The sequence below is a fragment of the Salvia splendens genome, chromosome 9 (assembly GCF_004379255.2).
Source record: "Salvia splendens isolate huo1 chromosome 9, SspV2, whole genome shotgun sequence".
NCBI classification, from domain to species: domain Eukaryota; kingdom Viridiplantae; phylum Streptophyta; class Magnoliopsida; order Lamiales; family Lamiaceae; genus Salvia; species Salvia splendens.
Genome location: NC_056040.1, coordinates 19118242 through 19190330, shown reverse-complemented (window position 1 = coordinate 19190330; position 72089 = coordinate 19118242). Strand labels below are relative to the sequence as shown.

Genomic DNA, 72089 nt, shown 5'->3' with positions numbered 1-72089 from the left:
AGAACCTGAAACAAAAATTCCAACAGCCATTAACAGCTAAATAGGGTCAGAATAACTAATGAGCACTTTAAATTCACAATATCAGAAGTTCTACATGTGTATTTACTATTTAGAAAGAACAAAGGGAAAGCAAAAGACAATAGGGGGGGATGGGGTCAGCACCCCACAAATGATCAATTCAACCGAAAACAACCTCCTTGTTACTTGCTCACAAGTCACAAATTGAAAGGGAAGACATCATTGTAACAAGAACAAATGGAACATTCAATACTTCCTTCGGTCCCTATTAATTGTCCCATTCTTAACCAGTTCGGATTATAAGAAATTGTTTGACTTTGTTAAGAAAATTGGGAGGAAAAATTAGTGGAATGTGAGTCCAACTATTATATTTAGTTTTCTAATAATTGTGACTGGAATGAGTTAGCGGAATATAAGGTCCACTTACCAAATATAGTAAAAGTGAAATGGGACAATTAGTGGGGACCAGGGAGTATAAAATTAAGAGAGATCCCAGAATAAAAGCCTATCAGGTCAATCCTACCACATTTTGCGATATTCTCATGTAAAATTATACTCTTGTGGAGTATCTTAATACATGAATCTACATTTTACAGGGTTCCAAACTTTTTAAAACCTTTAACCCCGGTGGTCCTCCGAGTCCTTTTATTTCCTATTACTATCATCAAGAAATTTCATAGAATGGTATAGTTCTATAACAAACCTATATAAGTTCTCGGAAAAAAATTCCTAGATTCTGACAGTCTGAGCTATAACCAATTCAGAAGCAGAAAGAGTAAAGTCTTGGGCAGCCAAAATTAAAAGGAAGAAGAATGGAAATATGAGTATCACTAGTCACTACTAGAATATCAAATTGGTAACAAGGTAGTATGGACATTATAATCAGAAGAAAGCTCTTAGAAAATAGAAACTCGAGTTAAATATAGCAGACCCTTTAGATATCCTTATTCTATTTCTAACAGGGATTTTAAATTTTATAAGAAACATCAGACATGATATTGATCCAAGCAAGACTTTACTTTATTTTGCTTTACTTCTATTTCATGAGAATTTGTGCTCAAAAGACAATTCCATATTTTTAGACAATTTTTCTGTAATGGAACAGTATTACTTATCTTGTGTACACCTTACAAAAAGAAAGATAGAATTAAGACATTCCTCAGTTTCCTCTCCTGATACTATTTTTGGGTTCTGCGGTCGCAGCAGTATACAATTTTTATTCAACAGCGAGGTAGAATTAAAATATAATACAACTAGTCTTTTCCATATGCTAGCATGAGTTTATCAACTACTATGTAATTTTTTCAGCCCAAAAACATTTGACCGCTATAACAAATTAAAAACACAGAATTACACAATCAAAATAAATATTCCAACAAAAAAACCTCTTAAATATTGCATTAAAGCAGCTTAAACATGTTCATAATATGATGAGGAAGAAGAAAAGTGACAGAAGATTATTGTGTAAGGATCAAAAACCTCTAAGGCCTTCAGCACATGTTCTGGTGCAATTGTTCTTTTATCCTCTCTGTTACAGACATCATTGGATTCAGATGAAATAAGGTTGATGAACTCTGCAAAAAATGATTTTACCATCAGATCTGTCGAGGACATTTCTATTAGACAGGGACTGAACAGAAAATAATAAAATCCACTCTATTCAGCAGAAAGTTAGGAGCTCAATGGCGTTTACATCAGTAATACTAATAAGCAATGATCTATAGCTGGTAACATCCAAAAGAAAATACAAAAAACATTAAACAAATCCACAATCTTTAAGAATAAAATAGTAGATTTATATACAAATGAGCGAGTCAAGAGGTTGAGCTGTGAAGGGGTATTGCATGCGGTGTACAAGAAAGGTAATGGATTAATAGACCCAAAACATAATGTCATAATCACAATTCTAGGTATACGAAATCCATAAAATAAGGACCTTGTGAAATACTCCCTCCGTTCTGTGTCAATAGAGTCGTATTTCCTTTTTGGGATGTTCCATCATAATAGTCATTTCCATAAAATAAGGACCTTGGAAAATTTTAACATATTTTCTTTCTACTACTTTATTCTCTAATCTCTCTCATACTTTATTCTCTAATCACTTATTACTTTATTCTCTCTCGTACTTTATTATCTCATCACTTGACACACTGAACATCTCTTTCTTAATCTCCGTGTCAAAAAGAAATGCCTCTACTAAGCAGTGTTGTTAAAATCGCGCCCCGAGCGCGCTTGGGTCGCGGGTCGCAAAGGTCGAGACCGACATCGCCCCGATGCGGCGGGGTCGTGCGAGATCCGTGGAGCGACGGTGGGGCGCGCCTGGGTCGGCTGGGTCGCCGTGGAGCGCCTGGGTCGGCTGGGTCGCCGTGGAGCCTAATTGAGAAACAAAGGCATCCATTCACTTTTTTTTACGGGAAGCGAGGAGGTAGAAGCAGAAACAATTGGCGGTTTGATGGAAACGAGAAATTGATGTGAGTGTGGATAAACGTTGGGCGCTTTCACCTATATACAGAGCTGATTGGGAAATGGCTCACCTACACCGCTTTGCAGTGGATAATTATTTCACGATCTCCGTCAATCACTCGGCTCCACTGATTTAGTATACTTATTCAACACAAGTAATGAATTCTTTTATCTATGTTATGGAAATGAGAATGACTAATCAAAATAATCAATTCTTTTATCTATGTTATGGAATTGAAAATTCCTGATAATAGAAATAATGTTAGTAAATTGTCTATTTTTTCAAATTTTAAAAGTAAATAAATACTTATTCCGTTAGTACGCTTTACTAATAACATAAACATTAACTATGCAATATAAATAAAATAGTTATTACATTCACAGTGTTTATTGCAGTAATAAAATTTAGTAGTGTGGATATATAGTGATGCGGTGTTTGAAATAAATTTAAATTATAGAAATCATTTTTTCTCATTTTTTTCACTTTCTACAATATTATTTCAAATCAATGAACTTTTAATCATTTTTTCTCATTTTTTTCACTTTCTACAATATTATTTCAAATCAATGAACTTTTACTCTTATGGTAGGGAATTAGGGATTAGTGGAAAAAGAACTCAAATCTCTAAAGTTTGCTATTCATCTTTTTTTTACTAAAATTTTGAACATAGGAATTATAAACAATTTCCCAAAATTAAACGATGGTAGAGCTTCTGGAGCGTCGGAAGCAATGTACCATACTAGAGGTAGCACGAGCACAAGAGAACAAGCCTCAAGCTCTATGCGTGCTTATACTCTTGTGAATAATGAAGATGACAATGAAGATATTAATTTGGTTGTATCCGATGAAGGAGAAGAGGACTTACCTCTGAGTGATGGTGATATTATTTAGTTAATTATTTTATGTTTTGCAACTTTTTTTGGAACTTTGATGATTTTTCATAATAAAATTCAGTTATTTAGTTATGTTATGTTGCTTAAAAATTTATATTTTTCGTCTAATCTTCTTTTTTTAATATGGAGTAATGATGTATGTAGATTTATTTGATGTGATAAACATTCAAACAACAAACTTATAAAAGATACACAAATATAATCATCATTCGGCTATTCTGGCGCCCCGATTCGTGGGTCTCTCGCCCCGTCGACCCATCACCTCGCGACCCGGGGTCCCCCCTCATCGCCCCGGGGCGCCCCGCGACCCTAACAACACTGCTACTAACAAGAAATGAAGGGAGTAATAAACTGAATGAGTCCTGCCCCCAATGGGTGAGACTATTCTGAAGGCATTTAAAATGCATATGATGAGGACCTTACGATATCTGTAACAGAACAAGTCGGCACCTCAAATTGTAGAAGCTATTAAGGATATATCTAAATGCCTATGGTTTAAATCATAATGGTGCTAGTTAGCTGCATATTTAAGCTTGCAGCACATTGTTAATTGCGTCAAATTCATTGGTTCTCTTCAGCCTAGTAAAATCAATTGGACATTTAGACTTCAGTCCAAAAGTCCCCAAATATGGTTATTTCTGTTGGGTGATTAATTATTTGACCCATGCATGCGGTGTTGAGTACTGTGGGGCGCATCGGAGCAATTAGGTAAAAATCAAGGAGATGGGCTACGGGGCATGTGTCCCACAAATGGGGGCGCATTAACAGATGCGGGTTCTTCTCCTGCGAAATTCACGGATAATTTGAGTTGAAGAAGAAGGAATCATTAATTGGGAAGAGTAGAATAGTTGAAGAAGGAACAATTAATTTTCTTGAGAAAAGGAGAAGAGCTGGAAAGTTATTATTTTGGAGGAATGTGAGAGTTATTAATTTTGGCAATATTTTTGACAGTTTGAAGGGATTCTGATCAGATTTGAAGGGAGAAAGGCTGTGGGGCATGGGTCCCACGAATGGGGGCGCACTAACAGATGTGGGTTCTTCTTCTCCTGCGACATTGACGAACAATTTGAGTCCAAGAAGAAGGAATAACTAATTGAGAAGAGTAGGATAATTGAAGAAGGAATAATTAAGTTTCTTGAGAAGAGGAGAAGAGCTGGAACTTTATTAATTTTGGAGGGATGAAAAAGTTATTGATTTAGACTTTGTTTTTTTACTATTTGAAGGGAGACAAACATTAATTATATTTGAATTATTTAAGAAAAAAATAGTTGATAAGATTTGAAGGCTTTGGGGTTTAGGGATTTGAAAAGTTATATTGTCATCATCCTTCACTCTCTCAACTCCACTTAGTTCACAAGCTAATAACATCTCACTTTATCAAAATGGTCTCCTAAAATCAAATTTGCACTTCTATTGGTATCCAGAATCAAACTGGCTCCTCTGCCTTTCGCTTAAGCTCCTTCCTTATGAGTCGCAAGAAGGAGCAACACCCCCAATCCCAACAAAGTAATAAAGTTACATAAATTGCAGAAAGTATTATACATAAGAGTATTCACTTTATATATAAGCCACTTGGATAGTTACTAAATTATCTGATTTGCATATTAGGTGTGGTAATGATCAGACTAGTACTTCATTATGGCCTTAACATGAAATTTTTCTTGGAAAGGTAGTGTAATGATGTAATCCACCTAATTATATACACAACTAAAACTTCCTCGATGTCCATCATTAGAGTTTTATGTCTGTACACAGGAGACACTGAAATTCCACCATATCAATACTATATAGAGAATTACATATTCATAACCAGCAAATTCAATTAGAATCATTCAGAAATTGATAAACATGCACAACCAGGCTACTCCTGCAATTCACAATAAAAGGTAAACAGATAGTTACTGATTTTACAGCCTGTATGGGCTAATATAATATAAATGGGAGAGTCGTCCTGATTAGCATAGGTAAGAATTACAGATAAATAAGAAAGAGTCAAGGCACATACCTACACAGCACTCAATTAAAAGATCCTGAGCATCTCTAGCAACACGAACATCTGGAGGTAACATCTCCTTGATGATTTTTGTCATCGTCGCTGAAAAGGAATTGTAGTTGTTATTTACTGGCAAATAAATGACTGAGTCATGGACATCAATTAATTTGCTCAGAAACAAAAAAATAACAAGAAGATTGTTGTGGAAAGGCCTTTTTCTTGAAATGGGTGAATGCCAGAATTTTCCTTCCAAATGTGAGCTTTTTTTAACTTCCGAAAATGGGTCAAATGCGTGAGTTAATGTCAAGACACAACCTTTTTCAAGTCACACTTGAAGAAGCGAAGGCATTTAGTGAGGCCAATTCCTATTTTCATCCATTTCAAGAATTTTTCCATTGTGGAAAGTAGTCAGAAGAATTGCTTCACTAAGAAACCTGGGCAGAACTTCATATTCCAAACTAAATTTTGACATCCTTTGCTAGCAATCAGTAACTTGGATTAAATGTTAATCATAATTCTTGAACAGATGTAGATCCATAACTCATCTTCGAACAACCAAGATTTTACATATATAATCATGAAAATTTGGGGCAAAATTGAAATGCTACAGGTGAAAGGGGAAAGGGGAAACCTTTAGGAAGCGAAGCATCCTCTTTCGTTCGGCCAACAATGTCCATAGGTTCCATTTTTACCTAAAAAACGGAAAGAATTGAAAAAAATGTATACATAAAGATCATACACTTGGTAATCGAATGACAGAATAGAGCAATTGAGCTTCACGATACCTGAGAATGAAAGGAAAAGTGGTGTTAATCGAAGCCGTATGAACAGATAGAGAGATGCGAAGTAGTTTGCCGGCGTCGGAGGCGGTGGCTCACGGCCGATTTGAGAGAGAGAGGCTCCTAGGGCAAAGATTTCACCGAAGAAAGTCAATCAAGATACGCCACGCGCTAACCCTGTCGTGTTGCAATTCGATTCGCCTGAGTTAAAGATATCAAAATTTTTAAAAAAATCCAATTTAATAAAGGTTTTTTATGACAATTTACCAAGATTTGAAATTTCGTCTACTACCAACGTCAATCGCATTTGATTTTTTTAATCGAATATATTTACTGAGTTAAATTAATTTATCCTATGAATTAATTATAATTAGTGTGCTTGTATACAAAAAGTCAAGGTCACATTTGTGTGTCATGATGGAAAGTAATATAATTTCTTAATTTTTAAATTCTAATATTTGTGTGATTTTAATTTAAATTGAGAAAGTAATTAGAATCTTAAAAAATAAGAAAATAATTCTCTTTGTTTTCTAAAAATAAAAACTTTTTCTTTTATGGTTTGTTTCTTAGTGATAGGAAATTTTCATTTTAAGAAAAAAAAATCTTTATATTAAGGTGAGATCTCCATCACACTTTTTCTTTCTATCTCTCTTATTTTATCAATTTTTCATTAAAACTCGTGTCGCTTTAAAAATTCATGTTTAAGAAACGAAGGGAGTACAAATTTACGGGATTCTGATTCTCTAGTTTTTCTTAGATATTTTTTTAGGGTTCTTACATGTTCAGGTATTAATATAATTTAAATTATTTTATACTATTGTAATAACTTATATTAATACTTAATATTAATAAATTTAATATATATATATATACATATTATTGTTATATATTAATAATTAATCAAGAAAAATTTAAATTTATTTTTAAATTATGTATTATACTACTCCATCCCACAATAATTGTCACTCTTTTCCATTTCAGTCCGTCCCACAATAATTGTCACACTTCATTTTTATAAATAAATGGTAAGTAGGTCTCACATTCCACTAATTCAATTCACTCACATTTTAATATAAAACCAATATAAAAAAGTGGGTCACACATTTCACTAACTTTTCCAACTAACTTTTCTTTACATTTTTTAAAATCCGTACCCACAACAAGAGTGACAATTATTGTGGGACGGATGGAGTACTTAATAATAATAAAATAACTATAATTGTAATAGTATGAGTAATTCATTTTATCATTATGTTACTCCTACTATTATGTTATTAATAATAATCTTTTTAAGATAAGGTTGATGTTATAATTTTAATTATACATAATAATATAAATTAAAAAATATATAATTATTTATTTATTATTAGTGTTATTTAGGCATAAGTAATTTTAAAATTGTGAAACGTACATACTCAAAATTTTCCATTTATACAGAAATCATGTCTTTTTTCCTTTATCCATTTAACTTTCAATCATTCCACGTGATGTTCAAACGTCTAGCTGGACAAACTCGGGAAAAAATCTTTCAAGGTTGTCATCTAACACAATTTTTAACTATTCTCTTCGTCCCAATTAAGTTGAGTCGTATTCCTTTTTGGGATGTCTCAATTAAGTTGAGTCATTTCCCCTTTCGACAAAAAATGAAACATCTAATCAATATAACTTTATTCCATCAACTACTTTACTTCTCCTACTTTATTCATCTCTCTTAATTTTCAACACAATTTCTTAATCTATGTGCCCAAAAGTTTTATCTCAGAGCATCCCCATCAAAGAGCATGGATGTGGGCTCAGACCCACTTTTATTATTTTTTTACTCTCTCATCTTCCCCAAGAGCACAACACCCGCATTCATGCTCTTCCGCAAGAGCATGCTCAAGGTCCCACCATTCCATTATTTAATTTAAATACTTCAATTACTAAAAACATTTCTACAATACAAAAATACATTAAAAATACTCGAACTACAATTACAAATTTAAAAATTATAAAAATTACATAATTAAATCCTAAAAAATAAAAATTACAAACTTAAAATCCTAAAAAATTAAAATTACATAATTAAAATCCTACAAATTAAAAATTGCATAATTAAAGGCTAAAAAATACCCCCGTGGAATGCTAGTTCTTTGGCCATATCCCCAATGTTGGTCGGAGACCTTGTATCATTGCCCGATGTACTTCAAGTTGCTCGGAAGACATGTGAGACGTCTCGGCCATATTGAGTTGAGCCAAAAGGGTCCACAACGAGTTGGTGGGGGGTTGAGGTGGCACAAAGGGAGCGGGAGCAGGAGCGAGAGGGGGGGCGGTGCGACGGCGGTTGGCCGTCGCCTGTTTCCTTACTTGCGGCCGGCGTTGGGAACTGCTCGGGCCGGGGTCGGGGCTACCCAAGTTAGCTCCGGCAAGATGGCTAGCCACCTCATACTCGCCGGCGTCGGATAGGGATACCTACCTCGACCGTTTGCTGGAGGAGCTGGAGGAGGATGATACGTCTCCCTTATACTTCGGATGCACACGCACCTCCTGCCAAGCGTTGAGGTACTTGAATGGTTTGTAATGTTGGGATTGGTAGGTCGCCAAGGCGGCACTGATGATGTCGAACTCGCTCCTGCCGCTCCCCGCCAACCGCTCTTCCTGGAGGTAATACCCATGTAACTTTTGGATTTCTTCGTTGGCTCTGAAGATGACATTGCGCACCATACTCTCATTGCGCTCAATGGTTCCATCCGGTCGGTTTTCATTGTACCAGCGAGAGATGCGGAACCAAAACCTATCCCCGCTGTGGTTCGTGCCAACCTCTGGATCTTCAGAGATTGCCAAATATGCTTTGAATAACCGATCCATCTCCCCCGGAGTATTCGGGGTGCGGGCGTGAGTGTCACCGGCACGACCCTGAACATGAATAATACGAGGAGTAGGAGTAGGAGGAGTTTGAGTGTCGCCGCTCCCTCCCGATCCTTGTTCGGGAGACCACCCGTATCGTCCATCGGTGGCATCTTGGTCGTCCACCGGTAAGGCCGATAGCCGCCCGGAATTTGAGAACCTTGGGTTTGAGGAGGGGCCGTGATACGAGATATCTCCATATCTCTACTAATTTTTCTATCAATTATTTTCCATATCTTTCCATATATGGTTATGATTATTTTCTTGATCACAAAGTTAGGGTATTAGAGAATTAGTATTATAAATAGGACTCTTTGTTCTCTTTGTATTCATTGCAGAAGTACAATTATCTTATTTTATTTGCACGCTTTATTTCTATTCTGTATTGTTCTTGGTTTGATCGACGAGCAAAGCTCCCGCGACTACCTTTTATCTTTCCGCCGATCACAATCCTTAACTAGATTCCGGCGTCGCAGAGGCGATCGCCGGAAGGATAAAAGGCAGTCGCGGGAGCTTTACCCGTCGATCAAACCAATAAATTGCTATACAAGAAAAGAAAAGCGTAAAAGATAAACTAGTTTTGATATATCTTCAATAAGTAAAAAGAATAACATTGTCACCTATTTATAATGCTAAATACCCTAACTTAAGGAACAAGAAAATAATCCTAATAAATATGAAAAGATATGGGATATCAATCACTAACTAAATAATGGAGATATGGGAATATTCGTGGAGATATTCTCGTATCAACTAACAGGCCGAGAATTGCGTTTCCGGACTAGGGAATGGTGTTGAGCCGAACCATTCGTGGTTCCTATTAGGGTTTGTATACTAGAATCACTTTTTCGAGTGATTGAATAGTGTAAAACTCTATATTTTATTATCCAATGAATGCAATAGATTATTTTTGTCATAATGTTGTTATGTTTTACATTTAATGGATGTTTATCGCATAATTAAATGTATAAGCAATGTAACAAAGTCTAAGTCTTTGTTTTAGTAGACCGGCTATGAGCGTCGTCCACTTCAAGGTAACACGGTCAGTTCTGAACAAAGAAAAATAAAAATTTCACAACCAAGATAGGCCTAGACTACCTATCGTGAAAGGTTGCAATGTCAGTCCGCATATTTCTAAGCCTTACTGAAATAAGATGACATTTGTGTGGTATAGCACTGAATTGGATCTAACGGCAAGACGAGTCTTTATGCTATCTACTGAAAGACGAGGTCTTGATAATTAATTTCTTAATCAATGTACGTTAGCATTGAGCATACGATATTGATCATGCACTACTTTGACTTACCAATAGGTGCGGGTTTTTCGTAACCCAACGATCCTGATATATTGGGTAGTGGTGATTAATGTCTAGATGTGCTAGGATTGCTATTATGTTGAATAGTGTGCGAGGTGAGTCTCGTTTGATAACATCCACAAGAGGAGCTTGAAACAAGGTTTTATTATTCGGAACCTAGCTAGTTGGAGTTTGATTACTCTATGAATAATGAATAAGTGTTTCTTGTTAAGTCCACTCTTGGAGTTAATAATATATTAATTAAATAAGTCCATAGCAGACATTAATTAATTAATGGATGTTTCTATCTTAAGCACGAGAAATAAATGACAAACAAATGGAAACCCGAAATACTTGTAATTTCAGATTTGGATGGGCAGTGCAATATTACTTCTGTAGTGGTTGCTCGTAATATTCCAATATAAGCTTATATTAAATCGTGGGTTCAATTTAATTAGTAAAAAGCTAATTGGGGGAGACCATATCCAAATTCTTCCATAGATCCCTAACTGGGCCCAATATGTGACTTAATATAAACAGAAGAATAAATGAGACAGAAAAGACAAGATTTATTATATAAAATTTTCGTCCCCTCTCCTTCAAGCAGAGGGACGTTTTTTGCTCTCCTCCGTGAGCAGATTTCGTCTTCTTTATTTAAGTCCTAGTACTCTGGTGAGATCAGCACACACTGATATCAGATTACAGTCCGAGAACCAATCAGAAGATCCGTGGTTTAGTACAAAAGATCTTCACGTGGAGAAGGCGCGAGCTATCTTCGATTCTTTAGTGAATCAACGAGATAAATTGTCATACTCTGTAGCAAACATGTTTTAGGTGTTAATTGCGCTAAAGCATGTTTAAATTCAAGTTATGAGCATGATACATGTGAGAATTACGCGAATAGAATTTGTCTAAATAATTTGCTAAATAGATCAGAATTTTATGTGATCTGTTTTGACGCACGCTTCCGCTGCCAACCTTTAGTTCCAACCGCGGGAGTCGGAGGGGTGATCGCCGGAGCCGGGCATTTTTTTTGTAAAATTGAAAGATTGAGAATTGATAAGAGAATTTAGATGAGAATTGTGTAGTGCGGTGGAAATTTTTTTGTGTGGAAATTGGGGTATTTATAGATGAAAATGTGAATTTCGGGGAAAAAATTGAAAAATAAATTAAAAGTGGTGCGAAAACGGATATAATTTATTGGGAAGTGGGAAAATATTTTTTTTTAATTTAAAAATGATTTTTTAATTAAATTCGATATTTTTTTAAAAAAATTAAAATTAAAATGCCAACGGCTATGTCGTTGGCCAATCCCGTCGCGCCACGTCGCCTTGCTCAGTGGCACGGATAGGGGTGTGCATTCGGGTTTCGGTTCGATTTTTTGCCAAAACCGAAAAATCGAATTTAGTTCAAAATCCAAACCGAACCGAACCCGAAAAACCGAAACTGAAAAACCGAAAACCGAACTTAAAAAACTGAAAAACCCGAACAAAGCCAAAAAACCCGAAAAAAAATATATATGTGTATTTTATTTTATTTTATATATACTAATAGAATATTTATATATAATATAAAATTAATAATACATATAATATATATTATATAGTAGAATATATTAAAAGAATATATATATTATATATAATATAATATATTAAATTAATAGAATATATATATATAATTCGGTTTTTCGGTTTTTCAGTTTTTTTCTTCGCCCCGAACCGAACCGAACCGAACCGAAAAACCGAATTTTTTTTATTTTTAAAACCGAACCGAACTGAAAAACCGAAAAAACCGAACTGAATTTTAAAATTTCGGTTTGGTTCGGTTCGGATATTCGGTTTCCGGTTTTTTTGCTCACCCCTAGGCACGGACGTGCTTGATGCATCGAGCAGCGTCGTGTCGTCGGCAAGAGCACATCGGTCGACAGTACGATGTCACGCCAGCGGCACGGACGTTGTCCTCCGCATCGAGCAGCGATGCAGATGCTCTCAACTTAGTTGGAAAGGAGAGAGTACTTGAATATCTCATCTATCCACAATATCCCTTATTATATGGTACTTTTTTAGGGTTATCATATAAAAAATGTTTTGAATGTTCATATATGGCGCTTTCACAAAGACTTAAAGGTATGTATACGGGAAATCCTAAATTCACACTCCAAAGGAGACAAAGTAACATTATCATACTGGTTTGTTTTATAATTATAATATATGTCAGAACATATATGAAACAAACAATTCTAAAACTTCTACATTGTCGACTAAGTAGTGGAACATGCCCTCACAGTAGGTGATTCGGTCAGTCTCTTGCATAAAAAAAATATTTTCACAACCTAAATAAACTTTGATTACCTATCACGAAAGGTTGCAATTAATGTTAGTCTGAAAGTTTTTCTTACCTGAGACAACTAACTAATGACACTGGTGTGGTACAACAATGAACATGATCTAAATTGAGATGAATTTTTTTATTGCTATCTACTAAAAGATATATCATCTTGGAAGTACAAGGACCAATTAAAACAAAATCTAGTAAAAATCTTATCCAAACATAACAATCGAAATACAAAAACCTTTAAATATAATTTTCCTTTACAAAACATTTGTACTAACTCATACATTCTTGATCGAAATTTGTTACACTAGTCCTAATTTTATGCTAAACAAGATTGTTTTTATATACGAAAGTGCCGTTCAGTTATCATGACTAATTAATATATAATAATTCATTTAAATTAAATTATGAGATTATTTTAATTGAATGTAATTAATATATAATAATTCATTTAAGATTAAATTATGAGATTATTTTAATTGGATAGAATGAGTATAACTGATTATCAAATACTTAATATCTATTTAGAATTAAATTATGAGATTTAATCTTATAAACCAAATATAATATATATGTAATTATAAAATAGTATAATTTTATAAACCAAACATCCTAACAAGTTTACAGATGTTAGATTTAAATTATGAATAGTGTAGCTTTAAGAATTAAAAAAAAAATCATGGCCCGCTAGCAGCCCAACTCCATTTGAATTCGTCACATAAAGAGTAATATTATTCTTCCCCACCGACAGTTTATGTATTCCTCTATCTCTCCATCCTCATTAAGTTAAAATTTTCGGGTACGAAAATTTTAAAATTATGTTGAAAATTAAGAAAGTGCAATAAAGTAGAGAGATAGAGAGATGTCGTAAATGATGAAATAAAGTACGGAGTGGTTGGATATTTTATTTTTTTTTATCAAAAAAAAAGACTCAACTTAGTTAGGACACTCAAAAATAATAAGACTCAATTTAGTTGGGATGAAGGAAGTACTATATTGATATCAATTTAAACCGGAAACACACTCAAATATAACATTTGTATCATATCATGCTCGAGTTAATCGAATATTAATAGAGCTATTACTAAATGAAAATGGTTTGAAAGTAACAAGCTTAATCTAATCTAACAAGCCCCATAATTTTTCATAATCACACTAGCTAATTAATGTAATAAGCATCATCGACAAATTACAGGGATAAATCAGCCGTATAGCTAATTTAACCTGTATATAACCTAATCAATATTTTAATTCTCAGACTAATTAATCAACTAACATAAATTGGACCGAGCTAATTAATGGTTTCAAGCAACAAATTTAATTTAATAACAGAATCAACATAATCTGGCGATCCCGATCCCGATCCATATACAATTATATTCCCATTTTACAATAACCATGCACAAATCTATTAGATTAACTAATTACTCAAATGTACGTAATATTACATAATCTTAACTTATGACTTTGGATAACTCTTTTACATATTTAAATTATATGAACACCTCATGGTCAATTAATTAATGGAGTATCACTTTTATGATCTTGCATGAATATGTATATAATAGGAATGATACTAAAACATGTAATTGTACAAATGATGAATACTAACATGTAATTGTACAAATGATGAATACTTTTGGGTTAGGGATGTCACAAGATACCTTCTCAAAATGAAAGAAGGTATAATACCTTCTCAAATACCATTTTCATTGGAGCATGAAATTTTATGTAAAAGAGGTAAATATGGTAGTTATTTCTCTTTACTTCTCCATTTACCATTTCCCTTGGAGGTGCTCTTACTCCAACCATTTACACCAAATTCAATATTTACACCATTTTTGAGTTTTTATCTCACAAAAATTTTACAGTAACACCAAATGGTGTTGTTTCACAAAAAACACCAAAAATGAGTTTGAGTGTGTTGTATGATTGGAGAAAATTTTTACACCAAAACTTATTTTTGGAGTATGATTGGAGATGGTCTAATTAGCCTAGATAAGTACAAAATTTAACCTTGCTGGTTAACATAATATAGAGTTAATAAACATAAGATGCAAAAAATTCACTTAAATCATGGAACGCCGTAATTTAACCTTGCTGGTTAACATAATATAGAGTTAATAAACATAAGATGCAAAAAACTCACTTAAATCATGGAACGCCGGCTACTATTTTTTATTATGAATTAGAACTTGCTATAAAGATCTTATTTCCATTAATTAGCATTTCATATACGTGATTAATTTTGAATATCTTTTTATCAATAAAAAATATTATATAGTAATACATTAATATCTTAACTTTGGAGTAATAATCTTAATAATTAATTATTAATTCAAATTTATAAAATAAATATATAAACAATTATAAGTTCAAATTAGATAAGTGAACCCGAGTTAGTTATCTTCAACTATACCAAAATATGAAAATTTCAAAATACCAACAACTAAATGGAGTATAGTAAAAATTAAATGGCCAAAATAAAATGACCCAAAATGGGACAAAGGATGACACGTTCATCAATATCATAATACATTATAAACAAGACACAAGTATAATTTATATAAAAGTGAAATGAAAATATTATCATCCAAAACAAATACTAGTAGTAATAGATTTGGCCCCGGTTTAAATGATTAGTTTCATTACATTATTCTTCTGAGCTAAAAAATCAAACACAACCTAGCTAGTTATTGATCTATATATAGCACTTCTAAAATGTTTTGTGCGGGTATACTCTTTAATAGCAAGTGCAAAAGCTGCTTTAGTTATGTAAGGAACTTGAGTTTCACTTTTTTAAGACAATTGAGTTTGATTGTGCGTGAGTTTTAACATATCAAAAAACGCTCGATATGGTAGCTAGTACATGTTTTGTCAATCTTAATTTATAGTACTCTTTGTAGGCATATTATATCCTTTGCACCCCTAATTTTTATATAGTACTGTTATTGACTATTTAGTAGTATAATTAAAACTTTGTACTTCGTAGTCTATTACCCAATATCACATTCTAATAGCCTATCAATCAACAACCCATGTATTATCCATTATCCACAATAAAAACTAAAAGGAGAGATTGGGAAGGGAAAAGTGAGAGAGACGAAAAACAAGAAAAGATGAAGATTGTTGTTGTTGTGCTCCGCATCCAATTGACGGCAGCACAACCTCTCGACGCCAACGTGTTATGTAATTATTTGCTACCCCAAATAAAAAATTCTAGAATGCTAATGCCTACAATAAAATGAGACTTAGTTCTGGTAAATGAGACCAAAAAAACTTGTATGCATCTCCTCTTTTTGTCAAACTGTTAGTTTGATCATTATCCCACCACACCTACTCACTACGAGCAATACTCAAAGAAAAGACGATGGTAATTCTGTAATTATTTGTAGATTGACGGCATTTCTGTGATTACTTGAATTAATAGGCCAAGGCGCATTAATTAAAAGTTATTTGAATTATTGACTTTCTAACATATATGGAGTACAAATTAAAGTGGATGTCATTTTTTACTAATGGAATAACATATGTTAAACACTAAAGGAATAAATGAGTAAAAAATAAAATGCTAATTTGATTAAGATGTATACTATTCTTGTAAAAAATTTACAATAAAGATACGTTGACTAAAATTGGAATATCTTCTAAATTTATTCGTTTTGGATAGCTAGAATATTGCAGAAGATTGAATGGTTAAAATGTAAATAAGTAATTGATAAGGAACTATCTTATTTTGGTATTATTATGGAGAGACCAAGACCAAGCCAAGTGCAGGTGCAGATGTATCTGGGAAAAGTTGGGGAAACAATATAGTACAACACACTCATAATGTTTCCAAGTCTTTCGATTCTTATCCTTACTGGATTTTTTGTACAGTCAAAGAGCACTTCTCCTGTATTTGCTTTATACTTCTGCTCTACTTAATTACTCTCAAATGAAATGTCTGTCCTAAATTTTCATTTTGGTTTGGTATCTTCAATCTTCTCAATGACTACACAAGCTACGATTATTTAGTATGATATTCACCACTTTAATTACGTACAAGTCTACCCAGACTTTGTTTGTGGAATCTCCAGAATACCTAATTATACCAATGAAAGCATATTCCCATGAGGGGCAATTTTTTTTTTTCGTGCGGTTAATTTCATTGGACACCGTCTCCATCCGTCCCAATAAATATGACATGTTTGCTTTTCGGCACATGATTTTATGCAGTGTTGTTTTGTGAGTTAAAGAAGAGAGAGTAAAGTAAGAAAGAGAAAAGTAGCGATAAAGTTATTTCTATTTTAGGAAACGTTTCATTTTTAATGGGACAACTTAAAAAGGAAAACATTTCATTTTTAATGGGACAGAGGGGTTATCATTCAAGGGCTGCATTAGTTGAACAAGGAGAAGTTTTCACCGTCGATTTTGCACGAAGAGCTCTTCTTGTTAGAATTGAACCCTTATATAACTATGTACCTTTCATTAATTAATTAATTTCCTCCTATATGCAATTTAGTGCATAGTTTTCACGTTTTATCAAAATAATTTTCTTTCATGAAAACTAACCCCCATACGTATATAACTATATAGTACTAGTTGTACATAGTAAGTGCGATTTTGATAACTAAGTACATGACGAGTTTGACGATCATTGTCGATGCAGAAATGAAAGCACTAAATAATGAAATAGTAGTACTTATATAGTGTGTGTCTTTCTTTTCTTTGCTTTTAGGGTTATCTTTATTGTTGCGCAACTTCTTAGTAAGTAGGTACACTCGTTATCAACAACTTTATTCCAATATTGTTCATTGTTATCTGATAGAATTGTGAAAGCAACAATAGCACCATAAATCATGTGGCCCTTATAAAAATGGCAGTCATTAATGAATTTTTGTGGCCTCTCTCTCTCTCTCTCTCTCTCTAGGGCTTGAAAGAAATGGAGGACAGTGAGACATCACTGCAATTGCGGCATGTATATATGGAAATAAAAACTAGTGGGCACTGCTGCAGATAATTACAGAGGGGACTATCCCCATTCACTAACCACAAAAGCCTACTAACCTTTGTATATGCAAATTCATAGATTCAATGTGGCTGCCTACCTCTAGGGTTTCACGAGTCTATTTTCATTTGTACTCTATTTATCAACAGAATTAAGGAAGGGATTAATTGATCTGATGAATCAATATGACAGACAGCAAATTAAATTGTACACTTACTACTACACTGTCACTGTATGTTAGGTATTCCTACTTGATAGAGGTTTGATGGATGGAGGTCTCTAGAGAGAGAATGGGTAGGCAAAAGATGAGTTCTCTTTTGGGTGAAAGCGACATGGAGTGGAGTCATTTATTTCCAGTCAATAGGGGGAATGGTGTAAAGGTAGAGGGAGGGCCTTGGCTAGTTTTATTCATATAATTGTCCTTTGGCCTACCCCACTTCCAAATTCAAACCGTCTAATTGGCTTTTGCTACCTGCTCTAACCCTAGCCATTCTAGAGAGACATACATCAAAAATACTGCAATAGTTCAATTCAGATTTGTGAACTATTTTCAACTGTTCAGTTTATATATATAGTAGGAGTACGTAGTACTACGAATTTCTTTTTTTTTTTTTCCTATTATACGAAATTTTTCTCAAAGATATAAAAATAAAACAAAATTAAAATTATAAACTGTTATATAATATAAAAAAAATGCTGAGTTCTTGGAGATTATAAGCTATCAAAATAAATCTGAGTGAGAAAGTTAGAAAAGGAAAAAATAAGTGGGAGAGAGAAATGTGGGAATTTTGGGGCCGGAAATTCACGTGCTAAGAGCTATCCATCACGTGAAGTCGCACTTGAACTTAATCTCCTGTCTGTTAGGCAGATTCTTTTCTTCTTTTTAGTTTATAAGGGTATCCACTATGGGACCGCCCGGCTATAGCCCCGGCTGGGGCGATCTCGGGGCGCCTTATAGTGGAGGCGACATCCGCCCCGGGGCAGACGAAAAAAGGGGGCGGACGGTTATGCGGCGACTTCGGGGCGAGGACGCGCGCCGGCCTATAGTGCACCGGCGATAGACGCGCCGGCGCCCCCTCGAATTTATTTATTTATTAAATTAACTCTATAAATATCACTTCTCCACCACCCATTTTTCACCATTTTCACACACTCTCCCTTCATTCACTATCTACAATAGGTCACTGGATCTCCTGAGCCTAAGCGTACAAGATACAACATTGCCGGGGACTACAGCAGCGGAAGCGGCTTGCAATCGTTCGAGCAGAACGGCGAGCAAGTCAAAGAGCCCGCCCCAACACACACTAGCAGAGAACAGCCCCCGGGACAACATGCCTCTATCCGCAGCGCCAAAGGGGCTGGAAGTTCCTGCCGCCACTCGTCCGCCGCGTCTGGATCGCGCATCCCGCCCCAATCCCGCAGCCCATGGTTCCTGGTCCCCACGAGGTCGTGAGGGAGAACCTAGATGTGCAGTTGATGCAACAACTGTAGGACGTTTGCAGCAAATACCTAGCCACCGATGACCCGCACATCAAGAATATATACCAGAAGCTCATAACTCAGATTCATCGTCGTCTAGGGTTGGCTGATGAGGCTCCTGGGGCAACGGCGGCCGGCAGCAGCGAGGGAGGCGGAGAAGAAGAGAAAGAAGCCGACTCCGACACTGAGTAGACGGTGGTAGAGTTTTTATTTGTATTTTATTTTAAATATTCGTTGTATAATTTTACCGTTGCCAATACAACGAATATTCGGTCCCAATTAGCTCGTTTTCTAATTATTTACATTGCGATGATTTTAATTATACTTGATTGAAACTACAAATATTTTAAAATAAAAATTGATTACAAAATTTGGGGGCTACTGGAAGTGTCCACCATAGTGGCGGAAACAAAAAATTGGGGGCGTGGACAAAAAAATTGGGGCTGTGGACAAAAAGGGGGTGGGGGGGGGGGGATTGGAGTGTCCACCTTATAGTGGACACTCTAAGGGCATCCACTATAAGGCGGACACTTCCAATAGCCCCGCCCCTTTTTATCCACATCCCCAGTTTATTTGTCCGCGGCCACAAAAAAAGTGTCCGTAGCTATAGTGGACACTTTTTTAGCCACTTTTCATTTTGATTTATTTTAATTCAATTATAATTAAAATTATCGGACTATACGTAATTAGAAAAAAACGGCTATACACTAAATTTTCATCGTATTAAAGTAATGGAAAAATTATACAACAAAAATTTAATAAATAGAAAATCACAATGTTCTTCACGCTGCGCCACCTCCCCTACGTGCCCAAACTTATTCAATCAAATCGGCCTGGAGTGTGGTATGTGCTGTGTTCCCACACATATCAGTGAAACGTTGGAGCAAATATTCATTACTATGTGGTACACCCATTTGTATCGGCACGGAGACAACACCGTGACTTGTACTTGCGCCATCTTCCGGTGCCCAGCGCTCTGCAGTAAATCCTTCATCTTCTATTATCATATTGTGCAATATGATACATGTTAACATAATATTCGTGACATCATCTTCGTGCCAAACTCGTGTCGGGTACCGTATAATAGCCCATCGCGCTTGGAGCATACCAAAAGCTCGCTCAACATCCTTCCTAGCAGCCTCTTGTTTCGCGCAAAATATTGTTTCTGCGGTCCAACCGGTTGGCGAATTGTCTTGACGAATACGGGCCAACGAGGATATATCCCATCTGCCAAATAGTATCCCCTACGGTACTGCGTTCCATTGGCTACGAAGCTGATTTCGGGACCCTCCCCCCGGCACTCATCATTGAAGAGAGGCGATGACTGAAGAACATTGATGTCGTTGTTCGAACCTGCAACACCGGAATATGCATCCCAGGTCCACAAACGGTAGTTAGCAATGGCTTATAGAATCATCGATGGACCTTTGCTTTTGAAACCAGTAGTGAACTAGCCTTTCCACGCCACCGGGCAGTTTTCCCACTCCCAATGCATGCAATCGATGCTTCCTAACATCCCTGGGAAACCGTGAACCGAACCGTGCATATCTAGCAGTCTCTGGCACTCATCAAAGGTGGGCTTTCATAGGAACTCCGGACCAAATATTTCCCGGATCCCCTTACAAAACTGCCCGAGCACCGTTAGGCTAGTTGTCTCACCCATTTGTAGGTATTCGTTAAACATATCAGCCAGTCCGGCATAGGCAAGCTGCCTAATTGCAGCGGTGCATTTCTGAAAAGTAGACAGCCCGATCCGGCCAGTGCAATCACTCCGGAGGGTGAAGCACCGGTACCGCTCCGCCAAATTCGTCGCTATATGGTAGAAGAGCCGTTGCGACATTCTGAATCGCCGACGGAAAATCTCAGGTGGATAACGGGGGTTATCCACAAAGTAGTCCGCCATTAGACGCTGATGCGCTCTGCTATGGTCTCGTTGGATGGTCCGACGACGAGTAATCGCACGAGGGATCGCGGCCTCCGCCAATTCCGCCGCGCGCGCCGCATCCTCCTCTTCGGCTTGGTTCTACACCTCTTGAATCAGATAATTCCACGCGTCATTCCACAAATCGCTCATTTTTAATACCAATTGAATCCATAAATTTTAGTGAGAGAAAGTATGAGTGAAGAGTTGGAATGGTGTGAAAATAATGAAGGGAATGAGGTGTATTTATAGGTAAATTAAATTAAATTTATAAAAAATGAAAAAAAAAAATCGTCCGCCGCGCCGCGCACCGCCGCGCTATAGGCCGGCGCGGCGCATCTCCCTCGACGCGTCCTCGCACTCTTTTCGCCGGAGTGCCTTCCGCCCCAAAAATTGCGTCCGCCTCGGGGCGGACGCTACCCGCACTATAGTTAGGCGGGGCGACAGCGGCATGGGGGCAGCCGGCGCGCCGCCCCTTTAGTGGATGCCCTAATGTATGTATGAGTGTGTCTTTGCCTCTCACTTTCACCATCCAAAACACGCTATACTGCCATTTTCGGTATATAGATAAGAGATGAGACCACTTTTGTATACATTGAATTTCCATTTCTTTTCACTGGCTTCGTATCTATCTTCTGCAAGAAAAATTTCAGCCTCACAAAGAGAAAAATATCACATGTACTATAGAGTAGGTTAGAGTGAAATCACGCATGAATGCATGAAGACTAAAACCAAGACCAAACGTGGTCCGTTAAATTAAAAATGAATGGAGTACATTTTGTTACATATGAGTGTGTTAAAGGGATAATTTCCCTTAACAAGATTCCAGCTTCGCGATTGCAATCGTCGGAGGGATAAAAGGTAGTTGCGTCGCGAGAGCTTTGCCCGTCGATCAAACCAAGAACATTACAGAATTGAAATAAAACGTGAAAATAAAATATGATAATTGTATTTCTTCAATGAATGCATTCAAAATATAACAAAGACTCTTATTTATAATACTAATTTCCTATTACCCTAACTTAGTGACCAAGAAAATAATCATAAGCATATATGGAAAGATATGGAAAATAATTGATAGACAAATTAATAGAGATATGGAGATATCTCGTATCAGAGCGCATATAATTTATGTAGGGAATTTAAATCCTATTATCACGAATTACAGAATACTTACGTCATGATTCTCCAAATAATTAAAATGGCACACTACGTCTCTAGGTGTCATGTTTGTAGTTTACCACCGATCTTCAAACCCATCCCCAAACTCGAGATCTGACCTTCGTGTGGATGAAGCTTATCAGAAATATAGTACTCCTCGAGATTTGTCATAGTACTACTCGAGATTTGTCCCACGTTATTTGAGGTACTTCTTTTTCACAGTCGTATTGGAAAAATGATAAATATTACTCTCTCCGTCCTTGAAAATTTGTCACTTATTTCTTTTTTCGTCCGTCCCTAAAAATTTGTCTCCTTTCACTTTTACCATTTTTGGTAGTTGACCTTACATTCCACTAATTCATTCTCACTCACCTTTTATTATGTATATAAAAATAGGATCCACATCTACTAACTTTTTCAACTTAATTTCTGTTACATTTCTTAAAACCCGTACCGGGTGAAATGGTGCCAAATGATTAGGGACCGGAGGGAGTAGTTAAAGTGAAAAAAGGTAAAATAAGAGAGAGAATAATGTAGAAAAGAGTATTCTCTATAGTATTCTCTCTCTTACGTTACTCTCTCTCCACTTTATCTATTTAATACTATCATTTTCCCAAACGATTTAAAAAAAAAGTAATGCCTCAAGTAACGTGGGACGGAAGGGGTACTAGATCTAGAAGGAGAAACACAGAAATCTGATTGCAGAGATGTGTGATTTTCCGATCCCTGCTATTGAGAGAGACACAATCTGACTTTGGCAGCTAGGGATTTTGTCATCTCCTCTAGTCTTCCATTTCATAGAGTTATGATAATGGGCTAGGTTAGGGATCTACAGAGGTTGGACTATGCCTAACCTATTTGACTTTCTGTAATTAAATTCAAACTCTTAATTTAATCAAAATACAATGAAATTTTTTCTTATGCCACTACAAAAGATAATATTGATTGTCTGTTCAATCCCAAATTACGAGTAATTCAAGTATACTCTTGAATTAATATATTTCACATGTTTAAGACGTATATCTCTATTAATTAATTCAAGTCTGTCATGGTCCATGGAGTGATACTTATTTAACATCTTATTCGAGAGTTGTTCAGTTCGAAAATAAGTATCACTCCATCTGTTTCTTCATAGCTGAGTCATTTTTTCGTTTCATAAAGTTTCTTTATAGTTGAGTCTTTTGTATATATGGTAATATTTAACTCATTTTTTCTTTCCTGCTTCATTCTCTCCCTATTACGTTATTCTGTCTATATTTTTCTTCATCCGTCTACCATAAAATGTCATCAGTTCACCCGACGCAGGTTTTAAGAAATGTAAAAGAAAGTGAGTAAAAAAAGTTAGTGGAATATAAGGTCGATTACCAAAAATAGGTGTGACAAGTATTGACGGACAGACCAAAAGGAAAACTAATGACAAGTAATGGCGGACGGAGGGAGTATTTCCTACTTTATTCTCTCTACTTTTTTATGTCTTGCTTTATCTACTTTATTACTTTCTACTTAACATACTAAACATCCATTTCTTAAATTTTGTGCCAAAAAAGTGCCTCAACTACGAATAAACAAAGGGAGTATTAATAAAGTAATAAATTTCAATCGGTCGGGATTCCTCTTGGGGATAATATCAAGCCGGACTCTGACACGATTCAATACAATAATTATACTAGTACCTCTGGTTATTAATTAGTACTACCACCCGGATATCAATTTTCCTAAGTTGCGAAAAACTCGCTCCTATTGATAAGTCAAAGTATTGTATAATTAACAATGTATGATGAATGTTATATACAATATAAATATCGAGACACTGTATTTCTATATATAATAATAAAAACTTGTATCAAATCTAGATCCCTTCAGTGCTATACACACCAATGTTGTTATCTTCCTTAGATACGGAAAACTTTCAGTCACGCTGCAACCTTTCTACATAGGTAGAGAAAGTCTATTAAGATTATGAAATTGTTTTACTTCTGCAAGGAGCCGACTAAATAACCTTCTGACTACTGTAATGACATATTCCACTACCAGTCTATAATGCAGAAGACTTAGACTGCTTTTACTTAAATACAGTATTGTTTATAAAATGAATACTCCATTCGTCCGCGAATAGGAGTCATATTTTTTCATTTTAGTCCTCTGCGAATAGGAGTCTCGATTCATTATTACTATAAATGGTACTCCCTCTGTCCCATTAAAAATGAAACGTTTTTCTTTTTAAATTGTCCCATTAAAAATGAAACGTTTCCTAAAATAGAAATAATTTTATCTCTACTTTTCCATCTCTCTTACTTTACTCTCTCTTCTTTAACTCACAAAACAACACTGCATAAAATCTCGTGCCGAAAAACAAACGTATCATATTTATTGGGACGGGGGAGTAATAAGGTCCCACATTTAATTTAAAACTAATATATACAAGTGGGTCTCATATTCCACTAGCTTTTTTCCACCCACTTTTCTTAACATTTTTTAAAACCCATGCCGCCAATAAATGAGACTCCTAATGGAGGACGGAGGGAGTATATATTATAAAGTAAACACAGTGTGATAAAAATAATTTCCTCTTTAGGATAAAAATCGATGTATTGAATTTTACATGTACAAAGCAGTTCAAAAGTTGTTTTACAATATATAAACCCTCATACAAATAATTCATCTTTAGTTCGCAAAATTGTTAATAATCCTATAAGACAGCAATATATATGGAAAAATAACTATTTAAATCATGAAGTTTAGTCAAAATCTAGTTTGTCCCATAATCTTTGAAATTGAAATATAAAATAATGAAGTTTCAACTTTTCTTAATTGTCACATAAATGCACAAATCGACGTCCTTTGAAACAACAATATTACAACAAAATAAGAAAATAAAGAAACACTCTCTCCATTCGTGAATAGGAGTCTCGTTTTACCATTTTGATCCGTCTGCGAATAGGAGTTCCGGTTCATAATTAATATAAATAGTAAAGAGGTCTCACATTCTACTAACTCATTTCACTCACATATCATTTAAAACTAATACAAATGAGACTCATATTCCACCAACTTTCTTTTACCTACTTTTATTAACATTTCTTAAAACTCAAGTCGAAATGAAATGAGACTCCTATTTGCGGATGGATGGAGTATGCAAGAAAAAAAATATATATTTTAATGAAATACACCGTTTTAAACATCATTATAAGACAATATTTTGTTCATAAATGTGACAATTGAAAAAAATTGAAACTTTATAATTTAATATTCTAATTTTAATGGTCATGCATATACCAAAATTTGAAAAAACTTCATAATTTAAATTACTATTATCCCTATATATATCTTGTAAGAGAGCACCATACAGAGGATCAGGGGCGTATCTAATGATTAAGATCAAAATATTTCCTAATACATACGTTCGATTCAAAATTAGTCTAGCCTAAAATGATTAAGAAAATTTAACAAATTTTATTCTATCTATGAGGCGCAGGGAAACACGTAGAAATCAACTTGAGTGCCTCAATATTTTGTTTTGAATTTTATGCATTGAAATGTCGTATATTAAATTTTAGGTGAATGTTAAAATATTTTACTATATATGCCTAAAATGGTTTAATTTCGGGTCATTCTCAGCATCAATTTCTGATTAACAATGTCAGACACTTTCCTTTACAACCTAAATTTAGATTATTTTCTAAAAAAATTCAGCACATATAGTGGTGTTTCCAATTTTGTTTTTGTTTTTGTGTTCTCTCACTATGTGTGCTTATTTGGTTATCATGGAGTTTAGTACTTTCGCAACTTACATTTCTAATTGTACAATGTCCCATCTCGAATAAAGGATCGTCAGAAATAAATTAAATTATTTAACTTTTGTGAAATTCAAATGAGGCAAATATAAAGATATGACAACATATTATAGGAGCAATGGAAGCTCGCAATAGGTGCACTACCTTGACCTATGGTCGGTGCACCACCGTGCCCAACGGTGGTGGCTCATAGTCGCTACACCAACGTGGTCTGTGGATGTGACATGCCCCTTTATATTCATTCTTTATTTGTTACTTTTTGCTAATATCAGATGGCATGGTGGTGTATCATGATAATAGTGAACGGTGTTATTACAGTATTACTATGTATGAGTATCGTAACCACGAAGACTAGTATTTAGCTTCTAAGTACTCCAATTTAGACCTCTTGCACTATCTAATTATTGCAATATAGACCTCTTGCGACTCAGGACGATGATTTATCTTTCATTGCAATTATATGTTTTGTCCCCATGTGTTGTGAATTCAACACCCAAAAAAAAGAAAATGGTATTTTTAATTAATCTGAATTTAAATCTTGTAAGCCTTATATTAAATATGAAATCTTGCATTGCGACTTACAATAGATTCACCGTTTTGCAACGGGAACTCAATGTTCTTTGAAGAACCGATCTAATTCTTTCCAAAAATATTGCAAAATTAGATGAACATTCACATCACCGCAGTATGAAAGTGTGTAAAATACAAAGTACATGGACAAATAAAAAAATGTTTTATGATTTACATCATTATAGAATACTTGGAAAAAAAATATGCGGATTCCCTTTGACAAATATGATTACGGGATGTAATCAATGCAAATTCCAAACTATTATCTGAATCGTTAAAAATATCACAGATGACAAAATAATAGCAATAAAAAATGTCAACACAGTGTCAACGGATATCACAGATGACAAAATAATAACAATAAAAAATGTCAACACAGTGTCAACGGTTGATATAGTGTTGACACCGTGTTGACATTAAAATCTTGAAATTTTACACTGTGTTGAAGAGTTTGGAGTTTGTACAAAAAATATATATATATTATACATTTTATCACTACCCTATTATTACCTGCATCCTCAAGTTGATGGTGTCTTCATTACAAATCGGCACAAAAATGCTAGGATTTGGAGAATGAAATTGAAATTGATAGAGAAAGTGTGATAGAGAGTGAATGAAAGTTTGTTCCCTTAGCAATGGAATACGTATCGCTTCTAGATCATGAGTAACACTTTTGAATGTAACACTGATTTTGTTTTCTGACTAAAATTTCCTTTTGTAATAGAGATCGTAAACCATTGAAGCGGTATATATAGATCAATCCCTCCGTCAAGCACTACTCGCACCTTTCCTTTTGGGCACGGAGATTAAGGAATGAGTGATAGACAAAGTCAATAATTACGGCTGTAGGTATAAATTGTTACTAAAAATGGAAAGAGTGCAAATAACTTGGGACGCCCAGAAAGGAAATAAGTGCAAGTAGTGCGGGACGAAGAGAGTATTAGTGTTATATTATGCATTAATGGGATATTTGTTCCCTAGTGCACCTATATATACATGTTTATTGAAGCGTATTTATATGTGAGAGAAATCAGCCAAATCAGCCAAATCCCAATATATAATATTTCACCAAAAATCAAATGGGTTTAGGAAGAAAAATTCGTTGATTTTTTTTATTATCTTCCTGCATCTTTTAATGTGAGACGACTAACATGTACGAAAATATCTCAACATGACCTAATCCGATTGAGTACATTGTGCACGAGCCCACACAAGAGTGCGACTCATAAGTTAAGTCATATACAGTACAGATATACTATGCTCATCTTGACACTGGAGAATTTTTGACCTCACATCTGAAATGATGCTTTTGAAAGTGCAGAAGTACTATTTAACAAATTAGGAAGTAGTGGGTTAAATCTGAATTAAGATTTAATTAGACAGATATAACGAAGTGTGTCAAACTCATTCATGATTAATCTCAAGAGTCATGATGCTACAACTTTTCCGAATATGTCATGCGCTTAATTATTGACCTACTAACATAAGCACCACCCAAAACTAAGAGAGAGGAAATGAACTCCACCAAATTCAAGCAGCTGTCATTCTCAACCAAAAGAAGAATTCTCAATCAAAAGTTAAATGGAGCATAAATATCAATCAATAACCATACTTGTATTGTATTGTATTGTCATCAAACATCTCTCTCCTCTCTTCCATCTCTCTCAATAGTATAAGAAGCAGTCTCATTCATAGCTAGGCGAGATATAACTAAGTAAAGATGCTCTCCTCCAACAGCAGCAGTTGTTGCAATCACAACCCTAACTACACACCCTTCTCCGAAAATGACATCACCTCCCAAAACCCTAATTTTCTCTTCGGATTAATCCCCAATTCCCCCAATATCTACTTTGACGATTTCCAATTCCTCGACCACAACTACATAATAACCACACCGCCCCCGGCGCCCGTCCCGGCCGCGGCCCCGCCTTCGAAGAAGGACAGGCACAGCAAGATCAACACTGCCCGCGGGCCGAGGGACAGGCGGATGCGCCTGTCCCTCGACATTGCGAGGAGATTCTTCGATCTCCAGGACTTGCTGGGCTTCGACAAGGCCAGCAAGACTGTGGACTGGCTGCTCCGCAGCTCCAGCTCGGCCATCCGCGAGCTCGCGAAGGGCCGGGCTGGGTCGACTCTGAGCGAGTCGTGCACGTCGGAGGAGGCCGTGTCGTCGGTGGGGAAGGGGAGGAGGGGGAAGAGTAGGGTGGTGGTGCAGCAGCAGAAGAGGGCGACTGTGGCGAGGGAGTCAAGGAGGAAGGCCAGAGAGAGGGCTAGAGAGAGAACCAGTCAAAAAAGACGGCTGATGAGAGAGAGTGATGTCCGAGTGTACAACTCGGATGAAGCAGGAGGTACAACTCAAGGAGGGGGTTTCAGCCCTTGGAATTCATTTCCTTTAAATGAAACTGACCATGCTGCCTTCTTTCAGCAGGTAATATTCTCTAATAGTGACTAATAGTATATATTTGCAAACATACTGGTATAGTAATAATGGTCAGTACTTAGATTTAGGTTTTCCAATTTTTAAAAATATTCTTTTATTTTTTTTCCGCTGATATTTCAGTGTTACTATATGCTTTTGGTTTGACGTTGTACTTATTCCACCTACCAATTAGTGTAGATATTTATTTTACTTTTTAACAATTTATTTTAACTTTATTTCTTTCAAATACAACTAATGATTCATAATATTATTACCTACGAATAAATTTTATATATATATCAAAATAATAGTAGGAGTATTACTATATAGAAGGACACGGCAGCAGTTAGGATTTTGTTGGATATTGAGGTTTCTCATTTCAGTGATATAATTATTTGGTATAATGCTTATAATTTTATATCCGATGCATTTATATGTAAATGTTAATTGTTACTAGGTAATTTTGTTGAATCGACTTTGATTGTATGCTGTTTTTGTAAAATTTTATGCTAATAGCAGTATATTTTCTGAATTATGAAATGAAATCTAGATGTGTTTACATTATTGAAACTATTTTTATAGCTTTATTAACATCAGCATTATAACTTAATACTTATGTTTTTTTATCGACAATGAAGTGTATAACATACTTAACACAAAACATATGAATTCATACTATATGATAGTTAATTAATAAAATCAAACAATCATTTTGCTATATTATGGGTCAGATATTATTTATAATTTCAACAATCGGAAAATAAAATTAAGTGTTAGGTTGTATAGGAAATTTGGTGCAAAAAGTGTCCCTTTTTATGAATTTTTGTTGAGATGTAAACACATATTCCCTGGTTTAAAAGGCACATATTGACTGTTTGCAAGTGAAAAAGGAATATGAGAAAGAAACTTGTAAATGAATATCACTTGAATCTTTTCACTTTGCTCACAATAATCTAAAGATTGAATTAAGAAAGAAACAAAAAAAGTCTAATTAAGATTGAAATAAAGAAATATTTAAAAATCAAACCACCAAAATCAGACCTTTAAAACTAGAGCTTTGGTTAATCACTCTTGTTTTTGTTGGATGAGCAGATTGATGAGTTAGAGTTCAATGGCAGGCCATGGGAAGACTACGGCTTTAATATGTCTGTCTAAGATTATGATGTTTTTGGTACCCAAATTGTACATTTGAAGAGCATTTGATTTTTTCTTGTGTTGTTGCTTTAATTTATTCAGAAATTAAGACTAGTGGAGAAGATCAATTAAGGATCCGTTGGTGTAATTCTAGATTGTGGAAAGGGCTAGAAATAAATGCAGTGGCTGTAAATAATTTGTGCAAATGTTCCAATTGTTTAGTTTTGGGATTACAATTGTAATTTATTTTCACTCCCCATAATAAGTGCTTATTACCAATATATTGTACGTACTATTTCTTAATATCTATTTTCCCTTTTTTTTTTAAATTTGCGACAACATCCGTACAAAGTAATACACATACAATATCTCAAATTAATATACTCCATATTTCCCATTTCACTTGCAAAATAATATACACACACGCAGTCCCTGTTTCTTTTCAGGATAAATGGATAGCCATTTACACTAGAGTTACTATGTAAGTCACACACCCTTTTACAAATTACTTATATACTCTTCTACTCCATCTAATTGTGAAACAAAATATATCAACTGAATTACTAATTTACTCTCTAGTAGCCTATTACGTAATTACATTTGCATAAAAAATTATACATAGTACTGTAAATCTTTTTTTTATAAATAACGATCAACAGTGTAGTTGGTGTGTTTATTTGCCTATATGTATGTTTACGATGCTAACTTTTATTAGATTAGTCTGAAAAAATTCGATTTGCAAATTTAAATATATCATTTTGTTTTAGGGTATTAAACTGAATTATACTGCATCAAATAATTTATATATTCAATATTTATATATAGCGTATACATAATTAATGAATAATGGTACCAACTTAATCTAATTTATTTTTTCTTTTCTTTTCTTTTTTGCTAATTATTGATTGCCTGTTATTATCTATGACAAAGTATTATACTTAGGGCATCAATAACCCCGTCCCCATTTCCGGCCCCAAGTCCCCTCCACGTCATCATTCCTCTACAGTTGCGGCCCAGGCCCCAACTGCTGTAACCCTGCAGGCCGCAACTAATAAATGACACTATTCACAACTCTAACCTATTTTGAACGTAAAATAAAAAACGCCGAAAATTTATAACACGGAAAATTTAATTTCACCGAATACTGCAAAATTACAACATATAAATTTTAAAAATGAAAATAAAATACATAAAAACATAACGTCAATCCTGGAAAACGTTGGTGCGAGTCCAAATTTCTTCGATTAGATCGGCTTGGAAGCGAGTGTGTTGTTCCTCTTGGCGCATCGCAGCTGAACGGGTCATGACATTGCGGATGTCGGGAGGAAGGCCCTGCACGGGCAGATCGGTGACAACGTAGTTACTCCCGGTGCTGGCGAGCAGATCGTCGCTCCACAAAGTGACGTTATCTTGCTCGTCCTCAACGATCATGTTATGCATTATGATACATGCATACATTGTGTCGGCGATGTTTGACCGCTGCCAACCACGGACCGCTCCCTTCACGACAGCCCACCGCGCTTGGAGGACTCCGAATGCACGCTCGACATCTTTCCGAGCCGCCTCTTGCCTTTGGGCAAACATTGCCCTCCGATCGGTTGTCGGAGCTGTGATAGTCTTCACGAGCACGGGCCATCGAGGGTAGATCCCGTCTGCCAGATAGTACCCCATACTATACCGACGGTGGTTGGCCGTGAACTATACGTTCGGTGCTTGCCCAGCACACAAGTCATTGAACAATGGAGACTCGTTCAACACATTGAGGTCAGTTGTTGGACCCCGCGGCACCAAAGTAGGCATGCCAGATCCACAATCTGCAATCGGCAACGGCCTCCAACACAATCGTGGGATGTGTGCCCTTGTGCCCGCTAGTGTATTGTCCTCTCCAAGCCGTTGGATAATTCTTCCACTGCCAGTGCATACAGGCGATGCTTCCAAGCATCCCCGGGAAGCCGTGGGCCCGCTCGTGCATGTCGACCAACTTCCTAACGTCGTCGGTCGTTGGCTTTCTCAAGTACGTATCCTTGAATGCTTCGACGACTGCCTGACAGAATCTAGCGAGGGACTCCCGTCTAGTAGGCTCGCTTACATGGAGATACTCATCAAACATATCTGATGAGTTGACGAATGGCAGACGTGCATTTCTGCAACGTCGATATACTTTCCCGGCCCACAGCATCGTTAGTTTGGCAGAAATACGGGTCACGAGCTACAACTGCGTTGACAATGCGTAGGAACAAAGGCCTTCGCATCCGGAACCGGCGACGGAACATCTGATCACTCCATCGCGGATCTCTAGAGAAATAATCCGTGAAAAGTCGCAAGGCAGCTTGTTCACGGTCTCGGTGAATATACATCCGGGTACGTGGTACCCGGGTTTGTTGTTCGTTCCAAGCTTGAATAGCAGCTTGGTAGCGTTCAACTTCGTTGTTGATTTCTTCTTGTATTGCCGGTACCGCCTCTGCTAACAACCAGGACATTTGATCTTCGAATATTCTTTGACGAGGAGGCATTTTTTCGAATTCTAGGAAGAGATTTGAAGTTGAATGTGTATGAAAATGGAGTAGTATTTATAGAAAAAAATTTTGAATTTAAAAAAAATAAAAATAAAAATCGGTTGCGGCCCGGCCCGAGGAGCGTGTAACGGGCCGGGACTCGCCAGTTTGCCCGTCACCGTGCAACGCCGTCCCAGGCCGGGACGCGGGACGCTCGCCAGGCAGGGAACGCGGCCCCGGGACCGGCCTGGACCGTGACTCTCCTCCGTGTAACGCATGGGACGGGCCGGGACTCGCGACTTGCGGCCCAGCCCGCCGCGTTACAGATGCTCTTAAAATGAATATATGGAATGGTTAGATTATACTAAAAACTTGTTCGAGTTTTCGTAAAAGCTATGAATCTTGCACTGAACATATAGAATTACTACAACTTATAAACATCGCATATAAAGTAAACTGATATCGTTTTCTTTGAAGTATATTAGGGCATGCACATCAGGGAATAAATTATCCGTGAATTGATATCGTATTCTTTGAAGTATATTATGGTATTTTAAATGAGTCTGGATCATTTGTTCCATTCTTTGATCTTGTCATCTCATATTAGCATATCACAATGAAATGAAAAACTAAAACTGAATATTGTCGAATCCTTTAGCTCCCCACCATGATTACCACAAGAAAGATTTGTTCGATTAAACGCTCGAATGACTGTGAAGAAAAAAAGGACATTGGTGCTGCTACTTAATCGAATTGCTCTAGTATTCAAAAACATAAAGAAAAAAGAAGAAAGATCGAAGAAAATGTTGAAAGGAAAGTGAAAGAAAGAATTGAGCACAAGATAAGAAAATAAGTACTCGCCCCGTCTGCGAATATGAGTTTTTTCCATTTTAGTCCGTTCACGAATAGGAGTCCCAGTTCATTTTTACCATAATGGTAATAGGGTTCCTCCTTCCACTAACTCATTATATTCACATTTTATTTAAAACTAATATATACAAGTGAGACCCATATTCCACCAACATTTTTTCACCCACTTTTCTTAACATTTCTTAAACTCGTGCCGCCATGAAATGAGACTTCTAATGCGGACGGATGGAGTAATGTTTTAAAATGGATTAAATAAATAGAATAAAGTAGAGAAAAATAAAGTAAGTGAATAAAGTTATTGATTTTTTAATAGGACTAATTCTAGATTTATATATATAAATGTAGGCTTGTGATCCATTGCTAATTCACTCTCTAATTGTTAAATACAACTAATTTAAGACCATATGATTTTAGAAATCTAGTGGTCTAAAATTTGCCACTTGTAATTTTTCATTTTTATTAATTAGATAAAAAAAGATAAAAAAAACTATCAAATTAGGGTTTTGAATGAAAATGTCAATATAGTATTTTAAAAATATCAGCACAATGCTTTGAGAATGTCAACACATTGCTTTAAGAATGACATTCTACATGTATTATATTCACATATTTCATATACTATGTTGACATTTGTTGCTGTACGAAAAAAATGAAAATTTTTGAATTTTTTTTCTTCAGATTTTGACATTGGAACACATGCAAGTGAGATCTCGTTAGAATCTTTATGAAATTATCTTTAATTTGATATATGTTGTGCGAAAAGTCAGTTACAACTAATTTGTTGTAAATTGACCTTAATATCCTTATTGACGTTTTTTTGTTGATCGTATTGACTTGACATTACGAGGTTGATGATCTAGGCCCTTGATTTGAATATCTAATGTAGGCATGCACAAGGGTCTTAAACCGCCGGTTCCGGGCCCGAACCGGCGGTTCAAGGGTCGAGATATTCACGAACCTGAACCGGCCCGCCTAGCTTCGGACGGTTCCGGTTCAGGTTCAAAAAACCGGCGGGTTACCCGGCGGTTCAAAACCGCCGGTTTTCGGCATGAACCGCCGGTTCCGGGCCGGTTCGCCGGTTCCACGATTTTTTTTTTTTGCAATTTTCAACTTTTCAATTTTAATCAAATTACATTACACTTTTCAAGTTTGTTTTTGTATGCAATGTGAGTAAATAAAATTGAAAAAAATACGGCTAAAGTTGCAATTTTATTGAAATTGCATGGTTACAAATTACACGTTACAAGTTACAACAATTACAAATTGAAAACATATGGCGGTCTTGAAGTGTTAAACAAAATTTAAATACAAATGAGACTACTAGTGAAGAACTAATTACAAATGACAAGAAACGACGTTGAAGTTCTTAAACGTATAAGTGTATTATATATATACTCTTAACCGGCGAAGAAGATCTTTCTACATAACTAAATTAAGGACACCTTTAGCAATTCAACTTTAAATGTTGAGTTTCGTCTAACAATCAACAATTATAGTAGAATTGTCAAAAGTTTCCCTCATTTAGCCGTATAGAGAAATATACTTCATCGACTAGAGTATATACAAATACAATTATGTAATTGTATTTGCATATTTTTAAAGTAGGAATTAATGGGAAAAAAAAGAAATAAAAGAAAAATGATTTGAGCTCAACTTAAATTAAAAATTTAAGTTGAGGTGCCTACGTATCCCAATTGCTCATTTGCATTAGGGAATCAAAGTCCACGTAGTTCTATTACCTTACTTACCTATTTGGCTTGGCCGGCGGCGGTTGACGGTTGGCCTAAGGAATAAACTTGCGCAATTAGAGAGAATGAGGAGATAATAGAGAAATGGAGATTGAGAATGAAATTCCGAAAATTCAAGGAATGAGGCAAGGAATAATGAAGGAGAAGTGGAGGTATTTATAGGAGTAAAATTGGATGAAAATTTTTTTTTTTTGAAATTTTGAAATCTGCCGTAAACCGCCGGTTTACCGCCGAAACCGGCGGGTTGGTCACGGGTTGCGTCAGAAAACCGCCGGTTTCTGACCGAAAACCGGCGGTTTACGACCGGTTTTGCAGGCCTAATCACTGACCCTACGACCTAGCCTCTGAAAAGTGGCCGGAACCGGCGGAAACCGGCGGTTTACCCCGACAAACCGCCGGTTTACCCCTTAAACCGACGGTTTACCCCGCAAACCGCCGGTTTCAACGGCTATCCTCAACCCCTACGCGAACCCTACGAACCCCTAACCTACGAAACACTGTTCGACCCTTTGAACCGGCGGTTCGAACCGCCGGTTCAAGGGTCGAGATATTCACGAACCTGAACCGGCCCTTTCGACCCTTCAACCCGCCTGCCGGTTCAAACCGCCGGTTCCGGTTCATGAACCGGCGGGCCCGAACCGGCGGTTAACCGGCGGGCCGGGTCGGTTTGTGCATGCCTAATCTAATGACTATTATTTAATCGTAGTTAGCAATTAAGGATTGAGTTAACAATATAAAACTCTCCTATAAATGTGTGGATACTCCCCTTCACCTTATGAATTGGTCATATGAATATTCTAAGTTGAGTCATATTCCTTTTTGGGATGTCCCAATGAAGTTAAGTCATTTACATTTATGAAAAAAAAACAAAACATTCAATCAATCTTATTTTATTCCATTATTTACTTTACTATATATTTATCTCTCGTATTTTATTCATTCTCTCCTACTTTTTCAACACAATTTTTTAATCTTCGTGCCCAAAAGTTCTGTATTACCTTAGTTGGGACGGAGGGAGTACATATTTTAAATACTCCTACTTTATTAATATGCAATTTCTATTTTAATCAATATAGGTGGCGTTCGGTTGCCATGACTAATATCATGAGACTATCCATCTAGGATTAAGTGGTGAGATTATTTTAGTTGGAGGGGGAGGCTATGACTAATTATCATGAGATTATCCATCTAGGATTAAGTTGAATGATTCAATCTTATGAACCAAACGTGATACATATTTAATCATGAGATTTAATGTTGCCAACCGAACACCCCCATAATGTACTATTATAAATTCATTGATAGGTCGTATAAGATGACAATCGTAGAAAGCGAAAGGATAGATTCACACGTTTAGAGCATTAGCAGTGTTGCGGATGTCCCGGCGGACATCCCCGTGGACATCTCAAAAACACCTCCTGCCACGTCATACGGACATCCCACTGCATAGTGACAGACATCCCCAAAGACATCCCGACGGACTTCCCACAATAAAAATTCACAAATTAAACAATTTACGGAATTAAAATTTCGACACAAATACGGGGAAAATGACACCACTTTATTTAAAAAAACATACTTAATAAAAAAAATACATAATTATTAAAAAAAGAAATTAATGCAATAATCGGAACGTCCGAGCGGACGTCCGTGGGAGTCAAAGCAATGGGGGACGTCCGCACGGACGTCGCGACGGATATCTGCGGAACACCGCAGAACTCCGGTGTCCGCAGCGGATGTCCGTATCCGTGCCTCCCTTGCACAATGGTTGACGTCCCACGCGGACTTCCGGTACGCCGGTCGGAATTCCACCCGGCGCGATTGCTAATGGTAGCCAATTCTCAATCCTTCCTGGTCCCACCTACCGCCATACTCATCTCACTTTCATCTTTCCCGTCAAAGCTAAAACCCATTTCTCAATCTTTCCAGCATTCCCCTCTCTGCTAATCATTCAACAACCTCTAAATCTTCGCCGATAACGAACCTATCAAACAACTCCGAATTCTTCATCAACCACTCTCGTTTAAACATGTGGATTTCTGAGGTGTTGACGACATAATTTAGTGCGAAAATTTCATGTCTCTTGGTCATCGTTTCCATCCTTTCTCAACAGTAAGTTGCTAACCCTTCCCAATTCGTACTCAATATGCTTTTACACACGCTCTTAATGGCTCAATTATTGATCAGCGGCGATATAGTTCAGTGCCGTTAACCAGTTTTAACGGATTTCTAATTGTTTTGGCTGTTTTGATTTTTTTGATTAACCTAGTTGGCGCTAATCTGAAAATAAGCAGGTGTAGAAATGGCTATGGTGAACAGAACCCGAAACATGTTGGAGGGTCTAATGAAAGAAGGGTCATTTAAGTGGCTGACTAAAAGGCAAAGTGCCTTCGATGAAGACATTGAGGATATGGAGCGGTCTCCGTCGGCTGGGAAAAACTGGCTCCCTGAGCTCTCCCTTGCGGCAAATGTTGTCGTCCGCAGATGCTCCAAGTTAGTTCTTTGCTCTGTTTGCTGATTATTCCCCTTTTTAAGGGGGTGTTTACTTTTGAGGATTGACCTAGATGCATAAAAATAGTAGTATAGGTTACTCTGGTATCTACTAAGATGGATTGAAACTTGATAAATTTTAACATTTGAGCTAAATTATGTATCTTATCAATCATGATAAGTAAATACCCTCCTAATTGTACCTAAAGTTTCTGAATGTATCTGTCAGTTCTGATTGTTGATGAGGATATGGTTGCATTCTAGAATTGAAGCAACAAAAGGGTGGTGGGGGTGGATTTATTTGGGTAAGCGCAGGATTGTTGTGTAACATCTTAAAGGGACACATGAGAGAATCAAATTTCTACATAAAATCAGCTATACATTACTGCAGAATAGATGTTGGACCTTGCATTAGCATGTCATGAAAGAAATCATTATCCGGAAAAGGCAGCCTATATAGATTTTAGGCAAAGTGCTCCAATGGCCAAAGGTACTTTTTGTTAATTGTTATTCAAATGTTTCAACTTGGCCTCTAGATTTCCTGAGTAAAGGATATTTATGATCTAAACAATACGCTTGAACCAGTTCCTTAGTTTTTATTTTAATTTCAGTGAAAAGTTTAAAATATATGCTTACTAAGTACCTATGTTTTAATGTGTACTTTGGAAATTTCCATTGAATTTCTGTGACTTTGGAGCAGTTTCTGAATTCTGAGTGTTGATTTGTACTGAAATGTGTAATTATATTAGTGTGCCCTTATAACAACAGTGCTTTCATAGAAATTAGTCATTTTTGGTTTGCCTTTTATACCTTTGCAGAATTTCCACATGAACTGGGTGTTCTATTTTTGGTTCCTTTCCAGCTACATAAGCACCATAAACGAAGGAGCGCAGAGCCTCAGATACCTAACTCTTTGGTCTTCAAGAATGCTAGTTGTAAGAAATAGTGACTGGCCTTCTCCAGCCCTTACTATTGTCCAACCTGAGAATGGATAGCTAATGTGTTCCACACTTCCACTTATTTAATATGGTTATATTGTCAAGGTCATAGCCAGTTGAACTTTGTCATAACAATAGGTATCAACTGTCAAGTGAAAGTGGAGAGATATATGCAGTTGAGACATCCTAAACAAACTGATAGACTTGTACCTCGTTCTTCTACATGACTGACTGACTTGATCGAGTTCATGTACTCGCCATCTATTTTCATCATTCATATATTTGACAGTGCGAAAACATTGTTTAATTCAGACAAGTGAGAGGAACGACACTGAGGTGAACTGTGGTTTTTTTCATGGTATCAAAACAACTTTGTTTTGGGGCCAGCCATTTATAATAACATGTGCATAACACACACACTGTAACCAGCCATACATGTCACCTTCCTGATTCCCAGACATTTTTGCTAGTTTTCTATGGTTCATGCCTTTTGATTTATTTATCTATAGTTTAGGAGTTAGGAAAGTTGGTTAAATAGCTATTAGTTTTGGATTTAAAACTGTAGTTTACCCTAAAATAGTAAGTTGATTTAGGATCTTCAATGAATAAGAGATGAGGACCATTATCTTTTCATATCTCTCTCTCTTTCCTTTATGTATGTGTTCATCGATAAAAAATAAAGATGGGCTGATACGGATGTTGTTGGAGGGGAGTGGTCTACAAGCGAGGAAAGAGGGAGGTCGTTTGGCCATCAAATCCGGAGGAATAGCGAGAAGATTTGGAAGTTAGGGCTAGCACAAATATCTCGGCGTTTGTTAATTCATCAATTATTGTTATATTGTTATTTCTGTTCCTAGTTTAGTGTTAGCAATCGTCTATATATAAGGAGATACATAGATGATAGAAGCATCTTTTGGAGAGATCAGAATTTAGACGGCTTAGCCGTGGCCTCCTTCGTGAGGATTGGCCTCCTTCGTGAGGATTATTTCTTGTTCCAGTTTGATTAGTTATATTGAGTTCTTTCCCTTTTTCGTTTATGTTCTTGTTCATTAGTCTCGAGCCTTTACTCCTAACAATTGGTGCGGTGAACGATGGTCACTCTCGAGGAGATTCACGCCTAGACGGTTTGGAGAAGGCTAATGCAGAACTCAACACCCAGTTACAGCAGATGAACAAACGGGTCTCGGCGTTGGGGTCAAAACTCGACTCCTTGATAGAGGAAATGCGTGCGGGTTTCGCGGCCCTCAACCACAAGTCCAAAGCAACGCCGTAGGACGGTGCGTCCTCTGAAAATCGGGAATCTAATTCGGTGTCAGCCAGCAACAAATCAACGTCGCCAATGCCTACCTTTGATGGCTCGGACGCCCTCGCATGGCTTGCACGGGCGGAGCAATATTTTTTTATCTCGGAAACCCCTTCCGAAGACCGGGTAGGCATCGCAATGGTGGCTCTGGCAGGCGCTGCCCTCCCTTGGTACCAGTTGTTGCGACAGCGAGTTCCGGATCTGACTTGGGCTCGGTTTGCAAGGGAGTTGAGGAAACGCTTTGGCGGCAATGGGGCGTTGAATGAATATGAAGCATTCGCCGCAGTACCATCTCCTCCCCGTCCACCTACACTAGCAAGGGTGACAACTCCGATGTTGTCCTCTAGTCCGCCTACAACAGCCAAGGAGAACACTCTACACACCATCCAACAGCCCCTACCTATACAACAAATGTGCACACCCTTGACATTACAACAACCCATTCCACCTCCAGTTTTGGTGCCTCTACCATCTCCTCCCAGTCCACTTACACCAGCAACTCCACCTACACTAGCACCAGTGACAACCCCGCTGTTGTCCACCTCCGGCCCTTACATTATGCAGTTTCAATCTCCGTTCTTGTCCTTGCTGCGATGTTAGTTTCCGCTGCCCACCAGTCCACACCTATGGCGGTTTCCTTTCCAGGATCTCTATTTTCATTGGCAGGCGCTCCATTCTCCTATCTGGTCATGCTGCGATTCCTACATATCGTTGGCAATCTTCTATGGTTCGATGCTCTGGCTACTACTCGAAAGCATGGGTTTGAACCTCCACCGGACAGAGGGATGTATTTTGAATTTTAACAGAGCCTTGAGGACAAGGCTATTTCGAGAGTGAGGTAGTTGATACGGATGTTGTTGGAGGGGAGTGGTCTACAAGCGAGGAAAGAGGGAGGTCGTTTGGCCATCAAATCCGGAGGAATAGAGAGAAGATTTGGAAGTTAGGGCTAGCACAAATATCTCGGCGTTTGTTAATTCAATTCCTATCTTTCATCAATTATTGTTATATTGTTATTTTAGTTCCTAGTTTAGTGTTAGCAATCTTCTATATATAGGGAGATACATAGATGATAGAAGCATCTTTTGGAGAGATCAGAATTTAGACGGCGTAGCCGTGGCCTCCTTCGTGAGGATTGGCCTCCTTCGTGAGGATTATTTCTTGTTCCAGTTTGATTAGTTATATTGAGTTCTTTCCCTTTTTCGTTTATGTTCTTGTTCATTAGTCTCGAGCCTTTACTCCTAATATGGGCATTGTTAATGGGATTATCAGTACACACTACACAGTTTACAGGACCCATCAAAATATAATACGATAAAATATGCCAGCTCAACGGGCTTGCCTTAGAACTCTGAAGGGTTTATGGTTAGGGCCAAATCTTTCTACCCCGAAGAAAATCTACCCCAATTGGCCCAAATAGGTAACCTTATATGGATGGCCCTAAACCGAGCCAACCCAATTGACATCCCTAGGCCTAGGGTTGTATCATCTTGGAGAGACTAGAGAGGGCATATGTAGTTGGAGATACCACTTTTTTTGTTTGTGAAGCAATTTTTTTTTCTCAACCGTAATTGATAACTCTTTGAAACCCTTACTCGTTTGTTTATCTACTAGCCTGTTTACGCGTTACGTCTACACTAAAATACAAACTGACCACTGCTTTGTCTCTGTCTGTATTCAAGGAGAACATACACTTTTTTTCTGAACTTATATGATACTCCAACTGATAGACTCTAATAGAGTTTAAACGCTCCTGCCGATTACCTTTAAATTTTAATTGCTATTGTCTGTACTCTGTATAGTGCTATTTCTAATTTTCTTTAGACCCCTAACAATTAAATGAGAAAAATGAACATTTGCTTTTCTGCGTGCTTGCTGTTATGCCTTCAATACTTAATAGTTTTATGCAAAATGATGCAGAATCCTTGGCCTTTCTTTGAGCCAACTTCGAGAAAACTTCAATGCAGAGGTTTCGGAAATTTTAAAGCATCAGTCAAGCTTTGCAAGGAACTTTTTGGAATACTGTTGCTTCTTGGCTCTTGCTTGGTCGATACATGTAAATGGTTATTTGGATGAGAAGAAATTTCGACGTCTCACATTTGATATGATGGTTGCTTGGGAGTTTCCTGAGGCTTCCAGTGAACCATATCTGCATGTACGTTTTTACTGTTTGAGTAGCACTGTAGCAGTATCACATCTTATGTGAATACTGATTACTATCTGATTCAGACTGTAGTTGTATATACCCCATTATACTAAATTCTAAGGGAAAGATTGGGATTCATTCAGTACAATAAAATTGGTTATCACACCATATCCTTCAACTTGTAATGTATTGTCTGACCGTTATTTTATAACAGGCAGATGATGATGTCACAGTTGGGGTTGAGTCTTTTTCTAGGATTGCTCCAGCAGTTCCTGTTGTTGCTGATGTGGTTGTAAGTGATAAAATTTTTGAGGTGCTTGCCGGTTCGTCATGTAATCGACTTTGTTTCTCAGTTTATGATAAGTACCTCATTCGGTTAGAAAGGTAATTCCTGACACTGGCATTCTTCCGTTCAATCTCCTTTTCTACGTGGAAAAATTTCTGCTAAACCTAGATCAGTTTGCTTCCTGCTGGGCTGTACCCTCCGTCCCATTTCATTAGGGCTTACGGTCCGTGCAAGACACACGGATATTAAGAAACAAATAGTTTATAATAAAATAGGATAGTGAAGGTAACTTTTGTTTAATAAAGTACCCCGATGGCAAGTGGGCCCAATGACATGATGTAACTAATGAATTATGTTGGGGTATTTGTTATTCATTGAAATTCTATTTTAGGTAGTGGCGTATTGAAATGGGAGGTCCAATTAAGGTAAGATGGCCTGTTGAACAGAGAGAGTATATATGCATACGAGTGCATGTACCAAGTTAGATATTACAACTTTTGTCAGCATAGTTTGCATCCACAAACTATGTGAAGTGGATTTAACATTGTTGGTGGTACGAGTTGTGTTCATCTCTTAGCTTATGATAGTCATCATACTAGGATGAGGCTTTGATGTACATCATTGCTAAATGATTAAATAATTAGTAAGCTTTAGACGAAAAGGATCCTAGGCTATTGGTCAAGGTGTTTAGTTAACAACCTTACTGAAATATATAACTTACTGTTATCTTTATATGCTCCTGTGGGATCCCATGATGTTGGAGGATCAGGAAATATTTAAGAGAGTGAGTTAATTTTACTCTACTAGTATTTTAACCGAAGTTGTTTGTTCTGTACTTATACGTTCCAACTATCATTGGTACAAGTTTTTCAGGGCAATAAGAAGGTTGCAGTCCCAATCTGAGTCATCTCTCCTTTCTTCTATACGTGCTGGAAGAGGGGAAAAAATCCTAGAAGTTGATGGAACTGTTACAACTCAGCCTGTTCTTGAGCATGTGGGTACTTCAGCATGGCCTGGTAAGTCATTGTATTTCCTACCTTATGTTGATAAAAAAAGCTAGGAAATATGTGTATAATGGGGAACAGAGACATATAAATCTATGGAGGTGTAATATTTTTCTTAAATATATATGACTATGTAACCTATGTTTGTCATTGCAGGCCGGTTGACTTTGACTGACCATGCTCTATACTTTGAAGCTCTTTGTGTTGTCTCTTATGATAAAGCAAAGTCATACGACCTTGCTGATGATTTGCAGCAAGTTGTTAAACCTGAGCTTACAGGGCCGTGGGGGACCAGGCTTTTTGACAAGGCGGTCTTCTACAAATCAAGTGTGCTGTAAGATTATGTTTCTTATACATATTTTTTCATTATACAGTATACACCTGATTGCTTCCTTGCTTTAATGTTTTCCGGGGAGCGTATAGGTTCATTAGGAGTTCTTTTGCAGATCAGAACCTGTTGTGGTGGAGTTTCCAGAGCTTAAAGGTCACACACGTCGTGACTATTGGTTAGCTGTTATTCGTGAGGTTCTCTATGCCCATAGATTTGTGTTGAAGTTCCGGATCAGTGGCCTCGAGCGAGAAGAAGTGCTTCTGAAAGCTATATTTGGAATTATGCGAGTTCAAGCCCTTAAAGAAATGAGTTTCACACAGCCTCTTTGCTTCGATGCTCTTCTTATGTTCAATGTGTGTGATCAGCTTCCACTTGGTGACCTGATTCTTGAAGAACTTGTGAACACATTGGCCTGTGGTAAGATGGATAAAAAGAATGCAGGGACACCTGGAAATGGGGTTTACTCGAGCTCTGCTTTATCTATTGCTTCTAATTTGGGGTTTTCTATTGGGAAAAGCTGGGGATTGGTTAATGGTAGTGGACCAGTGGTTGGCGAAATTACTGTTGGGGAGATGACGCCTTTGGAAAAAGCTGTTAAAGAAGCTAGATGTAGCTATGAGAATGTAGTGCTTGCTCAAGCTACAGTTGATGGAGTTAAAGTTGACGGGATCGACACCAACTTAGCTGTAATGAAGGTATGACATGTTTAATAAGTACATTTCTTGTAATCAAATCCTGTGGGAATTATTATGATTGGCAGAGGCTAGCTCTTTACTGCCCATTGTTTTGATATCATGTGCTAATGTGATAATAAGGGTTGTTTACTTTGAGTGATGGGATAGATTGATGAAATATAGGATTGAGTATTTGAAGGATAAGATGCTCAAACAACCCTGAAAGCAATCAATCCATCAAAGTGCACAGTGGATTAGTTATATAAATACGCCCTATTGGCAAAGTAAACGCTCCATAATGACCATGACTAAAATTAGGTTGTTATGATTGGATAAAATACTTCAGAGATATTTCCAGGTCTCTCTCCCATTTGATTGGTCTCATTTATCTGACACTCATATTCACAAGTCACTGTTTCTGAAGATTTACGTGAAACTGCAGGAAGTACTTTCTCCCATGACAGAAATTTGGAGTTGGCTTGTTTTCTTGTTCTCCTGGGAAGAACCTTCCAAATCTCTGGCCTTCTGTTTGGTCTTCACCTGTATTATCTGCAAGTGAGTACATGTTTTGTGAGACCATGACAGTTCAGATAAAAAACATGTGCGAAAAAGATGTGTTGCCTCTCCTACAATCTTGCTTCTCTGTTTCTCATGATTCAAACAAAATAACTCATGAACTCTTTCCAAAGTCAACCAACCCCTAATAAGTAATATTTCCACATATCATTTGATTGAGAGTATACTAATAGTTGATTATATTATATTATTATTTCAAATTATTTGTTTAGAGCCCAAGCTTAGCATGAAAAGAATAGTAGTATTCATTATGTATTATTTATTGTTGCTAGATATTTCATAAAGATGGGTTAATTCCACAATTTTAGGTGAAGGGATGGTGGATGGTTAAGCTATAACATCCCTAGAGGTTAAATTCTGGCTAATTCTTACCTAAACTCATAATTATAGTAAATTTTGTGTTTCCCTAAAGTCGACCTCAAACTCTGTTTTCAGTTGAAAAGACATATCAAGACCTAAATTTTAGTTATCGATTTCAGCAAGCTGGGTGAGCACCTAAGTCATATGTATAATAAAAATGTTCTTATACAGGCTAGATTATGTAATGCTTTCCTTACTTCTCCTTGTGAGCTGTACTAGTTTGAAGGTCTTAGGTAGCAGAGCTAATTGTTGATCAAGAAGAATGATTTCCTCTATCTTCAGTTAGGGCCAGGTGTCAATTATGTAGATGCTTCTGCCTGTGAAATGATTGACCCTAACTAAGCTCCTGATTGTACATTTACATTGAATAGATGCAAGTAGAAGGATAATCCCTTATTAAGCTAATTCCTACGCTTTGTTTGCAGAGGGTGGATGAGCTATGCTTTGGCAACATTGTTCATCTTTTTTGCAGTATTCATGTTGCTTACACGGTATCTTGGGCAAGGAATGCCTATTGATGAACTGAAGGTAACAGCTCCACCTCCAATGAATACGATGGAACAGCTTCTGGCTGTGCAGAATAGTATTTCCCAAGCCGAAGAGCTAATACAGGATGGAAATATACTTCTTTTGAAATGCCGTGCCTTACTGCTGTCCATTTTCCCACAGGTATTTTGTTTTCTTATCTTTGTTCTCTTGAATTTTGTCATTGAAGACTGGTGTTACTAGTCCTAAGCCAGAGAATCCCTAGAATAATGCTGATCTGCAGCAGACATGCCAGTCAAAAGGGCTAGAGCTTAAGATTCGTGTTATATCATGTCAACCTCAGTCATAGAGATGAAAGCTGAAAGTGATGATTTAAGGTTACTGGTGCTGTTAAAATTAAAAGCTGGAAGTTGTCCGTTCCAGATCATTATCATTTAGGTGCTAAAGAGAGAAAAAATTAAATTTCTTGAAAAGTTGGTCTTATTATGTAGAGAGAGAAAACAATAAATTTTCTGGTAATTTTTTTTCTGCTTAGCAATGACAAGATTGAACATGGGATGAACTGCAGCCCGTCATTGTTATCATATTTATGGCTATATTCTTGAGTTTACATGTTTTCGATTATTTACGTCACGCATTACCTTGTATATATGCAATGTTCAGGCTACCGAGAGAGTTGCTATTGCATTTTTGGTTCTGGCCTTGCTTCTTGCTCTTTTACCGGTTCGATATATTTTCGTGTTGGTTTTCTTGGAGACATTTACGCGATATTCACCAATCAGAAGACCGAGCACAGAAAGATGGATGAGAAGGTTAAGGGATTGGTGGTTTAGCATACCTGCGGCCTCTGTAATTTTGGAACGAGTCAACCAAGATAAGAAAAAAAGGTGACACAAATATGATCTTTGGCCTACGTGCTTTTCCCAATCATGTGAATGTAAATGTAAATGTGTAATCGTGAATGTTGATAATATATTTATGTACGTGTACAGTCTCTCATTTGAGTGATTAATGTACGTGTATAGTCTCTCATTTGAGAGATTTTATGATTATATATCGATTTTTAAAATTTTATGTATATTATCCGTAATGTTTAGTAATTATATTAATTTTGCCCCATATTTTTTTTTTTTGAATTTCACTACAACGGTTGAGTAGGGATATGACGTGCTGGAAAATTAAGTTTTAGTACAAATATAATATGACTAGGACTCTAAAAGATTGTGAGATTATATGATAATTTTGATCATTAGCATAGATTAAAAATTGTGCCCACTGTCGAAAATGAAATTTGAGGTGCTACATACAGACTATTATATTATTTCAACATTAACATGTTTTCATACTACTATAGTAGTATTTGCCTATGGGAATAGAATGAATGAAGAAAGTTGGAGTTTGAATTGCGTTAGTCGATGCTGTGTTTTGGAATATAGGGATATACCTATTTTGAAAAATGTGTAATTATCGCACAACTGATAAGAGAGATTCAAACTATAATTTAGGATGGTAATCGAACCCTTATATATTTTGATGATATTATAATGTATAGTTAGTAACAACTAACAAAGATTTTTGTGCAATAAGATAGAAAATCAAATAGTAATGGAATGATTTACTAAGTTATTTAATGAAATATAAATATAAATGCAAATAATTACTATAGTTCTGGCTAGAATGAGATATATCTACGATATAGATAAATATAAATATACCTCATAAGAATATCAATATAGATTTGCACAAGATTTACTGTACTATATAAACATCGTGAGTTAACGTATTTTGCACAATCATGATTATAAATTTATAATTATAATTATCTGGATGGAATTGCCTCTGCATTCAGAAGAAAAGAATAAATATGTTCATAAATTTATCCAAACTGAAATTGAAATTTGTCGAAGCATGGAAGTCAAATTGAAATCTAATTCAAAGTTGTTCTTCTGTCGGATTTGATTTCTACATTGTAAACGTTTTGTAATTTTATAATTTTAGTTAGCAAGCACTTCTTACAGTGAGAAAAAATGATGAAATAATTTTATAATTTTAGTTAGCAAGCACTTCTTCCAGTGAGAAAAAATGATGAAATAGTAGTAGGGTATGATCAATGGCTAACAAATTAGCCATCACAAATTAAGACCAAATCTTAGTCATTACGGTAAGAGATCCAGTGGTTGAAATAATGTCACATGGATTATATTTTAATTAAAAAAATTATTAAATAAACTTAAAGGGTATTAATGTCAATTCTCTCTTATAAAAATCATCTTAAAACTTTAAATTTACGTAACTCTCTCGATTTAAATTATTTTTTGCAAAAATATATCAAATTAAAGATAATTTTATAAGGTATCCAACGAGATCTCAATTGCATATGTTCCGACGATGTTAGGGTGATGAAATTTGATAAATTATATTTCAATTTTCCTACATGTTGATAAGCATATTTTATCAATAAATACAAAAAAAATCTCAAGGTGTATGCAAAATCTCAATATAATGTCGGTAAAATATCAATAAAACTGTGTTGATATTTTCTTGTACTTCATATTGCTGATATTTGTAATACACTATGTTGATATAAAAAAGCACTCACAAAAATTATCATATGATAACATAATGACGATATTACCATTTTGTTGATATTTTGTCTACTATTTATTGAAATTTATGAGCTTTAATCTTATTCACTCATTTCAAAATCTAAGGATGTAAATTTAGTCTTAGTTTTGAATTATGATGATATAAGCATTATAAGAGGGCCCAATAGTAGTATACCTCATTTATAATTTGAAAATATATTATAAAATTTTTGTATACCATTTATTTTGACGTTGGCAGCTTTCCTTTTATTTCGTTGATAAATTTGTTGCAATACTCTTTATTTTACCAGGTGGATGAGCTTTTTCTGAAAATGTGACAATAGATGTGTAAGTATTCAAGTTATAAAGAATAAATATTTAATCATAAGTACGGTTCATATATAGTAAGATGCCTATGGTCATGTTAGGTTGAGATTTTTTAGTTTAATTGCGAATTGAGATGCATGGGGTCCTATTAGATTGAGATTTTTTAGTTTAATTTAATTGAGAATTGAAATGCATAGAGTCATGTTAGATTGAGATTTTTTTAGCTTAATTGAGAATTGAGATGCATTTTCAGCCACTCATCCACAATATTTTCGAAATGTCAACTGCAAGTAGATTATGTCAACTCGGGGGTATTATCGGCAATAGCCTACACATCAAATGTCAACAACTTATAGTTGACATTATATATGTATAGTTGACATGAATTGTATATGTAGTTGACATGAATTGGTTGACATGGATTGTAGACATAGTTGACATTATACGTGTGTAGTTGACATGAATTGTATATGTAGTTGACATTATATGTGTAATTGACATGAATTGTATATATAGTTGACAAAAAAAATTTTAAAAATAAAAAAATAATTTTTTTTAAAAATTTAAAAGTATTTATTGAATAAAATGTACCATGAAATTATCATTCTGCCCTTTTATAATTAATTAATCTAAAAATATTTTCCATGTGATAAATTCAGATAAAAATGTATGGCTAATAATGCATCTTAATTCTCAATTAGACTAAAAAATCTCAATTAATTACAACTCATATAACATGCATATATGATCATTGATGAAGAAAAAGAACATATACTTGCTAACTAATTTCGTCGATGACGAAGCCGGCTCTAGCTCAATATCCGACCCCCCGAAAGCGGCTCATATGAATCCAGGCATATCAAAGTTGTCGTGCTTCCGAAGAGTGAGTTCATGAACAACTACTCTTAATCGACCATGAATTTTCTTTTGTACATTTTATTTGCATAATTTAGAAATTTCACTAAATTTATAGTAGCTGTATGTTTTGGGTTACACTTAAAACTAATTCAACACGTGAATAGTATAGGATTGGTTAAAAATGATAGAGTAAGGGAGAAAATTTCTAATTTTAATAAAAAAAATAATTTGATGATCGGTTTTGAGTGCCCTAACATAGAGTCACACAAAAAGCAGCAGCCGTCGTCGTCGTCCTCCTCCTCCGCTGCGTAAAGACCGGTCTATGAGCTCTCCGTCGAGGTCAGTTTTTCTTGCTCACTTTTTTGCGAACCTATATCTCGTTTTTTTTCGCCTCAAAATTCGAAACCAAGGCTACACTTTGCTTCTACCTTTTTTTGTGTTTAGGAATTAGCGCTCGAATATGAAATTGAAATTAGGGCTCAAATTAGTTGTTATCTGCTGAATGCTTTTTGTTGCCTTGAATGCTTTGCTGTTTTTTTTTTAATCTGCGCATCCATCCATAGGCAGTTCCTTTATCTTTGATAAACCGCCTCCAAAAAAAAACTGCAAAAAATGGAGTAATAAAATAATCATGTGTTTTGAGCGCTATTATCGAACAGGATTTCCACCAAAGTAGAAGTAAACATGGCTGATGAAGACGAGTTTATTGGACAAATGCACCAACAATTGGTAATCATGAGTGGTCCGATAACAGATGCCAACAATTTTGGGATGAAGCCGGCTGCGATAATGATGATCCAACACGAACAATTCGCCGGCCTCTCGAGAGACGAGGAGCCACATGTGCACCTTGCTCATTTTTCCAGACTCTGTGGGACCATAAAGATGGAAGGAGTGCCCGGTGATGCCATCAAGCTCAGGCTCTTTCCGTTTTCTCTCAAAGACGAGGCCAGGAATTGGTTCTACTCATTGGAAAGTGGAACCATTTCCACTTGGGACGAAATGGCGCGCACCTTCCTCGACAAGTACTACCCTTGGGCTAAAGCCTCGAAGTTGCGAAAGGATATTTGGACGTTCCGACAAATGGAGGACGAGAGACTCTACGAGGCTTGGGAGAGATTTAACGGGATGCTGAGAAAGTGCCCTACTCACGGTCTTGATAAAAGCGACAAAATTACCGCATTTTTTTATGGATGCAACTATGATACAAAACAATGGCTGGATGCCGCGGCGGGTGGATCAATGATGAAGAAGACTTGTGGAGAAGCCACAAAAGTTATTGAGAAGATGGCTGCTAGTTCGTATCGATAGTGAACGAACCCCTGCAATAGATGTTGTCACTGCGGACCATCTCACCTCTATTCACCAGTAGTTGCCTAACATGTTATTTGACTTATTTTTCAGTTTAACTCTATTTCATATCCTACTTTGTCTTACTTCTGAGATCATGCTTGGACCTTGGTCCTTGAATGTTTTAGAAAATTATTGTTATGTTATGGTTGATTTATATATTACAAATGTGTGTTGGGTGAATGATTTGATAGGCTTGTGATGGTAAGGATAGATTGTTTGTTTTGATATAGTTGGAATTGGATTGAAGAGTTGAACACTTGACTTGATAATTAAAATAAGGTGTGTTAGAACTTAGGAATTGAGCCCTTTTGTTGTCATAAGTTCACAAATTTTATGTATTTCTTCCTGAGTGGGCGTAAATGAACATGTGAATAGATCTATAGAACTTGCCATAAGAGCACCCACAACCGTGCTCTTGCCAATGAGCACGGTTGTGGGCTGGGCGCCACTATTCCTGCCAGCTCTTAGGCAAGAGCACAACACCCACAGCTGTGCTCTTCCGCAAGGACGAGCACAATTCATTTTAAATAAAAACATTTCCATAACATTAAAATTCATTAAAAAAACTGAAATAATATTACAAATTACAAATAAAATAAAAAAGACATAATTAAAATTCTAAAAAATAAAAATTACATAATTAAAATACTAAAAATTACATAATTAAATTCGTAAAATTAAAAAAACCCACTACGCGTTGCCGAATTTCGCCCACATGTGTTTGATTAGTTCTTCTTGTAGCTCAACGTGGGTTCGGGTATCGCGCATTGTGTGCCTTGTTTCGATCCACTCACCCACCGTCGTATGCACACCTCGACGTGGGGGAGACCTCGCACTTGAGCTTTCGGCTTCATCATCGTCGCAGAAGCTAGCCGCCCTCGGTCCTTCGTCGGCTATAATTATGTTGTGTAAGATAATACACGTGTACATGATGTCGGCGATATTGTTCAAGTACCACAGTCGAGCCGAGGCTTTCACAATGTTGAATCGGGCTTGAAGGACCCCAAAGTCTCTTTCGACGTCTTTCCGCGCGGACTCTTGACGCTGCGCAAAAAGAACCCGTCTCGGGTCTTGCGGGTTGCTGAGCGTCTTCACAAAAGTCGACCACCTTGGGTAGATACCATAGACGAGATAGTAACCCATGTGGTATGTATTTCCGTTGACGGTGAAGTCGATCGCCGGTGCTACACCATTCAACACATCATTGAAGAGGGGTGAAGAATAGAGCACGTTCAAGTCGTTGTTGGGTCCGACAACGCTGAAATATGCATGCCAAATCCATAGGCGGTAGTCGGCGACCGCCTCAAGGATAAGTGTTGGGCCGCCGCCTTTGTGGCCGCTTAAGTGTTGCCCCCTCCAAGCAGTCGGGCAATTCTTCCACCTCCAATGCATGAAGTCAATGCTGCCAAGCATTCCGGGAAAGCCATGGACTGATTCATGAAGACGAAGCAACCGTTGGCAATCATCGGTGGTGGGTGCCCGAAGGAATTCATCACCGAAAGTTGTACGAACGTCCTCACAAAAATTTCTAAGACAAATGATTCCAGTGGACTCACTGACATGCAAATATTCGTCGAAGAGGTCGGCCGTTTGCCCAACAGCGAGTTGTCGGATGTCACACGTACACTTCTGCAACGACGTGATACTTTACCGGCCGGCTGCATTTGTACCTGTTTGGAAGAATTCAACACGGGCGGACAATATGTTGACAATACGCATAAACATGCGCTTTGCATGCGAAAACGGCGCTTGAAGTAATCCGCCGGAAACCGCAGCGGGTCGGCAAAATAGTCGGCAACGAGCCTTTCGTGGGCTCCCTCCCGGTCACGATGGATGTAGCGGCGAGTTGATCTAGTTGGTTGAGGAGGAGGGGCGGGGGTCTTCGCTGCGACATATGCATCATAAGCGGCACGATGCTGTTCGTAGTATTCTTATTCTTCGCGCTCCGCTTCCGCAATAAGATGGGGGAAATCCATTTGAGGTTTTGAGTGAGAGATGAAGGTGTAGATAAGTTGTATGAAAAATATGAATGAGAGATGATTTGATGTGGAAAATAAAAGATGAATGTGTGTATTTATATATGATTTTGGGGAAAAAATAAAAAAAATACAGAAAAACGGGCAAAAAACGGTCATTTTTGGGGGATTGGGAATTATTTTTATTTTTTATTTTTAATCGGTTTTTATAATTAAAAACCGAATTTTTGAAAAAAATAAAAATATTCAAATGCAACGGCATAGCCGTTGCCCAATCGCAGCACGACACGTTACCTGCTCGCTGGCACGGACGTGTTCGATGCATCGAGTAGCGTCGTGCCAGCGGCGCGAGCCCAGCTGCGGATGACGTCTTCCGTGCCGCTGGCACGGACGGACGCCGTCCGTCCACCATTGCATTGCAGATGCTCTAAATCCTTTCTTGGTGTCAAAAGTAAGTGTGTATTGGATTTTAGGGTGGTTGAAGGCCGTTTTTATTAGCCACCTTAACCAAATTTGTGCCCAAAAACTTGCATGCAGTCCTATTTCGTCCCTTGTGTTTGAGAAAAAAAGTTCATCCATACCAAAGTAGCACTATAAGTTGGTATGTCCCACCAATGATTTTTTGATAAATGGAGATGAAACTAAAAGCGTCATTTTGAGGACATTATTGAACCACTTCATGGAAAATTGCATAGTATTTATAGGAGTATATAGAAATTGTCAACTGTGTTTTGCCTTCTGACAATTCAGCATACTTATAATAATAATAATAATAATAATAATAATAATAATATTTTTGTGTACTTTTCACTATTTGTTCTCATTTACGTTTGATTTAATTAGTAAAATGGAAGTTCATTTGTCATGGAATAGTTTGTAAAACAAGGCCTTTTGAAAACGATTGAATCTTGATCAGGCCCGGCCCTGGGGGGGTCGAGCAGTGCCCCCGCCCCGGGCCCCCAAAACGTTGGGGCCTCCAAAATCCAAATACATACATGAGTATATACATGCTACTGGGCAACTTTTAAGGTAATAATATAAATTGTATGCTATAAATATTGTCTTGGATGTATTGAAGTGTTTTATTACTACTGTTGTTATTGTTACTATTAGTTTATAGTATTATTATGGGGCCCCTCTTTTAGTTCCGCCCCGGGCAAATAAAAACTCAGGACCGGGCCTGATCTTGATATATTGATTCAAGATAACAAATTAATAATACTCCTAGATTTGAAATTACTAATACTCATAGAATACAATCTTACTCAACGCTAATACAATTACATTTTGCTCTATATAGCAAATAGACGTTGTTATATGATGGTTTATTCAGCATGTCATGGATATTACAGCAAATAAAATAAATGAAAACACACTCATTTTTTATGCAACATGGGCGAAACATGAACATTGTATAGGGAATAAATGAAATCACATCATCCTTTGCTGCATTGGAGGAGTCACTCCAAATTGCTGCCGCCTTTGCCTTGCCTCATTTCCCGCATGTCCTTAATAATAACAAAATTATACTAGTATTCATTTAATTTTGGATTATATAAAATGAAAGAGAGATAGAGGTTTGAGAAGGGTGTAGTATGTATACCAATAGAAGGGTCGAAGCCTCTGTCTTTGAGCTCTCTATATTCTTGACAGAGGGAGCAGTACTCGCAAAAGCAATGAATGAGGCAATCTGGCGCAGGGGACTCTACCAGCCCAAACTTTGCTCTCAACTTGCTCCGATACCCGCATGATATCAGGCACGGCACTCCTAAGCAGCACGCGATGCACGAGTACAGTATTCCGCTTGTCGCACATGCTATAAACAATCCAAACTATGTGGTCAAGATCGTTCAATATGATGGAAATGGACTTCTTTTAATACTACTAAAAATATTTACAAAAATCAAATATGCGTTGCTATAATTAATATGTGTAGCTTCAAAGCTGAAAACATGACTATATTCTTACATGTGCTCCCGTTGTCCAAAATTTCAGCGATCTGCCCGAATGTCACGCATGGGAAACATAGGGTTATGATAGCTGCAAAACGATATATAAATTTGCATAATCAACAACAAACTATTTTCATATTAATTAGATGGCATTACTATGTATATATGGTGTGCGTATAAATCACACATCAGTTGCTCTCACTACCGATATAGGACATTGAGTCTGTAACATCATGGTTACGTACCATTTTGGGGATCTTTCATGCAATCGAAAAGATTAGACTTCCATGGCTGATTTTCCTTAGCCACAATTCCCACTTGTACCCCATGGAAAGGAGGAGGATTAAAAGGAGCCGGCGTTGGAATATTTTGATTTGGAGGGAAAGATTCTACTGTTAGGTCTTGAGGAGGAGGGAAGGCTTGCGCGGCCACCGGCTTATCATGACGGTTAGTTGTTGGCTTGGTGAATGCAGGAGGAGGTTGGTAGCCGGGAGGCGGTTCGTAAAGGTCTTCTTCAGGTGGCGGAGGAGGAGTGCCGGTGGTGGGGCTCTGGTGGTGTTGAGTTGCATTATCGTTGTGCGGCAAGCGCCCCATTTTGTAAATTTTTTATTTAGGGAATGAATTATTGATGGATATATATGATATGATTATGTAACTCTTCTTATATAGGTGGGAAGGTATATGGCCAGTTCATTCCTTCATTTATACAATGACAGTAATGATAGACATTAATAAATGAAGATATATGTACAATAATTTAGGATCACGAGTAAAATATACTTGAACAAACAAATGTGACGAGCACAACTATAGTCCTGATAAGATTTGAATTTAAAATATTTGACCTAATCCTCTGATCAGTGGCACAAAACATAGTTTTGCATTCCTTGTGCTTCACTAACGTGGTTGCCATTTTATGCATTTCAAAGTTCTTGTGTTTGTTACGTATTAATAAAAATTATTTGAAAATTGAGAAATTTATTAGTTGTAGTCTTGTAGACTTATACTAGAACATAAAGAATAACAAAAAAAAGGTAGTCTAACTTTAAAACTAGCGCATAAATTGATACTAACTCTTTTAATTCAAATTTTCTCGTGTACTAGTAGTCATGATTCAATTCCACGGTTCCACTGTCAATCCGATCAAGCACAAAAAAAAAAAAACATCACGGGACGAAAGGAGTATTTATTTAATGGAACAAACGTCATTTTAAGCCTCATCAAATGATGTCATTTATGTAACCGAACATTTTTCAAACATAGGCTTTTTTTGGTCCTCCACCTCAATTTTGATTTCTTTGAAATTAGGATGAGGGGGAAAATTAAGAAAATCGAAATTCCGTGATTTGTTATTCAAATTTTGAAATATATGTGGCCAATCATAATTGATTCCTATCCTACGGTTATCGTTTTAATGGTCTTGGACCAAGCTAAGGTATTTAACTTATTAGTGTGTTAGGTTTAGGATTGTGTTTTTTAAAGTATTTGTCTAGCTCTAGCACAACATGGTCATATAATCGAACATGTAGAGAGAGAAGAATATAAGGGAGTTGACTTGAGGCTGGATAACCTGAAACAGCTGTTGATGAAAATAACGCCTAAGGATGCTTTTTTAGTCTACTAGGGACGCTAATATTTGTTGCTGAATAATTCACCTACGCTTTAATGGTGTGCCAAAAATAATGACAGCAAGATGAAAGCGTCGGTGAATTGTTTTTAAGACCGCATTTAAAATGTGCCCCTAAATATAAATTAGAGACACTACTAAAAAGCGTCCCTAAATGCAAATTAGAGACACTATTAAAAAGCGTCCTAAATACAAATTAGAGACACTATTGAAAAGCGCCCATAGATGCAAATTAGAGATAGTATTATAATGCCTCTAAATGCAATTTATAGTGTCTCAAATTATAGAATGATATCCATTACATGTAACAAAATTTAAATGAGAATTCAAACAAATAACCAATTTATATCTTCATCACAAACTCCCAATATTGAAGGAATTGAATCAATAATATTTCAACAAATTTACCAATATTCATATAGCGAATCAAAATAGAATACTAAGTACACACTTTACTTGGATTGTAACCAACTACGAGCCTTCTGTTTCTTTCCCTTGCCCTTCTCTGATCATCACCATCTTCGACTGAAACACACTATTTCGAGAGCCATCGATTAAATTGTAGGATTATCTATGTATATATATATATATATCTATGCGTTCTCCTTAATATAATTATTGCATCTGATTTTGCCGATAGAGTTTGAAATAGTTGACATAATTTAGTTATTACTAGTATATGAGATTTTGCCGATTGAACTAATTGAGATCTAGAGACTAGAGTTTGAAATAGTTATTGGTTGTTTGGTCCAATTAAAGCAAACTAAACTGAGTTGGAGTTAGGCTAGCCCAATGTAAAATGGACTTTTTCATCTATTTTTAATATTTCTTATATTTTAAACTTTATAGTATTAATTAATTACAGTAAATTTGGATTTAGCCTATTCTGTATTTAATAATAATTAATATTTATAATTGTTGAATGATTTTTAAAGTACATTTAATGCTATATTAAGATTTATTTAACAAATATGCATATTTATATTTTTCTAATTAAAATTATACTTGAGAAAAATATAAATGGAATTAGATATAAATAAAAATATAGGGATTAGTGGTTGTTAGTCTTGTCTAAAAAGGGCTTGGGCCTGGAATAGGCCTACTGAACTTCTGATAAGCATCCTCGTATATTTTAAAGGAATTTCAATATGGGTATATTGATGAGGTCAGTGTAAAAGTCAAGTCTACTTGTTTTGCTGGTGGCCAATCTACTTGCCAACTCACAATCCAATTGTGAGTTCTAATGAGAAATTAATAAAGTGGAAAAATTAGAAAAAGTGATTAAAGTGTACTTAGTATAGAAAGGAATGAGACTATCTCATAACAAAGAAAAATTTGCTGAAAATAAAAATGGACTGATTTTGTGAGATAAATTAAAATGAAAAAAACTATTTTTATGGGATGAGGTGTGTATATTATTAGGAAATTAAACATGAGTCAATTTGTTCTCCATTAATGTGGTTATTATTTGATTTCATTTCAATTTGGTAAGAATTGTTATAGCTATTTCACTGTCCATTAAAAATAACAACTATTTTTATTTTGTTCTTTAAAACTATACAATTTATTTTGAGAAATTTTTCCTCTAATGAACCACTAACAATACTTCAATTATTTTTTCTTTCTATCATTCTCTTACTTTAGCAATTATGCATTAAAACTTGTACCATTTCAAAAATAATTATTTTTATAAGAGCAATGGAGTATTATTTTAATTTTATAGTACATCATATAAAAACTACCCTTAACACTCATTTTTTTCAGTAACTTTAAATAATTGAGTAAAGACTAAATTGACTCATGATTTTTTATGTAATTTATAAAATGAAAATAATATCAATAATAATTTTAAATAAAGCTATATATGGAAAGAAAAAAAACAGTACTAATGTGGAAAGACAACATTAGCAGGAAAGATTTTGCATGATCCTGACAGTTGACTCAAGTTAATTCATTACAAATTGACAACCATAAATATTGCGTTACGCTTAATTTCTTCCCACATCACAGACGACTGCAACCGCTATCACCACACATCGTTTGAGTTGAGAGATGGCTTATGCTGCAGTCCTTTCTCTTGTCTTATGCAAACGCTTCTTAACCAAACTGAGCTTCCACTCCCGAGCTCTACATTAATTCAATTACTGCGAACTGTGAATTCATTACAACGACTTCTCAAAATACCGGACGACCGCGGTGGCAGCATGAGGTTGGAGGAGCTAATCCGAGATGAAGCACATAAACTTGAGGATACTTTGGAATTAATTGATCACCAGAATCTCTCTCTTGAAATAGAGGAGGTGGAATCGTTTATCGCCACGCTGAAGAAGCTGGAATTGGAATATGTTAAAGAAGTAGACACCTCTTCATTGTCTGCTGCTGCTGCTGCTGCTGCTTCAACTTCTGATTTTAGTTCTAAGATGGTTGGATTATGTGATGAATTTGCAAAGATCAAAACAGAGGTGCTTGGCCGCATGAGGCCGGATGATTTTGGCGTTTTCTCGCTTGATGGGGCGTAGATATATGATTGTACTTGATGATAAATGCAGTGTGGAGGTTTGGGAGTGTTTAAGGAAGTCATTTCCGGAGCAAGATAATGGCAGCCTAATCTTGATTGTGGCCTCGTTGTTGCGTGTGGACTACTGTTGGATAGTCATTCGCACATCAGTATTGCTTGGTTCGAACCCTGATGACTTTCAGGAACTTGAGGAAGCTGGAATGAAGATTGCTGAGAATTGTCGATGCCTTCGCCTCATGCTTGCCAAGGTTGTACTGTTCTTACTGAAAGCTGAGAAGACGCCGGAGGTGTGGAATAAGCTTGCTGCATATTCACAAAACTCCCTGTTCATGGTTGATGATGAGATATTGGAGGTACAAAAATGTCTGATGTTTCAGTAGTTCTAATCTATTTTATTAATGCCCAGTGCCAACATTGTATATATCTAGTTCACATTAGTAAAAATAATCCTACTATAATTTGTTATATATTCTTATTTTTGCCAGATTTCTAAAAACAAAGAAGACTTATGCAATTTGGACGTTCATCCTTGGATTGTTGCAAGTGACCACATTACCATTACTGACTCAAAAATTGAAGTCTCAAATGTTTCCACAAAGACTGATTCCCAAAATGGAAATTATGACCTTCTTCGGAATGGCTGGTATTGGCAAGACTCAACTCAGTCAAAAGAGTCATTGAAGAGCAATCGCCATTACATCGCTTCGACCATTGTGTGTGGATTACTTTAGGCCCAAAATATCAGGCGGAAGATATATTGGTTGATATTCTTGCACAAATATATCCCTAGTGTAGTAAAATGGATATTAAAGCAGACGAGAAATTAACTCAAGATTTGTGCAGACGGTTATCTCATAAGCAATGCCTTATTGTTTTGGACGATGTATGATGCAAAGGGCCCTTGCTTCTCTTTCTAAAGATGTTTCAATACATCAAGGGTAGAACCTTGGTGACAACTAGGCTAGCAGAGGTGGCAGAACTTGGCAAGATTCACAAAATGTGGTTGTTAAATAAAGAAGAAAGTTGGTCTCTTTTTTGCCATAAGGTGTTTTCTGAAGAATCTTGTCCTACTCAAATAAAGAAAGTCGGAAAGATAATCACTGAGAACTGTGAAGTTCTTCCTCTTCTGATCCTCGCAGTTGCTGGCCTTCTATCCAAATCGGACAAGACTTTGGAGTTCTGGAACAAGGTAGCAGAGAAGAAAAACTGTGTGTTCAGGCAAGCGCATGATGAAACATCCAAGGTACTACTTCCAAGCTATGAGAGGCTAGATCACAATTTAAAACCATGCTTTCTCTACATGGGAATTTTCTCTGAAAACTATGAGATCTCGACCTCCAAGTTCATCAACCTTTGTATCGCTGAGGAGTTTCTAGAACCAGATGCGCCCCTAGAGATACGAGATTTTGCTGCACAATGTTTATCAGAGCTCGTGGATAAAAGCCTTGTTATGGCTTGTAAAGAGGGCTCTAACTTCGGAATAAAGACTTTCCGCCTCCATTCTGTTTTTGGTATCTATGCAACAGTGAAGCTGCGAAGAGCAAGGTGTTCCATGCACTGAATAAGTATGCAGATATTGATTCAGATGGCATGAAAAATCTGCGCAGATTGTGCATTTGCAATAGTATGCTATTGGGCTTAAGAGAAATCCAAGACTCAATTCATGCCCTTTCAACTACTCGTTCTCTGTTATGCGTTGGTCCACAGCATCAATACCATGTTCCAATATGTTTAGCTACAAAGCTGCTAAGGGTACTGAAGGCTCTTCCTATCCGTTTGTACTAGTTCCCAATTGAGGCAACAGAGCTCCACGGTCTTAAGTACCTTGCGCTCACTTGTAACGGGGACCTCCCTTGCACCATATCCAAACTTTTGAACATTCAATTCTTGATTGTGAATCAACATCTGAGAATCAAATCCTCTCAAGACTCTTCTTATCTACCTATGGAAATCTGGGATATGAAGCGATTAGAACACCTACATGTCATGGGAAGAGACTTGCCTAGTCCCAATGATACTTCTCTACTACCAAACCTTTCAGCCCTCCTAGATGTGGGTGCTGGAACTATTACCAAGAGTGTTCTTGATAAAACTCCTAATCTAAAAAGGCTAGGCATTTGAATTGAGTTAGCACCGCACCCGATGAGAATATAGTCGATTCCCTCCATTGCTTGAATCTCATATCTTGTCTTGAAAAACTAGAATCACTGAAATGTGACACCTCGTACAATGTTCCCATCTGTTCTAAAGAAGTTGAAGTTTGAAGGGGATAGGATATCCGTGGGAATACATGAGAATAATTGGAAGACTTCCGAATCTTGAGGTGCTCAAGTTGAAATGCTACGCGTTTAGAGGAGCAGAGTGGGAAACGGATACTGATAGTTTCAACAAGCTCAAGTTTCTGCTGAAAGAAGATACTGATCTGGTGAGGTGGAGGAACAAATATCCATGCTTCATGCAGCTGGAGTGTGTGAGGATCAAGCATTGCTATGAGGTAGAAGCGTACCCAATATTTCATAGCGTGAAGCTTAAACTGATTCAAGTGGTGGACTGCTACAGTGATGATTTGTGGCGGCTAATTGACAACGATTTCAGAAGGCCAACTGGTGCGGCGGAGATGCTCAAATATTCTTTCCACTCTACGTGGGATCCCCGTCGTAACTTTATTGTCTGAATGTCGTCTTGTTTTTCTATAGCTTGTTCACGTTTTCGAGATTTTGTAACTTTATTGTCTAAATGAAAATGGCTAAGAGCTGAATCAAGATAATAATAGCATAAAGCCATATCAGATAGGCACGTTAAAATCAAACACGGCATGATAAACCCAATTTCATTCCCATCGATAAAACATTTAGGACATCGTCCTTATTTAAAAGAAAGCCCACCTCAATTGCTTAATCCGAAATTACTTCCTTTCCCTTGCGATCACGACTCCCTTGCGAGGTCTCACCTTTGGAATTTGTACAACACATAAATCAACACACTTTCCAAATAATTAAATAAAATGCATGCACCCTAATTAAAGTTGTTTATCTCATTTTCTCGGTTTTCGATTACTCGGCTGCCGCCTAAGGCGTCGCGTGCGACGCCGGTCGGCCGCTTACGCTTATAACTCCTTCGTTGACTCCTCATAATTCTCCTCCACGATATAGGATTTAATCCCAAGATTTTGATTAATTCCGGCCGCTCACGCCCCAACAAATTATATTAAAAACAGATCTAAACCAATTAAATTAAGTGGCCAAGAGTAAGAAGAAGTAAGAAAGAAATTTTAAATACTCCAGCCCATACGCATGCGCCCATTCCCACTTTTAGCTTAATCACCAAAAATTAAAGGGGTAAGACATATACAAGTCAAAATACTCCTTTTTTTTTTCCAAAATACACGTATACTTCCCCAACTCCATTTTAAAACATATATCAAAACAATATTAAAATAAAAAGGACAAAACTCCCTTTCCAGAACTCGTCGTTCTCTTCTTTCTCCCTCAACTCTCTTTCTTCCCAAAACAGAACTCACCCGAAAAAAATTCACCAAGTTGGATACACCGTTTTCTCCAATTCGCAGTGTTAAAAGAATCGGTGACGCCGCAGACCCAACACCGCGACATCGTCGTCGCGGTGCTCAGCTGGACGACACCCGATTCGCGATGGTTGTCGTCAGCTCTCCGTGGTGCCGCCGCTGAATTTGGTCGCACCGTCCAGATTGGCAGATCCGTTTTCATACCCCGATGAATCCCGATTTACCCCGCAGATAAGTCGTAAGGTTGATTTTTCTTGAAATTAAAGCTCGATTCCTTGATTTGGATTGTTCAAGTTATTGATTTGATTTAGATACCGATTTGATTGAGTGAGAAACATGCTATGCAGTTCATGGGTTGATGAATTGAATTGGGGAAGAAGATTATACCTTCAAAAGAACAAATTGGCTTGAAACAAAAGATTGAAGCTTCTGGCTTCTCCCCCTCCCGAATCGATCCATGATGGAATTTGGATTTGGTGAGGAAAAATGAAGTTCCTTTCTACTGTTCCCTCCGCCGCTTTGCGATTCAACAGCGAGAAGTGAGTGGCTGCGAATTTGTGTGAGGGAAGGAGATTAGAGTATGAGGATTTATATAGCCGGGTTTTTTTTTCTTTTGTACTAGAATAGAGTTATCATTCCTCGTTTGTACTGAACTTTTTTTTTTGTTCCGGATTTGGGAGATACGCATGACCCTCATGCGTCTCCTTTTAATGAGACGCATGACGATTATGCGTCTTTCATAAAGACGCATGAGGGTCATGCGTCTCTCTTTTTTTCATTTTTTAATGACGCATGAGGGTCATGCGTCTTAGAGAGAGACGCATCTCCCTCATGCGTCTTTTATATTTTTTAAATTTCACGGACGACGCATGAGCGTCATGCGTCTTAGAAAGAGACGCATGGGGCTCATGCGTCTCCAATTTCGAATTAAAGCAGCAGCGAAGGCAGTAGCCTCCTCATTCACGCAAACAGAAAGAGAGACGACGAACTTGGCGATTTTTCCTTTGTTATTCGGCGAAGAAGACGATTTCCACTCGTGTTCCGATAAGTTTCGTTCAATCCTTCAACCTTCCTTCCTTAATTGTTGTTAATTTGCATAGTTTGTTTAGATTTCCCCTAATGTTTGTAAATTAGGGTTTATAACAAATAGCTCCATTTTGGTCAATTTTTTTGTTGTTTAGTTAATTGTAATGGATTTTAGTGGGTAAATTCATTGTATTGTATATTATTGGTATGTTTGAGATGATTGGTGTTGTGATTTTGGTTGTAATTTGGTTAAAATAAGTGAAGACTAACCGGAACAAAAAAATAAGATTAGGTGAAGTGAATTATCAGGCCTTCTAAAAACTGTTCTATAACCTAACACATTGCACTTGCAACCCTCTATCACTTGTTGTTCTCTTGTTATATTATGTTATTTGTACATGCCATTGTGAGTTTGTAATTGTTGTTTTGTGAATATGTACTTAGATTAGATGGAGACTTCAAGTTCTAGCGGACATTTATTGTATGGACCCGAAGACCCGTTCGTCTTAAATATGCAAAAAAATCACATTTCAAATAAACTCATGAAAGAGGGAACAACCCAAGTATTTAAAGTCCGAAGGACTGAAAGTAAGACTTGGGACGTCGAAATTCATGAGAATGTTAGATATTGGCTTGACGTCTTTGGTTTCAAAGGCGTGATCGATTGTGGGAGGCCCATGAAGGTCGACAATGAGCTGATCACGGCGTTGATTGAGCGTTGGAGGCCGGAGACACACACTTTCCATCTACCGATCGGTGAGACGACGATCACCTTGGAAGATGTGCAAGCCATTTGAGGCTTGAGGGCGGATGGTCACGTTTTCACAGGGCGTGACTATCATGACAACTTTTCAGATTGGACCAACAAGTGCCGCGATCTGTTGGGATGGATACCAGATACTTCCATAGAGACAAAGCAAGACGGTTTGCTGATGACCGCACTGATCAACCAGACAAGGATGCCTCTGGGTGATGACCTACCTACGCACGTATACATCCAAAGGGCACGTATCCATGCCCTAATTTCTAATTTTATTAGGAGGTCTCATTCTATCGGACACAATGGGGTGTAAGGTGCCATTTATGTGGTTGAATGGGCTTGGGGATCCGGAAGAGGTGAAGAATATTAGTTGGGGAAGTGCGGCATTGGCGTACCTTTATCATTATCTGTGCGAGGCTTCCATGGATAAGAGAAAAGAGTTGGGCAGGCCTATGATCCTTCTGCAGATATGGGCGTGGGAAAGAATGCTCACATTGAGGCCTGCGTTCATAGGACCAGTTGTGCACGAGCCATATACACCATGTGGCGCCAGGTATATATCTAAATATTTATTTATTAATGCGTATTGGGTTATTTTCTTACATCAATTTTATGTATAGGTGGAAAGGAACAACGCAGATAGGAAATGCTCCTAGACACTCGGCTTGACGTCTTTGGTTTCAAAGGCGTGATCGATTGTGGGAGGCCCATGAAGGTCGACAATGAGCTGATCACGGCGTTGATTGAGCGTTGGAGGCCGGAGACACACACTTTCCATCTACCGATCGGTGAGACGACGATCACCTTGGAAGATGTGCAAGCCATTTGAGGCTTGAGGGCGGATGGTCACGTTTTCACAGGGCGTGACTATCATGACAACTTTTCAGATTGGACCAACAAGTGCCGCGATCTGTTGGGATGGATACCAGATACTTCCACAGAGACAAAGCAAGACGGTTTGCTGATGACCGCGCTGATCAACCAGACAAGGATGCCTCTGGGTGATGACCTACCTACGCACGTATACATCCAAAGGGCACGTATCCATGCCCTAATTTCTAATTTTATTAGGAGGTCTCATTCTATCGGACACAATGGGGTGTAAGGTGCCATTTATGTGGTTGAATGGGCTTGGGGATCCGGAAGAGGTGAAGAATATTAGTTGGGGAAGTGCGGCATTGGCGTACCTTTATCATTATCTGTGCGAGACTTCCATGGATAAGAGAAAAGAGTTGGGCAGGCCTATGATCCTTCTGCAGATATGGGCGTGGGAAAGAATGCTCACATTGAGGCCTGCGTTCATAGGACCAGTTGTGCACGAGCCATATACACCATGTGGCGCCAGGTATATATCTAAATATTTATTTATTAATGCGTATTGCGTTATTTTCTTACATCAATTTTATGTATAGGTGGAAAGGAACAACGCAGATAGGAAATGCTCCTAGACACTCGGTTGAGCATTACCGTGACCAAATATCCCTGATTAGACCTGGCTAGGTGAATATTATTTCGGTTTAGACTTCATTTATGAACTTATTATGAAATTAATTTGGCATTTGCATTGCTGTTTTGTAGTTTATCTGGACGCCATATGCACCTTTCATACTGCCTGACTACTGCAATGATGTGACTGGATGCTCTTTGTGCGAAACCTACTTGGTATGTTGGGCCTATGTCGATGCCCATGAGCCTGGAAGAGTGCGCCGACAGTTCAATCGGTATCAGGATATACCTCAGTATGTAGACAGGATGCTAAGGAACGCCGATCATTTGGGCAAAAATGATCGGCGTGGTAAGAAGGGCAACAACTGGGCAAACACGCATCAGTTCTACATTGGGGAGTGGGACATGAGATACGAAAGGTTCCAAGCTGCCGAATACGCCGCACCGATGTCCATGAATATTCCCATGAACCCGGGGTATATGGCGTGGTATAACAGGATTACCGTGACGTACATGACTCAGCCTGGGACACGGGCCACTGCTGGGATGAACGAGTCGGCTGCTTCGATGAGACTATTTGTAAGTTTGTTATATTAAACTATATGGTTTCATGCGATATAGATTGTTTAGTATTGATATGTGTATCATTTTTTTGTCTAGGTTGAGGGTTTTCAGCAGGTTTTCCATTTAACTACGAAAGACGAAATGGACCCACGAGTGCGCCAGATTTGAGAAATTATTAAGAATGTCCTCGAATCTACGAACAACGCTGATGTCATGGAGTACCCCGCTTCTCAACATCAGGATGTGGTCATGCCTTATGAACCAGAAGTAGTTCCACGACGTCGTGGAGTGCCTGGTGTTTGGACTGGGGGACACGGCTATACAAAGCAGTTTAGGATGTCCCAGCCGTTGCCCGATTATGTAGCACCAGAGCCGCAGCATCAAGAGCATGACCCACCCCAGTGGTATTCATACCCGGCGCATGAGTCTCAATCACAGTGGGAGCGTCCCCTGTATTCTCCTAGCCAGCCTGAGCCCGATTGGACTCGTCGCCCATATTCACAAAGCCAAGACGTGCAGCAATGGAGTGGAGCCCAAGCGTCGGTCGATTCATTCTTCCAGAATTATCAGATCGTGCATCCTGTACAAGCTGAAGAAGATGATGATGAAAGAGAAGAAGAAACTGACAACGTAGGGGAGGAAAATTAGGAGGAAGACGTTGTTCAAAGCATCCATGTCCAACCTCGACCAGATATGGAGGGTTCATCACGCGGCGGGGTTGGGAAGCTCATGAGTAAAGTTTACAAGAGACTGTCAATGAGAAAGAATAAGGGGATTGAACCGTCTAAATACACTCCGTCGTCGTATAAGTAGCAACTGTTATCATAAATAGAAGTTACAATTACTGATGGCGAAACTTGGATGGTTTGTTGGAGATTGCAATATTTTTGGTGATTTTAGTGTATGGTTAAGCTCTGGTATTGAGTAGATTGCGTACTTGAGTTGTGACACCCAATGCCCATATCATGCCTTTCGCTTTAGCGCCCTTACCCTTAAGTTTTGTCAATATATTTTTCCTCACATGGATCAAACAAAATTTGTGGTGACATATCGGCGTCTTTTTCCATTCATCAGAACGCATAGCCTTAAGGATTCCTTTATGCCTATCTGAAATGATGCACACCTCCCTTTCGTACCTCACCACATGAATTCTAACATGATCCAAAAACCACTCCCAGCTGTCGCCAGTTTCTTCATCAACAACAGCATATGCAATAGGCAGACATTTCTTGTTAGCATCAACACCACAAGCAACAAGCAGCTTACCTTTAAATCTTCCTCGAAGGTGAGTTCCGTCTATTGTTAAAACTGGTTGGCACTCCTGAAAAGCATGTATAACAGGCCCAAGTACCCAGAACACGTAATAGAAGACTTTAGTACGGCCCTGGCTCAACAACTTGTTATGCCTCCACTCAACGATTGTGCCTGGATTCCTATACTGCAGTTCAAGCATGTAGCTTGGCAAATACCTAAATGACTCCTCCCATCTACCAAATACAATCTCTAAAGCCCTTCTCCGTGCATACCATGCCTTCTTATAACTGATTACCACATGAAATTTGTCATGAACAAAATTTCTTACGGCTGCGGCACTGAACTCGTCATTTTTTTTATCAACTGATGGCAAATACACAAAGCAATCATTGGTGATGAAAAGTTAGCATGTCCTCTATCATTACGATGACCTTCACAACTATGGCGTCCCCGCCACTTCCTAATCTCCCACATATCATCATGGGCCATGTGTGTAACAGAAACTTCCCACGGACATTCATTCACTTTTTCAGTGTCGGTCTCGCTGATAATAGCTGTCCCATCTTCTGTCCTCCCTGCTGGATATTTGCACACGGCATGCCACCTTCTTAATTTTCTCTCAACCACCCTAAATTGCCGGTGTTGCCTCAGACTCCACATAGTAATAGCAGTCTTCACATGCAGCTTGCTATCAAATTTTGTTCCCGCATTAATCCCAGTACATGGTACTGCGTTCATTACCAACTTCAGGTGCCAAAGAAGGACCACTCGGCAGTCTGCGAAAATATTTCAACCCAGTGTGAACGTATTCTGGAAGTGGTTGTTCACCTTGCACGACGGGTTTATACACTACCTTCTCATCACTAGAGTCAGCACCGGAATCATCACTTAAAATATCATCAGACGATGATGACGACAATTCTGGATCATCAAGGTCTCCTCGTACAACATGAACATCATCATGCTCTTGTACATTCTCTTGAGTATTCAATCCAACATCAGCAACATCTGCAACATCTGTTTGCTCATTCATACCGCAATCAATGCTCATAGGTTCAAACCTCGTAGATGATCCAACACCATAATCAACAATTGGTGTGATGAAGGTATTTCCAACAGACGAATACTCAACAAATAATTCAATATGCCGAGTAGAATTTAGAGCCGCATTGAACATAAAAAACACACTTTCATCACTGTCAACCCCAGTACATACATAACTCGTATCGGTACCCAAGAAACAATGCCTCCAAGATATTTCGATGAAGTGTTGGTTTGAATCTATTCTTATCTTAGCACATATCATTGCAATTAATTCAGATAATGAAACACATGAATCCAATACGATGGAAGCTCTCGCACGAGGAGGATCATAACAAATGCCCACTTGAGGAAGTTGATATATTCTACCACCCCAATATAAACTCACGAATACTTGCATGATTTCTGCAAAAATATATATACAAACCAACAACAATTAAAGACAATTTTTTTCAATAAACCCTAATTTAGTAAGTTTACAATAAATTTATCAAAAACCCTAATAATATGCAAATAAACAACAAATAAGGGAGCAATGTTGAAAGATTGAAGGAAACTTACCGAAATATGAAGGGAATCGCCAAGAAATCGCCAAGTTTTCTCTTCCTCTCTTTCTCTCGCGGATTCTGCCTATTCTGCCTGGGGCACTGATTTAAGCAAGTTAGAGACGCATGAGCCTCATGCGTCTCTTCCTAAGACGCATGACGCTCATGCGTCGTCTGTGAAAATTAAAAAATATAAAAGACGCATGAGGGAGATGCGTCTCTTTCTAAGACGCATGACCCTCATGCGTCGTTAAAAAAATGAACAAAAAGAGAGACGCATGACCCTCATGCGTCTTTATAAAAGACGCATAATCGGCATGCGTCTCATTAAAAGGAAACGCATGAGGGTCATGTGTCTCTCCCAAATCCGGAACAAAAAAAAAGTCCAGTACAAACGAGGAATGATAACTCTATTCTAGAACAAAAATAGAAAAAACCCTATATAGCCGTGTACTGAGAGCTAGTTTTGATGATTGATTTCACCTTGATTGCGATCTAAAATTAGAAAGATTTTTTTTCTATGAGTGAAGAGATGAATAAGTGCTGAGACGTGGGAGTGGAGTAATTTTTGGTGTGTGATTGCTCAATTAATTTGGGATTAATTGATGCTTTGAATTTTAAAATTTGAAAGATATTTCCTTGCAGTAAGGAGAATTCAGCGTGAAAGGGTGAGGAGAAGGGATTCTGAGAATTTAGGCTCTTGGGCTCAAAAGGAATTGGGATTGGGCTGGGGATATTATCCGAATAAGTATTAGTTTGGGCTTAAGCCCCTTTTAAAATTTTATTTAAATTGTGTAGCCCACAATTTATTTCTTTATTAGATTGGACTTGTATCAATTATTTAATTCATCAGATGTGTTGGAATTTAGTCTAATAATAAATCCTCAAGGAAGGGATTTAATTAAACTCACATTGTGATTTTACCATCACCAAATTCGAGCTCGAAAAAAAACAAAACATTAATTATTCGAAAACAATTAAATTCACCTCACATCAATTATTCAAAACAACCACGTCACATATTCAACGAAGTTGACTCGGTCAACCCACAATCATAACTCTGAACCAGAATTAGGTCACCAAAGAAATCACATAACAAATCCACTCGTCATTTAATTCGCGCCATTAAAAAAAATAAATGCAATTGTCTTAGGGTTCGAAAATTAGGGTTCAAAAAGTGGGGCGTTACACTTGATTAGCCTAGTCGTAACGACAAGTTCACCCTTGATGTTTGGGAGCAAGTTTTTCAAGATATGCACCGGTTCCTGGCTCCATAGATCATCTAGCACAATGAGGCATTTCTTAGTGCACAAATCCAGAGCAAATATTGGATCATCCTTTATATATTGTCTACGAATAGAAGGATATAATTGAGCTAGAATGTCCACAAGGATTTCTTCTGATTTATATTTTGGGCCCATATTGACCCATGCACAATGATGGAAGAGATACATAATTGAGGAGTCTGCAATAAGTTTTTTGACAAGAGTGGTCTTGCCAGTTCCGGCCATTCCATAAACTGCCATAATTCCCATAAACTACAAAATTAACAACAGAAAAAATGAACAAGAAAGTACTACTCCCTCCCTCGCAAAATATGTGTCACACATAGGGTGAGATAACACGAGATTTTATGAGATGTTTTTACATATTAAGTGGAGATGAAAAATATAATTCCCATAAACTACAAAATTAACAACAGAAAAAATGAACAAGAAAGTACTACTCCCTCCCTCGCAAAATATGTGTCACACATAGGGTGAGATAACACGAGATTTTATGAGATGTTTTTACATATTAAGTGGAGATGAAAAATATATTTTTATATATTGATGTGAGAAAAAAAAAAGAAAAGAAATGTCATATCTGTTGTGGAACAAATTTAAAAGGAATGCATGACATCTACTTTGAGACCGAGTGAATACTTTAAAACCATACACCCTAATAGGGTGGGTGTGTCTGCCATTGTAACCAAGTCTATTGTTGAGTTGTGAATCACTTATTTTATCATCATGCATAATCAAATAATAGCTACTGTGAACAATAACCCGCTTGTCCTAAAAATATAGTCTTATTTAATCATATTGATCGATCCATTAAATTTACTATTCATTTTTTTCCACTATACAATACAATAATGGTGTGCGTTGTACTATCAATTAACACTATTTCAATTATATTATTTCTTCTTCTTATTTTGCCAATTTCATATCACAACTTATGTTGTTTCCAAAAACTTTATTTTTAGAAGACAAATAGATAATGTTAGCCTAAATATTAGCCCAATATTAGACAAACAGAGTATAATATTAGCCTAATTCAAAAGTTACTACATTTCACTTGACTTTATATATTAAAAATACTCCCTCCGTCCCGAGCTACTCGCTCATTTCCTTTTCGGCACGGAGATTAAGGAATGAGTGTATAGGAAAGTAAAAAATGACGGCTATAGGTGAAAATTTTTACTAAAAATGGAAAGAGTGCAAGTAACTTGGGACGCCCAAAAAGGAAATACGTGCGAGTAGTGCGGGACGGAGGGAGTATCAAATTTGTTAAGATGACAAACTAGCCACGGCATAAAACTACTCCCTCCGTCCCACTCAAGATGGCCACATTCTTGAGTGGCACGGGATTTTAGGAAGTGATGTTAGGTGGAATAAAGTAGAGGGGAAAAAGGTAGTTGGATATTTTAATGAGAGAGGAGGTTATTTCCAAAATTGGAAAGTGGTCATCTTGATTGGGACAAACAAAAAAGGAAATGTGGACATCCTGAATGGAACGGAGGGAGTATAAAATATACTTCCTCCATCCCGGAATAAGAGTCCTATTTAGTTATGGCACAGGTTTTAATAAATGTAAAGAAAAGTAGGTTGAATAAGTTAGTGGAATATGGGCACACT

General features: G+C 37.2%; 5 protein-coding genes and 3 long non-coding RNA genes across 13 annotated transcripts in view; 5 read left to right on the top strand and 3 right to left on the bottom strand.

Annotated features, from left to right (window-relative positions):
• The window catches only part of LOC121747393 (protein Dr1 homolog), a 7231-nt gene extending 888 nt beyond the window's left edge, over positions 1-6343 (bottom strand). Inside the window, exons 1-5 of the mRNA XM_042141426.1 lie at positions 6154-6343; positions 6000-6060; positions 5381-5470; positions 1498-1592; positions 1-5 (exon numbers count right to left, since the gene is read on the bottom strand). The exon at positions 1-5 is cut by the window's left edge and continues 64 nt beyond it. Coding sequence (XP_041997360.1) covers positions 1-5; positions 1498-1592; positions 5381-5470; positions 6000-6054 — 245 coding nt within the window. The 5' untranslated portion in view covers positions 6055-6060; positions 6154-6343. The remainder of the gene's footprint in view (positions 6-1497; positions 1593-5380; positions 5471-5999; positions 6061-6153) is intronic.
• Positions 6344-28114: 21771 nt separating this feature from the next.
• LOC121746887 (transcription factor CYCLOIDEA-like) lies at positions 28115-30323 on the top strand. The gene is made up of 2 exons (XM_042140843.1): positions 28115-29005; positions 30089-30323. Exons 1-2 carry the CDS (start codon positions 28298-28300, stop codon positions 30149-30151), a joined length of 771 nt encoding a protein of 256 aa, XP_041996777.1. The 5' UTR covers positions 28115-28297; the 3' UTR covers positions 30152-30323.
• A 6790-nt stretch (positions 30324-37113) lies between these two features.
• Positions 37114-46912, top strand: LOC121748247. 4 transcript variants are annotated; one of them, XM_042142477.1, is made up of 11 exons: positions 37114-37355; positions 37538-37736; positions 41892-42126; positions 42332-42501; positions 43173-43187; positions 43277-43419; positions 43564-43741; positions 43854-44433; positions 44855-44967; positions 45774-46017; positions 46498-46912. In XM_042142477.1, exons 2-11 carry the CDS (start codon positions 37546-37548, stop codon positions 46723-46725), a joined length of 2097 nt encoding a protein of 698 aa, XP_041998411.1. In that variant the 5' UTR covers positions 37114-37355; positions 37538-37545; the 3' UTR covers positions 46726-46912. The 4 variants fall into 4 exon arrangements, with proteins under 4 accessions (XP_041998411.1, XP_041998412.1, XP_041998413.1 ...); XM_042142478.1 differs by having other exon boundaries at positions 37535-37736; XM_042142480.1 differs by lacking the exon at positions 37114-37355 and adding an exon at positions 38552-38668 and having other exon boundaries at positions 37598-37736.
• Positions 46913-49754: 2842 nt separating this feature from the next.
• Positions 49755-51118, top strand: LOC121747030. Of its 2 annotated transcripts, none has more exons than XM_042141010.1 (2): positions 49755-49943; positions 50359-51118. In XM_042141010.1, exon 2 carries the CDS (start codon positions 50376-50378, stop codon positions 50913-50915), a length of 540 nt encoding a protein of 179 aa, XP_041996944.1. In that variant the 5' UTR covers positions 49755-49943; positions 50359-50375; the 3' UTR covers positions 50916-51118. The 2 variants fall into 2 exon arrangements, with proteins under 2 accessions (XP_041996944.1, XP_041996943.1); XM_042141009.1 differs by having other exon boundaries at positions 49757-49943; positions 50264-51118.
• A 3246-nt stretch (positions 51119-54364) lies between these two features.
• LOC121749262 (protein PLANT CADMIUM RESISTANCE 7-like) lies at positions 54365-55479 on the bottom strand. Its single transcript, XM_042143848.1, has 4 exons — positions 55131-55479; positions 54902-54973; positions 54537-54749; positions 54365-54441 (listed from the first exon to the last, which is right to left on the bottom strand). The coding sequence occupies exons 1-4, from the start codon at positions 55477-55479 to the stop codon at positions 54365-54367; spliced, it is 711 nt and encodes a 236-aa protein (XP_041999782.1).
• A 6367-nt stretch (positions 55480-61846) lies between these two features.
• Positions 61847-63308, bottom strand: LOC121747066. The gene is made up of 2 exons (XR_006039118.1): positions 62941-63308; positions 61847-61980 (listed from the first exon to the last, which is right to left on the bottom strand). It is a non-coding gene; the product is annotated as an uncharacterized LOC121747066 (long non-coding RNA).
• LOC121747065 lies at positions 62491-63174 on the top strand. The gene is made up of 2 exons (XR_006039117.1): positions 62491-62796; positions 62901-63174. It is a non-coding gene; the product is annotated as an uncharacterized LOC121747065 (long non-coding RNA).
• Positions 63309-63318: 10 nt separating the features above from the next.
• Positions 63319-67220, top strand: LOC121747064. Of its 2 annotated transcripts, XR_006039116.1 has the most exons (6): positions 63319-63601; positions 64024-64892; positions 64960-65684; positions 65752-65839; positions 65918-66364; positions 66446-67220. It is a non-coding gene; the product is annotated as an uncharacterized LOC121747064 (long non-coding RNA). The 2 variants fall into 2 exon arrangements; XR_006039115.1 differs by having other exon boundaries at positions 63319-64892.
• Positions 67221-72089: the final 4869 nt, after the last annotated feature.

Excerpts from the sequence above, each read along its gene's own strand:
- LOC121749262 (XM_042143848.1), bottom strand. The coding sequence starts at position 55,479 with ATGGGGCGCTTGCCGCACAACGATAATGCAACTCAACACCACCAGAGC. Across the intron at positions 54,974-55,130 it reads CATGAAAGATCCCCAAAATG|CTATCATAACCCTATGTTTC; the intron begins GTACGTAACCAT and ends ATCGTTTTGCAG. Across the intron at positions 54,442-54,536 it reads AGGCTTCGACCCTTCTATTG|GACATGCGGGAAATGAGGCA; the intron begins GTATACATACTA and ends GTTATTATTAAG.
- LOC121746887 (XM_042140843.1), top strand. The coding sequence starts at position 28,298 with ATGCTCTCCTCCAACAGCAGCAGTTGTTGCAATCACAACCCTAACTAC. Across the intron at positions 29,006-30,088 it reads ATGCTGCCTTCTTTCAGCAG|ATTGATGAGTTAGAGTTCAA; the intron begins GTAATATTCTCT and ends TTGGATGAGCAG.
- LOC121748247 (XM_042142477.1), top strand. The coding sequence starts at position 37,546 with ATGGCTATGGTGAACAGAACCCGAAACATGTTGGAGGGTCTAATGAAA. Across the intron at positions 42,127-42,331 it reads CCAGTGAACCATATCTGCAT|GCAGATGATGATGTCACAGT; the intron begins GTACGTTTTTAC and ends ATTTTATAACAG. Across the intron at positions 46,018-46,497 it reads TGCTGTCCATTTTCCCACAG|GCTACCGAGAGAGTTGCTAT; the intron begins GTATTTTGTTTT and ends TGCAATGTTCAG.